We start from the raw sequence: 60,948 nt of genomic DNA, 5'->3' as shown, positions 1-60,948 counted from the left end.
GTCAGTTGTCTTATGCTTCCCTAGGCTGTCTTAACTGGGTTTTTCGCACTGCAGTTCTAATCTTGTCATTTCATCTCTCTGAAATTTCAGTTACAATTTCAAAATGAAACAGAAGCCGCACATTTCAGACCATACAGTTTTAAAAACATACTTACAACTTTTCTGAAAGTATTTCATTTCCTATCTTTCCCCACTTTAGTCTTGAGAAACTGACTGTACCACAGTGGTGAAATGCAGCAGTACTTCTGTTTTAACTGGTAAAGAGCCAGACAATAAGTATCTAGCTACACTGTTGACTGCATGTAAGGAAGGCATCCAAATTTTGAAGCCAGAACACTAACTTAATAGATTTAAGATTTAATTTTGCACATCTTAAAATGACAATATTGTTTGAGTACAATCTTTATTGAATACAAAAAGTTGCCAAAAAGTGAAAAAATACATTATATACAAAACCCATAATCCTTGGGAGGGAGCATGTCCAATATTAAAGAACTATCATACAGTACTTTGAACAGTTTCAACCTGTGGTCTTCCCCCTGTCTAAAAAGAAAAAAAAAAGTTTAGTTAATATATTCCTTTTACAAGGCTAATTAATTAATGCATTACCAAAGGATTCAGTACAGTTTAATAAGACTATCACTTAATGCTCATCTTGACAGAAGCAATTAAACTCTGATAGTGATTAAATAACCAGATATAAGTTTCTTACATAATAGTACTTAAATAAGATCACTATTTCAAAGCATGAATAAACTGTACGCAGTTATCCAGAAGTATGTAATGCTATATTATCAAGTTAGACTTTTAGTTTAGGTCCAATACATATATTAACATGTGTTTTAACATGGATATATTCCCAGCTTCAAGAAGTTTGGGAGAAAACCAGCAGGCAATTAAACATAGGCAAGAAAAAGGTACCTGGGAAAGGAAGAGCATTTCTAGTTATTATTTCAATTTATATGACTCCTGACTGAACTGCCCACCTCCTGTTCCATTTTCTCTCCAACTTCATTTCCTCTGGGGGCTGCATCACCACCACCATTGACAGCCGGTTCTGATTTAGATTTCTTAGCTTCATTGTCTCCCTGTTGAGTTTCTTCCTCTGGTTTCCTCTGAAGACAAAATTGTTTAGTCTTCATCAAGTACAACTTTACATGTGAATCTTAATAAAGAATATTTAGTGTAATTATGGATAGCCTATTAAGTAGCAAGTGCTGTTTTAAATTGAGCAGGATTACAGTGTGCAATGTCTATTTGGTCCTCTTCAGCTGTTTGAAAATTAAAAAGGCTAATTAGCAGCCTGCATATTATTCTAAAGATCAAATTTAGGACCAGAATTCTAACATTAGATTGGGAATTCAAAATAACAATTATTTGATTTAAAGGATACTATTGAAATATTGCTCAGCAACTCATACAGTAGCCCTAAGATACAAATACGATAGAAAAGAATATATATAGCTCAGGGTTGAACTTGGAGTCCTTGGTATTATGACTAGCACTGATGTTACCTAGTTGGGTAATGAAACATCTGCAAGCAAACTACCAAGCTCAGAGAACACCAGGGACTCCAAGATATAAATACAGCTGAGCAGACTATGCTTGGCTTATTTCAGATTGGCTATAGTACTGAGTAGTTCTCCATTTCCACTTGAAATAAGGGAACCCAGTTCAGCCTGGCTGTTTGGCTGTGAAGTTCAGTTTCTATGGATGTTATGTCACCTTTGTACTCTGAACAACTATCATGGGCATTTTTGCAGGTCCTTAACACAGTCAAGTGGAAGCACCTGTTGAACCCACACAATTAAGTTTTGAAATTAAACCAGGGTTAAGAAGGTGGGTGCTGCACAGCACAAAACCACCAAGGCTATCAAGGAAACTAGATGGTTTCCAGACTGATTGGCTCCCAGTGGAAAGGATTTTATGGAGGATATATAACATTTGTAGAAACAATGTGATTTAACCTTTTAACTGCAGGATTAACTACTACAAGCCAGTGAGAACTGTATTTATTAGTAGAACACGCACCTTTTTCCTAACAAGATGGGAGATGTCTGTAGCTCCATCAGTTGTGTGCCCAACTGGAATCTATTGCAGAAATGGAAGAAAGTTTCTATTAAATATTATACTACAGTAGCATAAAGCTGCTTGCTTTTGATAGTGTCACTTACTGTTGAAGTTGCACTACTTTCACATCCTTGTGAAAAGCTGGAAGATCCACCAACCTGGAAAGAAAGAAATCCTTCATTGTATAAACTATTAGAAACCCTCTAACTACTGAAACTCCAGAAAATACATAGATTAGGACAAACATGTTTTTCTGAAATCTACTCTTGACTTAATTGAACATCTGAATAGTTTTAAGAACCAATAACGCATGCTCATTTAAAAGTTTAATTTGTAAACCTTCAGTTTTAACAAACTAATCTTGTTCTAAGTGACATTTATAAAAACAGAAAACCCACAGAAACATTGCTACCTCCTAATGTGTTCAAATGTCAAGATCCACAATAAAACCAATGATATATCACTTTGTCATGTTAAATGATATTCTGCTCAGATTTTAGGTTTCAGACCTATTAATCACTTTTCATAATAAAGTACAGCATGCAGGCACATACTTTTTTTATTTTGCCTTGATACAAACATTTTGAAATCTGTTTATTTCAACAGAAACAACAATGTAACTCACTAGAGTTGCTTTGAGAGCCAGTTCAGTCACACTTGCACTGTTTTGAGACTCTTTTGAGTCCTCTATCTTTTCTTTGATTTCAGGAAGCAGTCCCTTGAGTTCCTCTATTTCTTTTTCATCCTCAGCTGGTCCCTCTCCCTTTGCTTTTAGTCGCTCAGTCAACATAACTGAAAAAAGGTGACGATATAGAAGCCATTAGTACTCTCTGTGGAAACAACTCATTCGATTTGGCCTTGTCATCACATGGTACAGAATAAGAAAACACAAAAACCCTCCAAAAAACAAAATCAGAGAGTAGCAACTGTTCAATTTTCTGTCAACTGACCCACTGACCCTTTTAAAACAGCTTCATAATGAAAACCCAAATCTTTAAAGCAAATGTAGGCTCAAGACAAGGCAAAAAGCCAGTTTAGGTCTATAAGATCTTTGATCTTTTGTAAAAATAAAAAACAAAACAAAAAACCTCAAATATTTATGGCTCTCAACTATTTCAATAATCACAACAAAATTACTCTGAGCTTGCTTTATGGTTCACAGGGCAGTTCTGGTAATCAAACTAGTCTTAATCCATCTCTGTCCAGGCAACTTATAATAAGGTAAAATCAACCTAAATGCAACTATCCACTAAAGAACTGCTGTGAACAAAATTCAGGTCCAGACCCAACATCTGCATCAGAATCCTGTTCATAAATCACAGCTTCAATGGCCTTGTGAAAGTTAAGCAGAGTGGGGGTTCTTGAACCTCAGGTAGCAATGTGTTCCAAAGTATGGGGACTGCCACTAAGAATGTATTCATTGTCCTAATTCACACAGGTTGGGGATGCTCAGCAACCCTTTAGGATCAGCACACACAATGGGCTAAGTTTGAATGTGAGAGACAATTCTGTAGCTATATGGGAATTATGTCATGCAGGGAATTACAGGTCAAAACCAACCCTTTGAATTGGAGCTGTAAAGCTATTGGTAACCATCATAGGAACCAAAATCCAGAGGTCATATTGCTAAAGCTGCTTCTCCCCATTAGAAATTGGGACACTGCATTTGGGACTGAGTACAGTTGGAGTCATCTTTGAAGAAATGTGTCGCAGTAAGCTAAACTCATAGCATAACAGCATAGGTCACTACTGGCCTGCAACTGGCTCACCAACTGAAGCTGGACAAAACCTTCTTCCTGGCCACAGCTTCCACTGCTGTTCAATTAGGAGTACAGACTAGGAAGACTCCTAAGACATGGACTTGCCCAGTCAGGGAAAGAGTAACCATATCCCGGACCAAACTTGCTGAAATTTAAACTTGTTCTGGTCTATCCAGTCCCTCAGACTCCAGACATCAGGTCAAGAACTTCACAGTGGTGATGTGCAACTATGTACCAAGACACTGAAGATACCTCAGAATTGTTAGATGGCTTCCCTCAACAATTTCACATAGATACTGATTAGCAGGAGATGGGAGCAAAGTCCTGTGTCAACCTATACTGAAGTAACCAATAGGTCAACTGTTCCCTTCCCCAGATACTGACTTGAACCACTCACTCAGGAAAGAGCAAAACCACTTTCAAAGTGCCTCCAACTCCCAAACTGTACATAGGACACCATGGTTTATAGGAGTGAATGTTGGTGAGAGGTCCAATAGGAGCCTGAGGGACAATTTCCCTCTCTTCAAGTCCCAACTCATATCATACACCAGAGCAAAGATGTTTGTCCCCTATTCAGGTGTAAATCTGGACTGGAACAGATCTAGATAACTCATTTCTAGAATCTTCTGTAGCTGAAAGCCCACTTCTCTAAAATCCTCTCCTTCCCCCCAAAACCAAAAATTGTGGAAGTTGTCCAAGGAAGCTAAATAAAATTATTTATTCCCAAGTACACTAACGTATCAGGTTCCAGTTGGCAAATTACAACTAATGCTAATTTGAAACTTGGAGCAGACAGCGCAAAAAATGGAGGTACATGCAGGCATACCTCATTTTACTGTGCTTCATTTTATTGCGCTTTGCAGATATTATGTTTATCAAACAGCACTGGATGCTACACAGAAATCTTTTGTGAAAAGAAGTCAATTGATGTGGCAAACTTCATTGTCTTATTTTAAGAAATTTTTTAATTAAGGTACATACATTTTTTTAGACATGCTATTTCACACTTAATGGACTACATTATAGTGTAAACATAACTTTTATATGCACTGGGAAACCAAAAAATTCACAACTCGCTTTACTGAAATATTTGCTTTATTACGGTGGTTTGGACCTGAACCCACAATATCTCCAAAGTACAGTGGTACCTCTAGTTACGAACACCCCTACTTACGAATTTTTCGAGATACGACCAGCTCCGGCCCCAAAAATTACCTCGACTTGCGAACTCGCCTTGACTTACGAACCGGATCCGCAGCCTTTTCCCGCGCCCGTGCCGCGTGGTCCGCGGCCATTTTCCCGCGCCCGTGCCGCGTGGTCCGCGGCCATTTTCCCGCGCCCGACGCGTGGTCTGCGGCCATTTTCCCGCACCTGACGCGTGGTCCGTGGACACCGGAACGGATTAACAATAATTACATTGAACCTTATGGGAAAATTTGCCTCGTGTTGCGACCAATTCAAGTTGCAACCAGAGTCACAGAACGGATTAAATTCGTAAGTCGAGGTTCCACTGTATGCCTATAATTAAAAGGATGCAGAACATCGGTACTTTGACTTACCCATTCTTTTGTCAATTACTTCCATTGATTTACTGAACTGCAGCACTGCTTCCTCATATTGATTGTTGTAGTGATAGGCCAACCCAAGATGGTAGTGAGTCTCTGCAAGCAAACGGTCATGGGCTTCTAAATACTTCTGCTGAAGAGCCAAGCAGGAATGGAACTCTTCTATAGCTTGCATGTAGTTTTCTGCAGAAGACATCAGAAAATCATGACAAACATTCTCCCAAAAGTAGAGAGACTCAATTCTAAAACAGTATAGAAAAATATTCACATTCATTTTGGAAAGGAATTGTAACATATACATTTAATACAGGTAGTCTTTCATAGAGAGACTCAGTTCAGGAGTAAAATTATGGTTTTGCAAATCAGGAAAATAATAGCTAAGAATGTATCCCTAGGTCATCATTTTTCTCTTCTTCAGCCATCATATCAGTTTTACTAATTAAGATTAAGTGCCAGTACAGTGAAAAAATGCCAGGTATAAAAATGTGATTTAGGAAGCAAAGAGCCCTGTATTAGATCACAATAAAAAAACAAACAATCCAACTGTCAATTCATAGGATACATAAAAGCATTTCAAACTTGTCAAAACTATATGAAATACTTCAGTTTATGCTAATTTGATCAATTTTATACAATTTTAATGTGCAAATATGACTGAAATGTTGATAGTCTAATTCATAACAGACACACTGTGTACAGTCACAACATGCAAAATCCACTAGAAACAGCGTGCCTGGGCAGCTTTAAGTCAATTACCAGATTCAATGCTAACTTCTCCTAGTTTTAGATGAGCCTGAGCAGCATGGAGCTGTGCTTCTTTAGTGTCCTGCCTAGACCAAAAAAGAGTACATTGTAAAAACATTCATCAGTAATATAGTTAAGGATATTATTTTATTAGAACTCTAAGACATACCTTTTATATATTACTTTTGCCAATTCTAACATATCCCAAGCCAGTTCTAAGTTTCCAACTTCATCTTCTTCACTCTCCTGAAGCAATATAATTTAAAACACTCATATTAGATAGTATCAATTTCCTATCCCTTAACAGCAGACATAAGTATTGGACTCTGGCACAGAGTCCCCTGAAAGTGATATACTTTCTTCTACCCTCATAGGAATAAACACCCATTAAGGAGAGATTTCAGAGCTCTAGAACAGAGATTATCTTTTCCACAGAACCAGAAAATGGTATTTTAAAAAACATTTACCATACAGATGGAAGAGAAGCAGCTATCTGTAATCTACTAATAGGACATACATTTTTTCCTGCAGTAACACTGATAAACATTACATCATCTTTTAATAGATCTGAATACTGATTTATACTTCACCTTTTCTTCAGCTGTAGAATAATTCTCTTTGTCCTCTTCAGTTTTATCTTCTTCTTCTGACCCTTCTGTCTCTGTAAGAGGAGTTTCCTGTTCATATACACTAGTGGCATGCTATTTACTTGGCTCTTTATTTTACTGAATGCTGCTATTCTTGCAGCTTCATTACTTAACAATATTTCTAATCTCCAAGTGGATGCTATTCAGTTTTATAACTGTCAAGACAAAGCCTGTGGGTTATGAAACATTCATATTTAATTTTAATATCTGCAGACTAAAGATTCAATTTGAATACTTCCACTTTTTCTTACCAAAGTACTGTAATTTCTATTCATACAAGAATTTCTGACACACAAATTGAAAACACTTAAAGGTACATGACTCTGAAATTTCTTTCTATTTTATACTGCCATAATGGAAAGGCCCTAAACCCATTAAGGAATATAATTTCTTTGCAAATAGTAATGCTTCAAACCATTAAACTAATCTTGCTAAATAAAAATTAATTTTTAGAATAGTTCAATGCATTGGTCAGCTTCTCTAGAAAGGACTGTTTACAATGGATACCATTCCTCAAAAACGTAAGGTGGGATAGATCAAGATAGTTACTCTGCAATTCTTGAGAAAATATGCTGTTTACAGAGCAAGTAAACAGTGTCTTTCTGTAACTGACTGGTTCTTAACTAAATACAATCTTTCTAAAAAAAATACAGGAGGTACAATCTGAAGTTTCAACAAGGTCTGAAATATTACGCTGACATGCCCTTTTAATATTTCTCAATTATATTTTGCAAATAGCTGCAATTATTAAAACATTTCACTGCTTAAAAACTGTACATATAAATTTTCAAAATCATATAAGATAGCAGCAACACCAAAAGAAAACAAGTACAACATGAAAGTTATTAATTTGCTAGTTGCACTGTTATATTTCTAGATATAACAAATTGTTATATTTTTAGCACAGATCCATAACCTTGGCATTGTAATGTAACAGTACTTTGGTGAATCCTACTCCTTGGGTATACAATGACAGGAAGCAAGCTATGTTTTTAATTGTTTTGAGTTAATCTTGCGATATCAGAGCATGCAATAAACATCCATTCAGCATTCTCTAATAGCCACTGCTTTTTAGATTTACTTATGCTAACAACAGTTCCCAATCAGCCAATAGTTTTACTATGTCCATCAGATAACTGTTTGGGGGTAAAAAGGGAGTGGGAGGAATTATACTATTCCTTCCACTCTTAAACTGCTCCTTAGCTACATTCCTTCCCTCATTCAAGGTAGAGAGAATTCTGAATGGATTCTAGTTTTACTTGGGTTAGCACTCTAACAAAATCCACCCACAAGTATTTTCTATCCCTGTTACCTTCGCCCTCTCCCATCTCGTGATCCTTTTCTTCCTCCTTTTCTACCTTAGCAGCAGCTTCAGCTTTTTCTTCAATTTCTATTTCACATGACTGTTCAACATCCCCAGAAGTAATTTCATTTGGAGCTGTAGGTAACACTTCTCCTGAAGCCACAGGTTCTTTCAATTTTTCTTCTTTCAAATCCAGAGTTTCTTGTCCAGCAATAATGTCTGTTTCTTCAACAATAGCTGTAGCTGTCTGTTCTGCCTGCCATTCTACTTTATCAACAGCAGACACCAACTGTTTTTCTTCTAGTATCTCACCTGAAGTTTTTGCTAATGTCTCTACTATCGAATTTTCTAGCTTTGCATCTGTGTGCTTTTCACCAGCCATAACTACAAGCTTTTCTGCCTTCTCTTCCACCTTTTGCAAATCTAATTTTTCTTCTGCAGCTGCTTGTTTCTGTATAGTCTCTCCCCCAGCTGCTTCTGCAGCCTCTTCTACTATTAGTTTTTCTTCCCCAGGAGCCTTATCTACAACCAATGCTTTCTTAAGTGCAATGTCTTCCTGGGCTGCTTCTGCTACTGCTGGCTTTTTTCCACCAGCTATCTCTTCTGGCTTTTCTTCTGCAGCAGCACTATCTTCTAGTGAATCTTCAACAGTTATTTCACTGACCTGTTTTTCTTGCACACCTTCTACTTGCTTGGTTGTTGATTCTTTTTCTCCAAAACTGTTGTCTTCTATATTCACAGCTGCTTTTTCTTCTCTAACTTCTTCCATTTCTGCATCTTTATTTTTCACTGGCACTCTAGTTTCTACCAGAGAGTCTTCTGAAGTTTTTCTTGATTCGTTTTCCCCCATGGCATTATATACCTGCTCTCTTAATTCCTCCCTTGCTTCTTCTACATGAAGATCAAGCACAAAGAAATCTTCGAATTTAGTGATAAGCATTCATGATCTTCACATCCCACCCTATGTCCCACTAACACCTTACTGCCAAGATACCAAATAATTTTTAACGTGAGAACAAGTGTCTCTGTAACATTTATGGACTGCAAGCAGTTGAGCTTAAGCAATGAGTTGTATGCTAGCAAGAGTTAACAGCCAAGCAAGAGATGCCAAGCTTCTTTTAACTGAGACATCAAACATTGCAGGGGAAGCTACTACAAACTGAGGGGCTAAAAGCAAATTTGAAAGGCAATTATTCACTCTGTAGTGAATTTTGTTTATGGTTCCAACAAAATTTATACATCAAATCTTATATAATAAGACTAGACAGTCCTGCACCATACATGAGTTGGTTGCAAGCCCAGGTCTTGGAATTTTTATTTGCTTTATTCACAAAACTTTTAAGGTTTATTTCCAATAATTTCTGAAACAAGTATATAAATCCAGGATTTCATCAAGAAAAAAAAAATAGGTGCCCAACCCCCATGAAAAACTAGTGGCAGGATTCCACATTAAGCTTCAATTTAATAGAAGCGTTAATTTAGCAAACTTTTTTAAAATGCTGCAATTATTTAAGCGACCTTACTAAATCACTGTAACTTTAAATTTTACAATTTGTGTTGTTTAAGGTGAACCACCCCAATTCATGCCTCATTTTCATTCAGAATACATACAGCTTGGCATCTCTCTAATGCATTAAGACAGCTCTACATACCATCTATATTATCAGCGCTTTCTACCATTGAGTCTTCTGTTTTTTCTTCTTCCTCTTCCACCTGCACTCCTTCCAAAGCATTTCCCAGCACCCCATTTTCCATTCTAGGAGAACAACATTATTTAATTGGTGAAATGACTTCCAGGCCATGTGTGAGACAATGACTATATACTAATGTCTCACTAATCACTGTTTAATGGAAACTACTTAATATTTCACTCTGGTAGTTTAGTGCTCAAGATCTAATAAATTACACGTCTAAACCAGGAACACTCTAAAGAATTAAAAAATGCCAATGATATAGCATAACACCATAAATGGCCCATTCTCTCATGTTGGACAGTTTTACTTTGAAAAGTAAATATATGGCTCATTGAAAAGAATAGCTTGAAATGGAGGTGTCCAAGATTTACCAACTCCAAACAAATAACATAATTTGCCAACCCTTAATAGAAGGATAAGTGCACTGTTCACAAATGTTTAGATTTCTACACTGGACCTAGGACTAGGAAAAACTAGTAGATCTGGTAACACATGTTCAGTAATAAAATATAGTACAGCAGCTATACTGAGAACTCTGTTTATTCTGGTCTCTTTTTGAGACTTGTTGGAAGATTTATATTAAATAGTAACAGCAAATCTTTACAAAATTCTTTAAGATAAATTATATCCATTTACAAAAACATCATAACACAAGCAACTGGCAGTACTTTAGATATTGGGGTTATCAATTATATACTAACTAGTTTACATTTTTAACACCATTAATGCGTGATAAATTAGGTTAGTGATTTTGGGACCTTCCTTAGAAAACAAAATGGCATAGAAATAGCCTGGCACACAGAAAAACTAGAGTACATATGCTTAGTAGCAATAATAAGTAGAATTATATGAAGTACTGACTGGTTAAATCTTAAGTGAATATACTGAGGTTCACTTGACCAAGTGATAGGATATATCAACTTACCTTGCCAACTCCAAAAGTGATTTTCCATAGAAAAAGAAAGCTTCAGCACACTCATTTGCTGTTTCACCATACTTCTTGCCCCTAAAGGAAAATTAGAGATCAACTCTCCCCATCTCTTTTGAGAAATATTTCAACTAACTGAACTTAAACAGTATTAAGGGATAAGCAATTTCAAATTAACTTAACATATTTTTCAAACTACTGAATGTTGAAGCATATTGCCATGTAGATAAAAAAATATCAATCTAACACACAGTAAAAAAAAGACAGCAGAGGCCTGAGTAAATTAGACTTGTACTAGATAAATGATTTGCTATTTGACTATCAACCCATTAGTCTTGACTACATAAAGCTTTTGTTAAAGCTTGACTGAAGTGGAATGTGAAAACCATGGTAAAAGATCATTACTGTAGCCCAACAGAGAATAAAAAACCTCTCCTGGTTGTTTGCCATTATAACTTCTTGATACAGCTTAAAACTATGTAAAGCACATCAAAAGTAAGGTACATCAGAAAAGACTAAAATAAGTGTTCAAATATTAAAAATATATCTATGAAATTACAGTCAGATAAACACTACCTAACATTTGCCACCATTAATTATAATCTCAAATCTTCAAAATGCTACTCCCTTTTAAAAGCAGATTTTAAAAATGCTCTAAATACTTACAAAAGGCTAGCAGCTTCCTGAAATGCATTAACAGCAGATGGAATATCTCCCATTACCAGATTCTTCTGTCCTAAGCCGAGTAGTCTCTTGGCTTCTCCATCCACATCGATACTGAAAGCATGAAAAAATACTTGGTATTGCCCAGAATATGATTTTTTTGGCATGCTCTACATATAACCAAGTCAATAGTTGAACAGCCAATAAATATAGACAGAATTGCCAATTTATGCCACATTTTATGCTTACTAGGCTTGGCCCAATAATATATCTACCAGCTTATCTCACTAAACATTTTCCACAGAAAAATTTACCATACCACATAAGCTCTAAAATCAGCAGTACCACAAATGCTCAAAATCTGATCTTATGTCATCTTCATCAGCTTTTGGTAGTAAAGACCTCAGTTAATTCATTACTCTGTCTCACACAGGTTTGCTTTTTTATCCAATTGATTTCTTACCTCTCTGTTTTGTCAGCAGAAGTAGAGGGAGCAGAACCTTCTTCTGTCATCCTGAAACTGAAAATGCAAGTTAGACAAGCTAGGAACAGTTTTCAAAGTTCAGCCAGAGGGCACTTGGAACATGAAAATGTAATAAATGCTTACTATTTAAGTATTTTGGCTATCACCAGTACATTATTTGCTATAACTTGCTACTTCAAATAAGTTGACTACTTTTCTTAAGGAGTCATGCAGTTGTAAATCATTAGCTTCTTCATTGCCCAGAAAGCATTAAATTGTTATGGGTAAAAATTAAAAACTCACAAGTGGTTTAAAAGAACCTTAAAATAGGATTTCTATACATAGGAAACATTTGATATATATTCTAGTGACAAAAAAAGCAGTATGGATAACTACAATTTGCTATTTCCCATAGCTTTAACTATGACAAGTTCTAGCAAGGAAGAAAGCATATAGTCCTCTGAAATACCTATACAGGCATGTGGCTAGCTAATTACTGGAACAACTGAACAAAAAAAGTATTCTACAAAACAGCATTTCAAGCTTTAGTTTCTCAAGGACGTTTCATTTCCTGTCCTGAAGCGAAACCGTAAGCGGTCAGGCCTCCCAACTAGGCAAGAACCAGGCAATAAATACAGCAGCCAGAGTAAAAGTCAGGTCCTACAATACACCCAATGGGTCAAGAGGCATCAGACTGGCATCAATATCAATAACTCAGGTTTCTCACACATGCTTATGCGGTCACATCGTAAATAAAGCCGTTACTGCTAACCAAGAGGGAGCGTCACACTTCCCACGGAAGGGAGCCTATTAGCTGAAGAGACAATGGACCACCCTTTCACCTCCCCTCTGTCAGCTCTTTCGGCGCCAAATCTCAACGGCCGCTTTTGATGGGCCAAGACTGCTGACCACGTGACTCATTTCCTTCCTTCTCCACCCCCCCTTCCGCGCTTTGGCGCGCGCCAGATTAATAGCCATTAAAAATGGCGGCATAAACTCCAGCCAGATCACGTGGTGTCTCGGTTTTTAAGGAGAACCGCCGCCTCCTTCACGCCGAGAGGACGGCACGTACGAGCCCCCTCAAGGGGGAGGGGGGAATGGGTGCCGTTGCAGAGAAAGGAATTATAGGAAAAAATCCAGACCGAAAATTTTACAATAGTATCCGCACATCGCAGATTACTACCCGGAGAATAAACAACGCTCGAAGCCTCCGAGGAGGTATCTTCGTATCGCGGCCGCTGCCGCCCCCTCATTGCACGAACCCACAGTTCAACTCCCCCTTCCTGCTTATTCCGCTCCAGAAGAAAGAAATCATGACTCAAGCCCCTTGTACCTTAGAAGGCGACGGTAACCAGCAACCCGCCACAGAAAATCAAAAGCGAAGCAGCAGACAAATGCAGCCCACCGCCCCTCCAGATGCTTATATAGCTCCTGAGGACACGCCCCAGCGGCGCGAAGCACGCTCTCACGGAGAAGGAACTACGTTTCCCAGAATACTTTGTGGTCGCCGCAAAGGGCTTTCGACGAGTCGGAAGGCGCCTCCAAGGTAAAGGAATGGTAGTCTCCCGACGAGTGACATTAATAGCTACCATTGTAGTAGAACCGTGAGGTTCCCTCTGCGATGCGATTGGTATTTTGGGAAAGGTAGTCCAGGAATCGGAGTAAATAAAGCTCACTATCTCAGCGTGGTGGAAAATGCAATCTCGAGAACAGTCTTTGTGGGTTGCATGCCTTAGAACGGATCTGGAAGGATTACAAAAATAAACGTGCAAGATATTTATCTGCCTCAGAATCTCTAGTTTCCCGGGCTTTCGCTTCGCCTTACCTTGTTGCTTTGACTTGGATCAACTGGTCTATCCCGAAATAATCTCCATAAAAAACTATGTACGCGAATAGGTGCTCCCAGTGGGTACAGGTAAAGGGGCACTAGTGTGAGGTGGGGCTCACCTGATCCTCCTCTCACACAGAGATGACCAGAGGGAGAGGAAAAGTCTTGATCAACTATGAAATGATGCAACTATGTGCACACCATTCTGTTCACTATGAAATCTTCCTCGGGAAAAATAAAAGTACTGTATTTGGGGGGGGGCAGTAATCTGTAGGCTGTTTACACATCATTCTAATCCTTAATTTAAAGAATCATTGTCTACTGAATTAATCTAAACGCTATAGTCTGCAGAATATATGAACCTGTTCAGAGTTCACACACTACACAAATTAGCCAACCACATAGCACAATGTAAAAAATCCAGCTCAAAAACCACATACATAAGCAGCAACAAGGTATGCATGGTGTGATCAATCATTAAAACTGCTAGCTGGGTTTACACATCATGTTAAGTCATAAAGTGTTTTGATTCATTTGGCTTAGCCCATTGTGGCTTATTCAAAAAGTATGGTCAAATAAACTATGACCTGGTACAGTGTGTGAATTTGGCTTTGACCATTGTATCTGACCTATGTAGAATAACTGGAATGTATTTATATCATGGAAGTAAACAGAAGACAACCAGCTGCAAGATGGATGGCCTCAGTTACAGTGGTGATGGGTGTACTATCGGAAGACCTGAACGACCAGGTTAAGGACAGATTGTCATAGACAAAATCTATCAGTGTGGTCACTAAGAGTCACCATTGACTTGATGGTACAAGGACCTTAGAAGCAATATAGTACAACAGAGCTGGAATACTTTTTAAAACCATACAGGCTAGGTTCACACTCTAGGCTAAAACGTGATTGGTTAGATTGGTTCAGTGGGTCATATGAACTTGGCCAATGTCTTTGTACAGATGTTCATTCTAGAATTTTGCTCAATGTTTGTCTTAGTGCCTCATGCCAATGTAATAATAGTGCTCAATGTGAAAAATCAGTTCTGAAGTTTGGTTTTTCAGTGGAATGCCTCTATGATAGTTTGCAACCCAGATAAAATACTTTTGTAGAATAAAATCCAATAAAAGGATCTACAAGCTGCATGGAAATTATATCCTTCTATGTGGCTATCAAATCTTAAGATATATCTGTGACTTAAACCTAATTACATGATTGTTTATAGGGAAAATGTAAATAGTCTGAGGCTTCAGAATCAAATTTTCTGCTACAAGGAGGATCATTTATTTATTATTATAAGATTAATTGCTTAAAAAGGATTACTAAAAACACTGAAGCAGATTAATACACAAGCTATAGCTTCATTAATTTTATATTCCTAAATTCTAATTATAAGCATAATAACCTTTCACAGTGATACTTCGCTGACACAAAAGCTACAGAACAAAAATATTACAAAAAACAGATATATCAACTTACTTGCTTCACAGTATCATTCTGGAAAAGTGATAATTGCATTATTTCAGGTGGGGATATAGGACAGACTGCTTTGGTGAGTGATCTGTACTGGGAATCACATGAGAAGAGTGCAATGCTAATACTTTTCATAGAACCTTTGGTAACTAAGGTCAATGGTCATGGGAGGTGCCAGGCTTAGAGGCATTATTTCAGAGCTGTTTCATGCTTCCCTGAGAGATTGCACCCAGAAGGTAGTGATGGAGGAATTTCTATTTTATATCTTGATTGCTAAATTATGTTCCATAACATTCTATTTTGTTCCCTATAAAGTTTAATCTCTAATTTGTATAGAACCATGAAGAGATACTGTCAATATGCTGATGACACCTAACTCTATAGCTCCTCTCCTAGGAAGCAATTAGTACTCTTGAACACTACCTAAATTCCATAATGGGTGGGATTAGGGAAAACAAGTTAAAATTCAATTCAGAGAAGACAATGATTTGGGGCAGCCTGTTTTGGATGAGATTTCACTCCCCGTGAAAGAGTAGGTCTTAAGCCACTGGAGTGCTCTTTAAATTCAGTTATCATAAGTTCCAGGGTGGCAGGTGCACTAAAGAACATGTTTGCACAGTGATATCTTGTGCATTTCTGTGCTAGTCAGATTTGACAAGGGTTATCCATTTCTTCGTTACATCATGATTTGACCATTACAATGCACTCTTCATGGATCTTTCTATAAAAGTTCCACTAGTCTTAATTGGTGCAAACTGGAAGACGTTAGGCTTTTATGATGCCTATGTTGCAAGTTCTGCAGTGGATGCTAATCAGGCACAATTTAAGGGGTATCTGCTTTAAAGCTGTAAATTGATTTAAATCTGGATATTAGGTACATTCTATAGTTTACCTCTGCCACTACAAATTTGCCCAGACATTAAAATGAGCAGGATATAACCTTTTGCAGATGCCTTCACATTCAGAGGTACATTGTTGAAGCATGTACGAGAAAGCTTTCCCTTGCATCATTCCAAACCAATGAAATGCACTCATTTGAGAGCTGTGCTTCGATTTCTTTTATCTCTGCCCTCAAGACAGCAATTAAGATTCATCTTTTGTTAGGTCTTTAGCAGTTTAGTGTGCATGTATGTAAGTATGGTGCCTTCGAGTCAGTGTTGACTCCTTGCAACTACCTGGACTAGTCCCTTCAGTTTTCTTGCCAAGATTTTTGGAAGTGGTTTGCTACTGCCTCCTTCCTAGGGCTAAGAAAGAGTGACTGGCCCAAAGTCACCCAGCTGGTTTTGTGCCTAAGGAAGGACTAGAACTCAGAGTCTCTTGGTTTCTAGCCTGGTGCCTTAACCAGTACGCCAAACTGACTATTTCAATATACTCTAAATTCTTTTATTTCTTTCTTCTTAAAATGGAGTTGTATTTATGTTGAATTCAATATATCTGTATTAATATTTCAGGTTCTTCTATTTCTGGCTCAGGAGAAGGAAATGGACAAATCTGTACAGAATGGGAGAAGCTTCACTCCAAAGTACAAATACATTCTGAAATTCTTGTGAGGTTGTTTAGATCTCTCAAGACATCCAAACCAACCCATTTTTATGGAAAGTTATGTTTCAAAGTGTTAACACATACCTCAATGCCGCATTTAACATAATGTTTCATTTTATGCCAAACATAACAAGCAAATTGTCACCATCTTAATTGTTTTTTGCATATTTCCCCCCTTTTTTTATTCCATACATTCACTTTCATTTTTTAACAAAAGTAGAAACAGGGCTGGGTTATCTTCAAAGCTGCCTGCTCTGAAATGAATCTGAACTTCCAGTAATATCAGGCCTGCTGAGAACTGTGGCTCCAAGGCAGTTCCACCTGTAGGGATCCTATAATTGGACCTTCTCAAGGATGATTTCCTTCTAACTTGCCCTCACATATATAGACCACCATCTTCCTGATATGCTTTCCTAGTGTGTGAAAATGTGGCTACAAGAGACAGTATTAAGGCCTGCCCTGGTGGATAGGGCTATAATGGTTTAAATTATGCTTTTTTGTTTGCTATTTTTTAATATTTAAGTTGCTCAGAGCTGGATGGAATGAAGCACATATATTTTAGTAATAAAATAAGAAGACTGGAGAGAGATGATAGTCATGTTAAGATACATAAAGGGAAGCTACAAAGAAAATGTGCAAGAGCTAATTTCCAAGATCACAGAAACTTGGACCAGAAATAACAAGTATAACTTGCAGCTACCTAAATTTCATTTAATTCAAACTTATGGTAAGATCTGAATAACAATGGAACAGTCTACTTGCAGAGACTGTGGGTTCTCCATCTTTGGAAATTTTCTAAAAGAGGCTGGACAGCTACCTCTCAAGGATGGTTTAATTGTAGTGGGCTGGACTAAATGATTCTTGTGGTCCCTTCTAATTCTACAGTTCTATGAATCTTCCACTTAATAAGGTTTAAATAATGGCGTACTAGCAACAGTCTTGTGCAATCTGGATCTCCAGCCGGGTAAGCATTGCTAAAAATTCTGTGAGTAGAAAACCATGCATCTGGAAAGCATAAAGTTGAGGAAGGCTGACATAGATGATGTTTGAAACTCATAGCAGCTAATGAATTTGCTTGTATAAATAAAGTTGTTCTTATTTTCTGAAGAAATAGATTTTTAAATGTCTGTGTCTCTATCAGAAATCTGACACTGATGATTTGTTAAGAACAAGTGCTACAAAGAGAACTGGGATTATATTTTGGATTTTACTGATTTGCTAAAGATATGGCACATGTAATTAAGCTACATGATTAGGTCAAGAATGTTCCTATTAGAGCTACAGAGAAAGAAATTTATTTGTGCCCCCTTTAGTTTCATTTGAAAAATTAAAGTTCTGCACTGGGACTGGTTCAAGTCCCCCTTAATCATAGACTTAGCCCCCCTGCCAGGGACTTGATATTATATCTATAGATTCTTTTAATTAAAAAAAAAGGAAAGCCATCATACTGCAAAGAGAAGCATCAACCTCAAGCATGATCTTTATTTCCAAGAATGTAATATATCCCAAAGGTGTTCTGAGAAAATAAGAGGGATAGGGTCTGCAAACAGTTCTTATTTATAAATCTGCTGCTTGCCTAGAAACAAAAAAGAAATTGAGGTGGGAGACCAGAGTGAGTAACAGATTAGAACCTTACTAGTTTGCTTTCTAGTGTTCTGTGATATGCCCACCATGGCAGCCATTTTGTGGCATGTAAAATCAAATGTAATACTAACCCAGAGAGTAAGAGATCTCTAGTTTGGAAGGTGATCCTACTATGCGATAGAGTTGATTTAGTTAAATATAAGCTGAGGTGGCAAATGATTTTCATTCAGCTCTAAAGGCAGCAGCAATACTAAGCATACTCTTCTGGTCTGTATTACCAAATACATATTGGGATAAAGTCAAGAACTCTGCTGTCAAAATCTATACATAACTATTAGGAGTTATGACAGGAGATCCAAAATTTTAATATGTAAAGCATACTTAATACTTCTTGCATTTATTCCTATTATTCCTATTTGAGCAAATATTTTGGCCCAAATGTTTAAAAGAAGTGGCAGAAAAGTGTTATTTAAGATCTTACAAAAATTTCTGAGGTTGCACAATTTATATTGTTAAACTATTGTTTCTCTAAAACCTTTGTTAACTCTTCAAGATTAAATAAAATCCTACAGATATAAAATTTTATTTGGCTTTTTAAAAATCTAATAATTGATGGCAGTAGCAATCCTGAATGGAGTTACATCTCATCTTGGTAAACTCTATGAATTAATATGGTTCATTGAAGGGATAGAGTGGGTGTCCAGCATCCCTTGCTATCAGTTTGTCCCCCACCTGGAAAAGACAAAGAAAAGTGTTAGTTAAAAAGAAGCACGATTGTTCCTATTATTTCAAAGTGAATAGCATTCTCAGAAGTTTGGCTTTATTTAATAACAAAATCATCCTTTTTACTCCTCTGACAGCTTCTAGAAATAAACCTTCTGTATCAATTGCAACTTAAAATCAGCACGATACTACATTATACACGCAAAGGTAGCAAATACATCACTAAACTAAGTACAGCTCAGGCCTCTGAAGCAGCACAGCTTCCAACGTAGGGTTTTTTTTTTTAATTTTTACACATACACACACACACAAACATGGTAAAACATCAGAGAATATAAACAAGAACTTGGTGAGAATGGTGAATGTTTTAAATATTTGCATTTGCTATATCATATTTATCAATATGTAGTGTTGAAAAGAACACTTTAAAAGAAACATGTTAGAAAACATCTATCCTAGTGATAAATCTTAAGAAAATGGGAAGGAGGCATTATACTTTTGCAAATGACCTTAACTAACATTTAGGATTTTGAAAAGCTTTTAAGACAAATTGACACTACAGTAATCCTTTGCCATACCCAAGACAACCATACAAATTTGATCTCCATGGGAGATTTTCTGTATTTCAATTTGCCTTTCATAACCCTCAGAATCTGAGTATTGGCAAAGCAGAGAAACATCCATGAAAGCTGATGTGTGCTGGTGCAATGGTTCTTCTCATCAGAGATGGAGGGAAGCAACAATTGCAGTCTGATTTCATTCTTTCTCAGTGAGCCTCTGTTGCAAGTATTTACACTTGTACTCACATTCTTAAGTGTTCTACACATGTGAGTGTATATATGCATTGGCCTTGTTAGTTACTGATATCCTAATGGGGCAAAGTCCTATTAGTGATATAGTAATAGTTTCCTAAATGAAAATGACAGCTGTCTACTAAAAAATAAATAAATTAAAATGACCCCCAAGCATGTGATCAGAGGTGAAGTTCCTTAGTGCTTTAGGTTTGTGATGGTCTTAGAAGAAAAGATCCTGATGTGTGGCAGTGCTTCAAGAGATTTAATGGTCAAGATTCTATGTTTTTATATCGGGCCCGTAATCCACATGATTTTATGGATAAGAACAAGAGCCTATTTTCTAGAGTGTGGAAAGGCATGGGTAACTGGTGCACTTTTAACGTACTGATTCAAAATCTGTTTCACCCATGAAATAAACACTATTTGAAAAATAAAAATGTACCTTTCAAGGTGTGGCTGATTTTTAATAATGCTCCTTACTATCCTGAGGATAAGTTGCTCATTCAAATACTGAAACATATCACTCTGTTAGGCCACGGACAAGAATCCAAGAACTGATTAACATCATCAAGAATCTCCAAAAACAGACTGCTTCATCAAGCAGTGATAAAGAAAAACTGGAGGGACATCCATTTAAATAAACTATTGCAGCATGCAACCAAGATGACAGATGAAGTGACAAACATTCATCCTTTTATGGAATACAGCATGGCTTAGAAAGTCACTAAATGAGATTAAAATACTATATAAAGAAATGCAAAAAGACTTAAGAAATAAAAATATTCAGCCATCTAGTCATGCTTCCTTCAAAAAAAGCTGCAAGTCCAACAGCCAAGCCTGAGCCTCAACCATTCATTAGTGGATGTGAACAGCCATCATCATCAACATTATCTATATTAATATCACCAGAGCAAGTAAGGTAAGGATTACCTCTAAACTTATATTGTTCTCAAAAATATATTCTGGGTTTTTTTACTATTGTTTCTTTATACTGATGTTTTTGTTTTATTTTAATATTAAGGAATCTTAATAGGTTGAATCATGATTTAATTCCCTTAATCCTACTTTTCCCATATGGTCTTAGGTTTATCAAATTGTGAGGGTTTTCAAAAAGGGAACCTTTGTAATTGGCAACAGGTTACTGTATAGTTGTGTTCTATACCTCAGAAGCCACTAGAGGGCACACGATACCAACCAAAAAACAAACACATTTAAACTTTACATTTGTTCATGTTTTCTATTAAATGTTGCACTTTAAGAAATGGATTAAAGTACAAAATAAATCCATAAAATCCAGTAACAATATTTTCAAAGTAAATATCTGATCCTTTTTGAGATGGAAGTAAAATCCTCTACAGTGCTACCATATATTCTTCATAATCTAAAAAAAGACCGTTTTCAGTCATCTTAGACCATGTTCTGAATTTAAGCTTTTCAGCAGTAAGAGTTACATTCAAGGAGGATCTTAAAACAGCATGTCTATTCATGTTTTCTTATGTGAATAAAGCACAGATGAAGAAAACTAGTTGCTCTTTGTATTTTACTCCAGACTTAATAGATTATATGTTGAAAAATAACTTTTGGTACTACATATACCCCTTCATGGATCACTGCCTTGTCGTGGCGAAGGGGCTTGCGTAACTCAGTGAAGCCATGAGTTATACCATGCAGGGCCACCCAAGACGGACAGGTCATGACAGAGAGTTCTTACAAAATGTGGTCCACTGGAGAAGGAAATGGCAACCCACTCCAGTATCCTTGCCAAGAAAACCCCATGGACAATGTTAAAAGGCTAAAAGATATGACGCCGGAAGATGAGCCCCTCAGGTCAGAAGGTGTCCAATATGCTACTGGGGAAGAGCGGAGGGCAATTCCAAGTAGCTCCAGAAAGAGTGAAGCAGCTGGGCCAAAGCCGAAAGGACGTTCAGCTGTGGATGTATCTGGAAGCGAAAAGAAGGTCCGATGCTGTAAAGAACAATATTTTATAGGTACCTGGAGTGTAAGATCTATGAACCAAGGCAAGCTGGATGTGGTCAAACATGACATGACAAGATTGAACATTGACATCTTGGGAATCAGCGAATTGAAATGGATGGGAATGGGTGAATTTAATTCAGGTGACCATTATATCTACTACTGTGGCCAAGAAACCCTTAGAAGAAATGGAGTAGCACTCATAGTCAATAAGAGATTGGGAAAGGCAGTAATGGGGTACAACCTCAAAAACGACAGAATGATCTCAGTGCGTATCCAAGGCAAGCCATTCAACATCACAGTAATCCAAGTCTATGCCCCAACCACTGATGCCGAAGAAGCTGAAATTGGCCGGTTCTATGAAGACCTACAACACCTTCTAGAACTAGCACCAAAAAAAGATGTCCTTTTCATCATAGGGGATTGGAATGCTAAAGTAGGAAGTCAAGGAGTAATCGGAATAACAGGCAAGTTTGGCCTTGGAGTACAAAATGAAGCAGGGCAAAGGCTAATAGAGTTCTGTCAAGAGAACAAGCTAGTCATAGCACACACTCTTTTCCAACAACACAAGAGACGACTCTACACATGGACATCACCAGATGGTCAATACCGAAACCAGATTGATTATATACTTTGCAGCCAAAGATGGAGAAGCTCTATACAGACAGCAAAAACAAGACCAGGAGCTGACTGTGGCTCAGATCATGAGCTTCTTACTGCAAAATTTAGGCTTAAATTGAAGAACGTAGGGAAAACCACTAGACCACTCAGGTATGACTTAGATCATATTCCTTGTGAGTACACAGTGAAGGTGATGAATAGATTTAGAGGATTAGATATGGTAGACAGAGTGCCTGAAGAACTATGGACGGAGGTCCGTAACATTATATAGGAGGCAGCAACTAAAACCATCCCAAAGAAAAAGAAATGCAAGAAAGCAAAATGGCTGTCTGATGAGGCTTTACAAATAGCTGTGGAAAGAAGGAATGTGAAAAGCAAGGGTGAAAGGGAAAGATATAAGCAACTGAATGCAGATTTCCAGAGAATAGCAAGGAGAGATAAGAAGGCCTTCTTAAATGAACAATGCAAAGAAATCGAGGAAAACAATAGAATGGGGAAGACTAAAGATCTCTTCAAGAAAATTGGAGATATCAAAGGAACGTTTAGTGCAAAGATGGGCATGATAAAGGACAAAAAAGGCAGGGACCTAACAGAAGCAGAAGAGATTAAGAAGAGGTGGCAAGAATACACAGAAGAACTATACAAGAAAGATCTTTTTTTTTTTTAATAATTTTTTTTATTTTTTACAACAAACACAAAACATACATAAACAAACAAGAACATAGAAAAGCATAAAAAAAAAATCTTCCATTTTATACCGTGTGTCAACCAGTTACCAACTCGTTGGTGCCCCTTTCATAATCTTAAATTCTCATATCTATTCAAAATATACTTGTGTACTTATCAATTAACAATTATTAATCATTCATAGCTAGTCTATAGAATCATTTATTACAAGAAATTTTAACTTTCAATAGGATTAGTAGTACATTTTCATCTATCGATTATATGTGTATATATATATACAAGAAAGATTTTAATGTCCCTGATGTCCATGCTGGTGTGGTCACTGACCTTGAGCCAGGCATCCTAGAGAGTGAAGTCGAGTGGGCCTTAGGAAGCATTGCTAACAACAAAGCTAGTGGAGATGACAGTATTCCAGCTGAGTTATTTAAAATACTAAAAGACGATGCTGTTAAAGTGCTGCACTCAATATGTCAGCAAGTTTGGAAAACGCAACAGTGGCCACGGGATTGGAAAAGGTCAGTTTATGTTCCAATTCCAAAGAAGGGCAATGCCAAAGATTGCTCAAACTATCGCACAACTGCACTCATTTCACATGCTAGCAAGGTTATGCTCAAAATGAAGCTAGGCTTCAGCAGTACGTGAACCGAGAACTACCAGATGTACAAGCTGGGTTTCGAAGAGGCAGAGGAACTAGAGATCAAATGGCCAACATTCGCTGGATCATGGAGAAAGCACGAGAGTTCCAGAAAAACATCTACTGCTGCTTCATTGACTATGCAAAAGCCTTTGATTGTGTGGATCACAACAAACTGTGGCAAATTCTTAAAGAGATGGGGGTACCAGACCATCTTACCTGTCTCCTGAGAAATCTGTACGCGGGCCAAGAAGCAACAGTTAGAACCGATCATGGAACAACAGAATGGTTCAAAATAGGGAAAGGAGTACGATGAGGCTGTATACTGTCACCCTGCTTATTTAACTTATATGGAGAGTACATCATGAGAAATGCCAGGCTGGAAGAATCACAAGCTGGAATTAAGATTGCAGGGAGAATCATCAATAACCTCAGATATGCAGACGATACCACCCTAATGGCAGAAGGTGAAGAAGAACTAAAGAGCCTCTTGATGAGGGTGAAAGAGGAGAGTGTGAAAGCTGGCTTGAAACTCAACATTAAAAAAACTAAGATCATGGCATCTGGACCCATCAATTCCTGGCAAATAGAAGGGGTAGAAATGGAAGCAGTAACAGACTTCATTTATTTGGGCTCCAAGATCACCGCAGATGGAGACTGCAGCCATGAAATTAAAAGACACTTGCTCCTTGGGAGGAAAGTTATGGCAAACCTAGATAGCATATTAAAAAGCATATTAAAGACGTCACCTTGCTGACAAAGATCCGCATAGTCAAAGCTATGGTTTTTCCAGTAGTAATGTATGGCTGTGAGAGCTGGACCATAAAGAAGGCTGAGCGCTGAAGAATTGATGCCTTTGAACTGTGGTGCTGGAGAAGACTGGACTGCTAGGAGGTCAAACCAGTCAATCTTAAAGGAAATCAACCCTGATTGCTCATTGGAAGGATCGATAATGAAGCTCAAGCTCAGATACTTTGGTCACCTAATGCGAAGAGAGGACTCTTTGGAAAAGACCCTGATGCTGGGAAAGATCGAAGGCAAAAGGAGAAGAGGATGGCAGAGGATGAGATGATTAGATAGGATCACTGAAGCAATGAGCATGAAACTGAGCAAACTCAGGGAGGCAGTGAAGGACAGAAAGGCCTGGCGCAATATGGTTCATGGGGTCACGAAGAGTCGGACATGACTTAACGACTGAACAACAACAACAACTACATATAAGGATTGTAACTTCCTAAAGTAATTAATCACTGCCTCAGTCTTACTGTGTAGAAAATAAAACCAGACTTCTCTGGATGTTAAACTGCTTTTAAATATTACAGTATTTACTCCTATCATGCAGATGTGTGTTTGTGACTGAAACATCACGTGAAGATCTCTGCCCAACAGGCTGATCTACCATGCCCATCCAACACACATGTTGAAGCATAAGTCAAATGTAGCATTTCCAATAGCATTCACAAAGAGGCAATGATACTACATACTTAAGTACTTAAGTACTACACACTTAGCTTATCATCTACACTGTTGGCCACTTTCCATTTTGCTCCAGCTGTTTTGATTCAAAGGTCTGAATACCAATTACAAAGAGAAGCATGGTTCTAGTTGAAGGGACAGAAGACAACACACTCAGAAAGTGTGTTCTACAAACTTCAGTTACACTGAATTTTTTTTTTTTTTTAATGAACAGAAACAATAGTTACCGTGACCATTGGCACAATATATCGCCAGTTCTTATTCAGGCTCTTGATAAAGTTCATTTCTTCAACAGTCAGACTGAAGTCAAACACCTAAAACAGATAAGTACATTTACTACTAATTCAGACTATGCTTTTCACTGTTGCTACTTTGTGAGATGGTGAGCTTTCTTAATAGCTAAAAATTCCTCTGTACAACATGTATAAATGCAAATTTACAAGACAAATAGGTGGAGAACATATCTAAATAATGATTGCAATCTACTGGAGATGTGCAATGCTTCATTACCAAAGCGAAAAGATGCTTTGAAGTGGGCATGGGTGTGCATGCTGCATTTATCTGCACCTCCTTAAAGATGCAGCTTCTTGAAGGTGATGCAGATAGGTGTGGCATTGGTGCACCTGCCCACTCTGAAGCACATTTTTGGCTGTAGATCTGAAGCATTGCACATCCTCACTACCTAAAGAAAACATTAGCTTCTTTTCCTCCTTCTGAAGTGGGTCCCACACTCCACCTGCTCATGTCACTTCCCAGTATCAGTACAAGCATGTCTGGTATATGAATACTGAGTTGGGAAATTTGTAGCCTTTCAGGTATTGGTTAATTATAATCTCAGCATCTCTCACCATTGTCTATAGTGGCTGAAACCACTGAAAACTGGAGCTTGCTAACATCAGATTCATGACTCCTGCTGTAGTGGCTTTAATGTTCTTCCAATAAGGCTGAAGAGTTACAGAGAAGGTGGCTCATTCATAGGCCTTACAGCTGAATGAGTCACAACATCCTCAGGCATGCTACCGCAGAAGCTTTTGCAAAGATTCAACTAAGTACCATGGATTTTGAAACTGTCTCGGCATGCCTAATATGCCATAGTTCTTCAAGCAGAGTGGGTCGCAACGATGAAAGGGGTATTTCATGACCATAGAAACAGTTCTGACTTCCACTAGGGATTTTATCATCATGAACTTCCCCTAAATCAAAGTAAGTAGCAAAAGAAAGATTCACCATGGGAAGGTAAGGCCAAGTCCCACAGAACTGATTTCCTGAGTAAGGCTAGTAGTGCCCAACTGATAGCCACCTTCCTTGGTTGACAAGATACCAAAGTGACTATTACTGATTTATTCCCATCAATTAACTATTCAGCTCATCTTTCCCATAACCTATCAAACTTAACTGACTAGAAGATGGGGGAGCAATTTTCTTAGGCGGGTTAAGCAAAAAGGCTATTTTTTTGGAGGCAAGAACAAACCCAACAAGTAATTCTCTTGGAAGAAAAGCACTGATATTAATTCTGCTTCTCATCATTGCAAAAAGAGTAACTTTCCAATCATCCAGAGATGTAATTCCTCTCCAAGTAATATGTAGAAATAATATAAAAAGCTGGACAGCTGTACAGCTGTTCTCTAATGCAAAAGAAGAAATTACAGATTTTTTTTTTTGCAGCAATGATTTCTAAATAGGAAAAGGGAGGGCGAAGGGATTTATATTTATTTGAATTTTTCTAAAGCCTTTGAGATATATCAAAGAGGTTGTAGTGACTTCATTTAAATCCAGAAGGAAAATGCAACATTAAAATATTGTTTGAAGTGCGGTTTAAAGCAATTCAATAATATGATAGCACACAGAAATGTTGGATTCAACTGGACCCATCAAGATCAAAAGAGAAAAGATTCTCTTTAAAGTCTGGGAGGCAGAAGGTAATGAAGCTTACAAGTGAGGATCTGTTAAATAGATTGAACACAAAAACTGCAAGCACCAGATATGTTAAACCAGTACACTGTAACAGGTGAAAAAAAAAAACAGCCTCATAAACAAGCCTAGAATCTGGTTGGTAAGATCTAATAGTAAATTAGTTCATCAGCTAGTGCATCAAACCAATCAGAATGGGCAAGTTGTGCATTCATCAGCTCTAGTAAAATGATAGCAAGGATACATCAGTTAAGAACTGCATTCTACCTATACAGGTAGTCCTACTTACTGACCGGAATTGGGACTGGCAACTCCATTGCTAAACGATGTGGTCATAAAGTGAAACATCATATGATCACAACTGACTTACAATGTTAGTTCCAGCTGCAGTCATTAAGTGAATCACCTGTAGTCATTAAATGCAATGTCACATGACCGTGACTTGCAACTTCCTACCAGCTTTCTCATTGACTTTGCTTGTCAGAAGCCAGCTGTAAAGGCTGCAAATGGCGACCACGTGACCGCAGGACGCTATGGCTGTTGTAAGTGCAGGCTGATTGCCAAGCACCAAAATTGCAATCATGTGACTGCAGGGACACTGTGACAGCTGCAAGTTTGAGGACCAGTCATAAATCTCCTTTTTCAGTGCCATCATAACTTCAAATGGTCACTGAATGAGTAGTCAGTAAGCAAGGAGTACCTTTACAATATATTTCCAAGGAAAAGACACAGCTGAAGCTTCAGTACCGCTGACCAAAGCTGCCTCCTGTCTTCTGGGAAGTCAGTCAGGAAGTCCCACTCACCTGGAGATTCTGGAGTATGCGTGCAGGGGTAACACTCTTGGGAATAACAACCACTTTCCGTTCAACTTGCCATCTGCCATAGAGTTAAACAGCAAGCTGTAATTTTCCCATACAGAGTAAACTAAATCCAAGGTGGTCTACCTTGACAGGAAAAACAGTATTGTCTTACAATGCTACAAAACTTTCATGGTTTTCCAGAGTACCTTTGGGTTTAAAGTTAAACATAATGTCATTATAACACAGAACACTAAACAAGCTTTTTTGAATGGAACTTCAAAGTGTATTCCTAGAATCCATGGTTCTTTTAAAAAACTGAGCCACTACTTGCTTTTGCTAAATTAATTAAAATGTTTGTAAAGCATCTTCTCTTGTAAATTTCTTTTTTAAATTACTAAGTTGTTTCCAACAGAATAAAAACATTAATACTGTATAATAAAATAATATTGTATTAACAAAATATAATAACATTTTTGTTACATAGTAAAGATTAATGCCCTTTTAGTAGCTAATTTAGTGGCTAGTAGGGTTTAGCTATTTTTGGATGATCTCTGGTGATGGGGGTAGTACATCCATCGTTGCTCTTCTTGACCTCTCGGCAGCTTTTGATACCATCAACCATGGTATTCTTTTGGGTCGGCTGCAGGAGTTGGGGCTGGGTAGCATAGTGCTGTGCTGGTTCAGCTCCCTTCTCCAAGGCCAAACCCAACTGGTGTTGATAGGGAGTGAGAGGTCCAACCCATGGCCGCTACTCTGTGGGGTGCCTCAGGGTTCAGTGCTTTCGTCGCTCCTATTTAACATCTACATGAAACCATTGGGTGAGATCATCTGGCACCATGGGATGAGGTATCATCAGTATGCCGCCGATACCCAATTATACATCTCCATCCCGGGTGACCTAAGTGACGCTGTGGGTACCCTCTTGCAGTGCCTGGAGGCTATAGGAGCCTGGATGGGGGACAACAGGCTTCAACTGAACCCTGGTAAGTCGGAGTGGCTGTCGGTACGAGGAGCCTCAAGATCTAGGAGTTTATCATCTTTGGTTCTTGATAGGGTTGCACTACCCCAGACAGACCTGGTGTGTAATCTGGGGGTCCTCCTGGACTCACGACTCCTGTTTGAAGAACAGGTGGCAGTCGTGGCTAGGAGGGCTTTTGCACAACTTCGTGTTGTGCGGCAGTTACACCCCTTCCTTGATCAGGAGGCCCTCTACATGGTCACTCATGGCCTGGTCACCTCCCAATTGGATTACTACAACGCGCTCTACATGGGGCTACCTTTGAAGAGTATCCGGAAGCTACAGCTGGTGCAGAATGCCGCCCCGCGGACAGTTCTGAATGCCCTAGGGGGGCATATATAACACCGCTGTTACACAAGCTGCATTGGTTGCCAGTTTGCTTCTGGGTCCAATTCAAGGTGCTGGTCATCACCTTTAAAGCCCTTCATGGCACAGGACCAGGTTATCTGAGCAGCCATGTCGCCTGTTATCTCAGCCCACTTCACTCGGTCCGGCAGAAGGGGCATGTTGCAGACCCCACCAGTCAAGGAATTTCAACTGGTGGGATCTAGGAAAAGGGCCTTTTCTGCTGTGGCTCCCACTCTATGGAACAATCTACCTCCCGAGGTGTGGTGTTCCCCCACTCTCATGCCTTTAGGAAAGGTGTGAAATCCTGGCTATGCCAGAAGGCCTGGGGGCCAGATGGGGGCTCACATCAGTGGAAGTGGCTTGTGGGGTAATTGATTTTACCTCCCCCTCCGTCATCTTGAATGTCTTTAGTATTTATGTATAGGGTTTGTTTTATAGTGGATTTTTATGGATTGAGTAATTTAATTATTTATGGGGTATTTTAATTGTTTATCAGCTTTTGATTTTTAATTGTGAGCCGCCCAGAGTCACCCATTGGGGGAAATGGGCAGCATACAAATTTAATAATAATTAAATAAATAAATGCATTACTAAAGAACAATATAAAAAGCTTTAGGGTCTAGCTCTTTGCTTTTTCAGACCTTTAGCACTGGTCTCTCCAAAGGCTAATTTATTAATACCTGAGAAGAATCTGGGCAGGAGATTTGCTGTATTTTTCTGCCAGCTTCTTTATCCCAGGTTCTTCCAGCAACACTGGCTCATCTGGGTGCTTCCACATCCGGTCAGGTGAACCAAGAGGACTATAAGCAGTTACCACCAGCCCTCGCTGATGACAATGAGCTATTAGTTCATTCTGAGCTAGGTAAGGGTGACATTCCACCTATTAAAAGCAATATACAAAAGTGAGCAGGCTGGTGCCAAAAAATTAAAATTACATTGATGAAAGAATAGATTTTAGAGTAATAAGTTCCAACCTTTGAATTTAGGGGAAATTAAGTCCACCATGGTCTGTGGGTTGGTGGCAAACGTGCTGCTAACATTCTGGAACACTGTACCAGAGTCTACACTGCATTCTTATCTATCTTATCAATGAGCATTTCATATATAAACAGAATCAAGAGCACTAAAGCATTTTCAAACCATATCTCCATTTGGAGGAAAATCTCCTAATTTTAATGTTAAAAATATAATGGCAAAGTGTAGAAATGGCTGTGATAGAAATTGTGTGTGCCTTGTAAAGTAGAGCTATATTAACTAGAAGCAAAATAACTTCACTCACTGCACTATCCCCACTTTGCACAGGCTGATGACATTTTTTATCTGGTACCATAATTACCTGAAAGGTAAAGATTGCTAAATTTAAGATAATCCCCTCCCCAAAAGGAAAATTAGGCAGAAAGTAAATAATCTGCGTTCATTACTATTTCCTCAGCAACTCTAAGTCAACCTTAGTTTAATTTCTTTTGGGAAAAAACTCCAGCCTCCTTTTGGGTGGATATATTATCTAACTCTGCTTTTACTTCAGCTGTCTTAGAGATTTTAGTAATATATTTTAGTGTAGAAAACAGTGGATGATAGTCTCTCTAGGTATATTAACTGTATAAAAATAAACCATGAAACTTGGATTAGATTTGATAATAGACTGCCTCCAGAAAATTATTTCTTTGGTAAAATAATGCATTTTTCAACTTTCCATCATCTTTTAAGACTACTGGTCTTAAGAATCCTTATCACCTGACAAAATAGACATTATTATGAGACACTCAGTTGCAAATAACTGGTCCAATGGCATTCCTTAAAATAAATCTCTTTCCAGCATCACTTCATCAGGAAAGATTTTGCTTTCACAGCATTTCTGACAAGAATTCCATAAGTCACCCAAAGTCAGAGGTAAGTCTGGAGCCTTACATAACCAAGTCCTCTAAAGATCCTGAAAACTTTGGCCACTAAATAAAATTATTTGGCCTCCAGCTTGGGTAAATCAGTCTGAATGCTTCATCAGCATGAGGCAGATTCCCTGATGTGGAAGTTTTAAAATTATGTGTCAAGCCATGCTAGCATGATGAAAAATAATTGTTAATACAGTAATTAAAGGTTGTTGAAAGTCATGTTTAAAACCATTTGTTTATAACCACACAACAAAGATGGATAAATATGACCTTTTGTGTCACTAAATTAAGATTAATCTTTGTTAAAAGCAATTACCATATTTTTCCGACTATAAGACGATACTTTTTTCTAAAATCCTTACCCTAAAAACTGAAGGGCGTCTTATTCAAGGAAGTCAGCCGAGAATCGCACGGTTCCAAACTGCCCATACTTTGTTTCTGCAGAGAGGCTTCTTCCTATTGCTAGCCTCCAATCACGAGTGAAATAGCTTGTCTCCCAAACAGACTTCCTCCAATCACGAGCCTGATGTAACTGACGTCACCTGATGCTGAACAAACCAATTAGAGGAAGTCTGGTTGCAGAGACAAGCTATCTGCAGTTTCACTCGTGCTTGAATGTAATCAGTTAAGCAAAACAGCCTGGAAATAGAGCTGCAGAGAGACGGTTTGGACCTCCTCCCACCAAGTGTATCAGGTAAATGTTAACTAATTACTAAATAAAAATGTGTTCTGCACTATCTTTAAAATATTGATTTTTTAATTTTGGGCTGGAAAAGTGGGGGTCGTCTTGTACATGGGGGCGTCTTATTGTCGGAAAAATACGGTAACTTCTAATACATGGTAGATTGTGTCTGTAATTCCCCCTTCCATATGTAGCCATCCTTACCTGAACCCACATCCTGGTCCATAAGGGTAAAGCATCAGAATAATACAGGATGTGAAACAAAAGACCTCATAGGAAAAAACAGTGAAGATCCCTCTTCTTCCTATACCTTCATTTACTACTGCTGGAGTGGGACATCTGTGGCCCTCCAGATACCAGCCAGCTTGCCCAGTGGTCAGGGATCAAAGAAACTGCATCTGGCAAGATCTGAAGGTTCACAAATCCCCCATTCCTGCTCTACTGGATTTTAAATTGCTTTTGTAAAACTAAGCTGTTCCATTGTTAATAAAAATGCTCTTTTGGCTCTCCGGCAGCTTATATAAAAACAAAGCAGCTGAACTCCTCTAGAATTCTTTCTTCTACATATGCTACAAGGTAGAACATTCTCTCTTTCTGCCCCCATTCATTTCACATACTGGGTACACCCTCAAATTACTTTACAGGAGGAAAAAAGGGTGCTTTCTTCCCCCCCCCCAAATCTCATAAAGGACACATTAACTTCAGAAACAGCAAGAGACACTTCTTTGTGTCCTCCGCTTTCTCCCTCTTTCAGGTTGGTTTTAACTTAAAACTATAGTGAGGGGGCTAAACGACAGGGGAGGGAGAAGGTGAAGGCAAACGTGCCTGGCAAGCAAAGGGAGATGGAAAAACTGGCAGAGCAACATAAGGGATAAGGATGAGACAGCAGAGGGTGGAGGTGAGCACTGGATGCCTTGGTCACTAATCCTGCAAGCTATGGACAGGAGGGAGGCCTTGGCCAAGTGAGAATCACAGAGCATGTACCTAATGTAGCTGTGAATAAAAGAAGAAAGTAATATAACATTGAATGTACCTGCTTGCTGCCAGCAACAGGAACAGATAGGGAGAAAATGATGCATTATGGAAAATGATGCTGATTTAGCTAATTTCTCAGCCCATTCCCCTGGAGCGGAATGAATGCTGAGGATTGGCTGTGTAGATTCAATGACCTGGTGATTTCCTACAGTGCACAGTTGGCTCTGGAGTCCACCCATCTTCTTGTGGGATACAAGAGAATAGGAGCTCTATAGTGCAGGAAGGTAAGTAGCTGGGGCTGGAGAGCCTGAAAGTACTGAGACAGGAAGTGGTGACAGACTGTAAACTTTAATGTGAGTTGAAGACAGAGTGAAGAAGTGCAGAACAGTGGATAGGGAAGGGATTGCTGACACAATGGAGAAAGGAGAGCTGGACATGGATGAGAGGAGAGAATTGGAGGTGGTGGCCTGAGTCTCTTGATGGATTATGGAATGTTGCAACAGAGTAGGTGGAGAAAGATTGATGTTAACAGTTACATTGGAGGAGAAGATGTACAAGGTTCAGCTGAAGGAAGAAAGAAGGGCCAGTGGTACCCAGCAACTTCCTGCATCATCAGGTTCCATGGAAAAAGAATGGTTTGGTGACTGCCATTTCTGGACGGACTTAAATAGTTGAGAGATAGCATGTTGAGAGAGTAGCAAACTTCGCTGTGTTTATGGGAAATCTGGACTGGCATTGGGGCATGAGCATGTAGAGCAGAGGACCAACTTCAGAAGGAGGAAAAGAAGGAAACTTGCAGCATGGGTGAGCACTCTTCCCTAGATGAGAGCCAGGAAGAGTGCAATGAAAGAACATAAGGGTAAAATTGGAGTGGAAAGTTACACTGATTTCCAGGGGGAAGGGGATGGGCGAGAGGGGGCATAGTGGGAGAAGGGTGGTGGTGAGACAGCTGGAGAGTGCCCATGGGCCATTCTGCTAGGGTAGCTATATTCTAAATGGCAGAATGATTATTCAAAAATACAAACAGGGTGGTGACTGGAATGAAAAGCTGGGGATGCCCTGTACTGGGGAGGGAGGGGGCAGAATAAGAAAGGATCTAAGTAGTGATGGGCAGAGGGGGTATGGGGCAAAGTGGAGACAGGCTGTTACAGGGGAAAGTAGATTACCGTATTTTTCCGACAATAAGACGCCCCCATGTACAAGACGACCCCCACTTTTCCAGCCCAAAATTAAAAAATCAATATTTTAAAGATAGTGCAGAACACATTTTTATTTAGTAATTAGTTAACATTTACCTGATACACTTGGTGGGAGGAGGTCCAAACCGTCTCTCTGCAGCTCTATTTCCAGGCTCTTTTGCTTAACTGATTACATTCAAGCACGAGTGAAACTGCAGATAGCTTGTCTCTGCAAACAGCCTTTCTCTAATTGGTTTGTTCAGCATCAGGTGACGTCAGTTACATCAGGCTCGTGATTGGAGGAAGTCTGTTTGGGAGACAAGCTATTTCACTCGTGATTGGAGGCTAGCAATAGGAGGAAGCCTCTCTGCAGAAACAAAGTATGGGCAGTTTTGCAACCGCGATTCTCGGCTGAATTCCTTGAATAAGACGCCCTTCAGTTTTTAGGGTAAGGATTTTAGAAAAAAGTATCGTCTTATAGTCGGAAAAATACGGTAAATATTTAATGCCAACCCCCATTTCTGTTCCCCAACCTCAACTCAAGATCCTGGATTCTGAATTGCTGGAGGACTTGGCCTCAAATTGGCTCTTTTCACTATCGCTTCCATTGGAGTAAGAACATGTTCCTATATGATCTTGGGATGGAGGAGGCAGCAGACTTGCACGGGCATGTATCTCTAAGACTGGGTTAGGTGAGAATGAAGGATTGCTTCTGTCTAAGATCTGCCTGGCCAGGTTTCAGGAGCTACACCAACTTCAACATCAAGGCTGGAAAGGAGGGGAGGCAATAATATTCAGTGAGAAGTTGATGTGAACAGATACACTGTTCTACTAATGGCTAAATCTGAGGTACAGAATGTGAAATTGGGTGTCAAGGGCAAGCAAGGGTACTGCTAATGTAGCATCACCCCTGCTAGCCACCATACTGTCTTCCTGAATTGCCTAACTCTCATTGCCTAGCTAGTGGTGGACTCTCCCAGACAACTTCAACCTCTGTGCCGTGGAGGTATGGTCTAGGACAGCTTAGAAGTTTATGACTGCCTTGAAAACCATGGGTTGCCCCAAGTTACCACACTTCCTACTCAGACTGGAGCCACACATTAGATTGGCTTTTTACCTCAGAGCAGTTCAAAGACATTAACACTAGTCTTTTGTCATGGTCAGATCACTTTCTGATATCCTTGATACTCATGGCCACTAACAACCCTGTAGGGAGGAGAGAGGCATTAAAGGGGGTTGGCCCCAGGCCGCTTATGGATCTGCTTGGATTCAAGGGGCACATGCGGAGTTTCTCAGCTGTCTCTTAAGGAGTGCTTAGTTGGGGCTCTTAATTGAATTCTGAAACACAAAACTGATGAAGATACTTGGCATCCTGAGCATCCTCTCCCTGTGCATTGATCTGGGGGTCCTCTTTGGTTTAAAGAGGAGCTCCAGGAGATGGTGCATGCAGATGAGGAGACACATGCAGCAATGCTGTTGAAAAATAAAAAGGGAAGATGACTGAATATAGGTGGCAGTAAGGGTGATGAAGCATCAATATTTCTCCATGCCATCTGCCACCTTATTTAATGTGACCTAAATCACTGTAGGACCCTCCAGTAGGCCACTGTGACCAATTTACTAGGCATTTTGCAGAAAAAATCACTCATATCTATTCGGATTAGATGCTGGGCAGGCCTTGTGAGATGACAGAGATAACATCTTGCAAAGTCATCTGGGACTTTTTCAAGCCTGTGACAGCTGAGAACATGCGACAGAGTCCTCTCTTGAATGAGCCTCTCTTTTCCTTCTTCTATCTTACCTGTAGAACTGCTGGCTTGACAGAAGCTATGCCAAGAACATCGTCAATCTGTTGACTATTGAAGTTTGAAAGCCCAATAGCTTTCACCAAGTCTTTTGACACCAACTTTTCCATGGCCTTCCATGTATCTTTGTAGTCAATATAATCATAACGCATTGTGCCATCAGGATTCTTGGGGAAGAGATTATCTCCTCGCCTATTATAAAAATTAGATAAGAAATCTAATGCACCTTTCAAATAAATAATTACTTAAGAGGTATTTATTAGCTTAAAAAAATTTCATAGCTTTATGAACTATACAAATGAATAGTAGAATGAACACATCATAAAACAAAATAGTTCCCACAAGTCATAAGTAGTTTTTCTTAGAGTTTTAGCATTATGCTTGACAAGTAACAAAACAACATTTGTGTAGGAGTTGGATCATATGTAAATCCACAATGTCCCCCCCACTTTTCTAAAAGGGGTAAACTTCAGCCTCTCTCCCTCACCGTCCCCCTGCCCTGCACTCCAGATTTAAATAAATAAAGAATTTTGGTTTAATCTTTTAATTTCCCTCCTACTGAAACTCACTCAAAGGCATGTGGCCAGTGCATAAGATAGAGGTCTAGGTAATCCAGCTTCAGATCTTGCAGGGTCTTCCTTAAAGCTGGCTCCACATCTTCTGGATGGTGTTTGGTGTTCCATAGCTTTGATGTAACAAACAGCTCTTCCCTTTTAACAGCCTTTAAAAAGAACAATGAGCAGTGAATCATTGTTTTGTTTCAAGTATTTCTTAATACAAGAAATCTTAATACAAGACATCTCACCAAAGAGGAGCACCAAAGAAGAGCACAAAAGGTGGGCATTTCTAACTTACATACTGCTCATTTCAATATCTCTGCATTAATATTTCAGGTTCTTCTATCTCTGGCTCAGGAGAAGGAAATGAACAGACGAATCTGTGTAGAATGGGAGAAGCTTCACTCCAAAGTACAAATAAGTTCTAAAATTCTTATGAGATTGTTTAGATTTCTTAAGACATCCAAACAATCCCATTTCTATCAAAAGTTCCTATGTTTCAAAGTTTTAGCACATACCACAATGCCACATTTAATGTAATAATGTTTCACTTTATGCCAAACATAATAAGCAAACTTTCACCCTCTCTTAATTATGTTTCATATATTTCCCTTCTAATATCTACATTCACTTTCAGTTGTTTTAGCAGAAACATAATTAACTGACAATTTAACTAGATGCTACCCTGCCAATAACTCTTGTTTTTACATATTAAGAATTTATCTTTTCATTTTTAAGTCCATTCTTTATTTATCTCTTCATAATTATCTCAGTTTTTAAATGCTATTCCTTCGAGTTGATCTCAACTTCTGATGATTTGAAGGATATGTCCATGCAGTTTTCATGCTGCCAATACCAAAATGGTTTGCCCCTCCCTTTGAAGATGTTTTTCAACTCTACAGCCCAATCTACAGCCCTGGATTTCCATGCAAGTCTCCCATCCAAGCAGTAACCAGGCCCAGCTCTGCTTAACTTTTAAGCTCAGACAAGGTTGGCCAAATGCTATCATCTGCTAAAACTCTTAATCTGTCCATCTTGATTTTAAATACTACTTTCTTTCTCACTGTGGATCACACTTACTCAAAACAACCACCTATACAACTATTCCTATTATACAAAGAATTTTATATTTCCAATATTAAGAACTAGCCATTTAGGCATGAGAAAAGCTCTACATCTGGTCAAGCAGTTTTTAAGGCAGGCGCCACCACTATGACATTTTACAAGATCTTGTATGCATCAGAGATTAAACATTAATTTTAAAAAGTAAAGAAAATGAAAGATAATAATAATCCTCTTATTTTGCAAGATTTTGGCTATTTAATTAAAAAAATTATTTTGAGGTGAGTGGACACATTTAGGAATATTGTAGGCATTACAGCACCATTAGGCACTATTTAATGCTGTGGACTGACTTAATCAGGAATGTACAGTATACAAATATGACAAATATATAAATACATTTTGCCACCCTCACAACTGTGTATTACTAAGTCCATGCATTTCAACTACAAAAATATCAAAATGTAACAGTTTGTAGGAAAGTGTTTGTATCCTATGGTTTGTTGGTACCAATTAAGTTCATGAAAATAATACAGGGAGTCCTTGACTTATGACAGCAATTGGGACCAAACTTTCCATCACTAAGCAATGCAGTCATAAAGTGTAACCTCATCGCTTAGCAACAGCAATCCCTGCAGTCCTGATTGCTGTTGTTAACTGAATCCCACAGTCATTAGGCAAGGCAACTTTCTGCTGGCTTCCCACAGCCAAAGTCAGTGGGGAAGCCGGCAGGAAGTTGCAAGTCCCAGGCCCACAGGCAGGTAAGGGGCTGCTGCTGGGTGGGGGAGGGAGTGAGGGGATGTGCAGGGGTGGGTTGGGGAGGGTGTATGAGGGGCACCATGCAGGTTGGGGAAGGGGTGCGCAAAAGGGTGTGCAAGGGAGTCACAAGAGGCACCAAGTGGGTCAGGGAGGGTGTGAAGGGGTGTGTGAGAGGCACAGTGTGGGTTGGGAAGGGTGCGCGAGAGGTGCCATGCGGGTCAGGGAGGGTGCGAGGGGGTGCATGAAAGGCGTGGGTGGGGGAGGGTGCACAAGGGTGCAAAGGTACGTGCAAGGTGCCATGCAGGTTGGGGAGAGTCAGGGACAGTGCATGAGGATGCACAAGTCGTGGCACAGGTCAGGAAGAGTGTGCAAGGGTGCAAGGAGTGCACAAGAGGTGCCGCATGTGTCAGGGAGGGTGTGGCACAGGTCAAGGAGGGCATGCGAGGGGCTGCAAGGGAGGTACAGCAAGGCTGGGTGGGGGTGCACGAGCGCAGAGGGGCTGGGGAGGGGTGCGTGGGTGAGGGAGGTTTACCCCAGCAATTTGCGACCTTCCCTGCTGGCTTCCCCATTGACCTTCTGGGGAAGCCGGCAGGGAAGGTTGCAAATGGTGATCACATGATTGTGGGGCGCTTGGCAACCAGTCGTAAGTGCAAACGGGTTGCCAAGCACCCAGATCACATTCACATGACTCCAGGGGTTCTGTGGATGACTGGAACTCCGAGGACCAGTCATAACCACCATTTGTTCAGCATCATTGTAACTTGGAACAATCTCTGACCAAATGGTCATAGGTTGAGGACTACCTGTATGCAGATTATATAAGATGCATGCCCAAAACAGGAAAACAAGGCATACTTCTTCAATTCAGGATATATTTCTGATTTGTTCTGAATCCTAGGATTGCTTATTAATTAGTACATCTTTTTGTGATGTCTGTACTATAGCATATGATCCTGGGTTTCACATTCTGATCACTATCTAATGAAACTTCATTTCCAGAAACACCCAACCGCAACTTCTCTTAAAGTGTTTCTTGTGAAAACTTTCAGAGTGATAGAAAGTTAAATAAATAGAGCCAGGGTAGAATTTGCAACACAGAATCACAGCAGAACATTGCTTTTGATGTTCACAGGTTTTTAAAGAGAAGTCCTTTCTGCCATTCTTTTTTAACAGGAACCCAGATAATTCCCTTTTTTACCTTGTCAGCCCCAACAGTCTCCTGGAGAGCTTCACCTATTTCTGCTTCGTTGCTATAAGCTGTAGCACAGTCAATGTGGCGATAGCCCACACTAAGGGCGTACTTTACAGCCTCCTTTACCTAAAACAGACAATGAAAAGAACAGTGGATTAGAGTGGGAGGAAGTTCATTCCATTTTACCATTTTACCATTTTATCTGATTTGATAATTAATGATAAAACAAATGTAAGAGTTGCTTAAGATATATTGTATATGGTTGGAGCATATACATATACCCAAAGGAAAGACAAGAGAATGACAAAAGGGGAAAACCCATAACTCTCACTGCATTCTTAGGAGACAACTGTGTAAGTACAATAGTCAGGCTGTTTTCTGTGGCAGTGCCCTAACTCAGAAATGCACATTATTTCTGCCTTTTGACAAAAAAGGAAGGCATTTATTTTGGTAGCCCTCATTATCTACAATATTGCCGTGCATTCTGATTATTTCACCAGCTTTCTTGCCTTAATAAATAGCTACAAATTGAAAGAATCTGGAAATGACTCTAGGAAGTATCAGCAACTTGTTCAATCATGTAAAAGGTAAATACTCCTCTTGAGTAATGTTCAGCTCCTGGTGACTTCATGAAGGCAGGTTTTCTTGGCAACACTGGGGAAGTGATTTGCCAATGCTTTCTTCTGAGATTTGTAAAACTTCCCAAGCCTAGGATTTCTAGGTACTCTCCCAAATACTACCATGTCCTACTGCTTAGCTTTTTCAAGATCAGCCAAGGTTGGTCACTACTTGCTGTAGACAGGTTGAATAATAACTAAGTTCTGAATCTTGATTCTGCACATTTCCTTGCCTCTAGCTGTGTCTCTGGAACCCTACTTTGGTTTCTTATCATATTTCCGTGCTCTCTGCTTCAGCACAGTAGTACTTTGCCTTGATTTCTATTCACTGCACTATTGCTGGAAATTTGAATTTAGCAGATGTGCTTCTGAACATAAGCCAAGTTCTGAACGAATCCAGAGTAATTAAGTAACAGTAATAACCAAAGAAAAAAAGATTCATTAAGAAATACACGAAGATAGAAAACTCTTACTCCTACCCAACCTATATCTTGAAGTCAGGGAAACATAAAAGACATAGGAAGTTCCCTTTCTCTTTTAAACACAGAGACGTATTTAACTAACCAGAGTCCAGATGCGAAACAGATATAGGCCCCTATGTGTGAAAACCCTACCCCTTATCTATCTCTCATCATTTAGCCTGATGGTCAGAATAGATTGATAGATAGATACAGAGAGATGATGCATTCTCCAACCACTATACAATATTGATTCTGGCTTCAAACTTCTTCTAGCTACAAAGCATAGTAAATTACTTTGGACCAGTCACACTTTACACTTAATCATAAATTGATATGTTTGTTTTAGGGCAATGAGCCTTTTAAACTACTATCTGTTACCGTGGCTTAGCAAAATGTGTGACTAAAGACCTGAGATTTTTTTGTGATTGCCTAGCTTATTCCTGGTTTGTGCTTCTAGAGGTGGAAGAAAAGAAGAGTTTTAAAAGGAAACAGAGAAAACAAACCAGGAATCAGACAAATAAGCCAAAAATGCATTGCCTCCAACACTGATTTAACAAACCTTAATTAAAGCATGGCATGTATGAGTGCAAGTCAGGTTATTCTACTTTATAAAGTTTTTGTGTGATAACTATCAAGAATGTTGCTGCTTCCTTGAAGGAAGTCTGAAATTAAATGGAATACATCTATCATCAACACCGCAGGCTGGATCAATGAAAACATATTTGAATTTTCATAAAATGAAAGGAACAAACTACGCTTTAAATATAAAATAATAACAGGACATTAAACTCCATCTGCACTATAACAGCTAGCACTGACATTAATTAATGCCAAACAGGTACTATCACAGATCCCACTGTTTGATCTCAGTACTAAGATGCGTACATTCCTCCTCCCTTCCCAAGAGCAATATTTATTTTTAAAGTCCTTTGTTCAAGTCTCTGATGAGAAAAAAAATCCTGACAATTTTGCAAATTCTCCCCAACTAATAATAAAAGAAATGGTGAATTCAGATATTTCATCTTATGAAGAACATGCATATTTTATTTGAAAGGAATTAACAATAATAAAAAGGCTCCGTTATATAAATTTAATTCCAAAGAAAAATAGAATCTCAACCAGCTACCATGTTTTATTTCAATTTCCTTTTGTTTTTTAGAAGCCTGGGCAATAAAGAGGCTATCACAAAATACTCTGATATTCTAAGACATCTCCTCAACAAGATGTTAGTATCTCTTAATCACAATAATACATTAATGCCAGTTCTCTCACTGTAATGCAAATGATAAGGTCACAATAACAGGATTTAGGGCAGTGTTGTCCAAACTTGGCCACTTTAAGATGAGTGGACTTCAACTCCCAGAATTCCCCAGCCAGCTGGCTGGGGAATTCTGGGAGTTGAAGTCCACTCATCTTAAAGTGACCAAGTTTGGGCAATACTGATTTAGGGTCACTGCCATTTTAACAGACCCCACTCAGGGAATTACTACAACAGATGTGACTGGTGCTGAACTGAAATTTTTCTTCCAACACATTTCAGGGTATGCAAGCTCTGGTCACCCTATGAAAGAAATAAAAACTAGCAATGCTATAGTCCTTCATTTAAGTAGAACCTAGATAGCCATAGGAGGCCAAGAACTAATGTAGGCAAACATGTGGAACTCCATGTAGATGAGTGTGAAGGCTGCCAGTATGCTGTCTGTCTGTCTGTCTGTCTGTTTGTCTCTCTTGGTAGATGCCTTAGCAGCTCTGAAAATCCAGTAGCTTTGAGTAATTTGGAGAAGGTTTTTATAAAGGCTAACCTAGCATGCCAGCATTATCAACTATTTTAAAAATTAAAAAATATATATTTGGATAATATGCAAGAAATCTCAGAGAATTGGAGTTCCCTACGTTACAAAACCAACGGTCTCAGGGTTTCAATAACACCAAATATGCTTTTTATGATTTAAAAACTAGGTTAATCCAACAAAGAAAACTCTTTTTTGCATTTTTGGGAGGCTTCTCAAAAGAGGTTTTTTAAAATGTGATTATTGTCCTTCTCATATTGGAGATGCAATCAGTTGTAAGGTACATTAGTACATATGCTTTGGTCATGCCCCTTGGTAGTTTGTTTTGGTTAGGTATTATTGTTATGGTGAACCAAGTTCTTGGGAGGAAGTTAAAATTTAATGATGTCAAATGGTTGTTAAATTATATCCCAGAGTTTGGAACTTGTCCATTTATGAAGAGTTCTGGATATATCAAGCTTGGACTGTTGCAAAAATAGTGATCCTGGAGGAACATGTGCATACTACATTCTAAAGTTTGGCTAAATTAAATTGGTTAACTCTTGGCCTCTCAACTGGCTTTATAAAAAGAAAGAAAATGTTGGGTAATATGAACCCATGTGGAGGTTTAATTTGCTTTTTAAAATTTGAGATGCAGTAATATGCATGGAGCTAAAGCTATTATTCCTGTACTGTATGGAGAAGTGTTTTTTCTTTTTCTTTGTTCTTTTATTTTTATTTCATTACTTTTTTTTTCTTACTTATGTTCTTACTTTCTATTATCTAGATTTTTTGCAGATTTTGGAATTAGGGTACCGCAAAGAGCAACATTTCTTGTGTAACATTTCAGTGTCTGGCCCCAGCCACTTTTGGAGGATTCAACTTTTGGCTCCACCTACTTGAAAGGGATCTGGGAACTACAATGTGGATGCCAGTGGATCTCTCATGGCCCCCAATGCTGCCCTTTTTTTACCCTTGATTTAGAAGTATGGGAACATAGCCAGTAAATCGGCAATGCTGTTTACATGTGTTGCTTACTGAAATCCCTATTATGTCATAAGTATTTCATCATGCGCTCTACTGATATAAAATATTTGCACAGCTTTTCAGAAACCATTATGTAATTAAAACACAAATTAGAACACAGAGTATCTTCTTCATAACTTCATCAGGAGACTCAATTTTCTTTTGTGAAAACTGACTCTTTTGTAAGAATTTATAAAGCTTCTCAGCTTGTAAAAATAGCACAACTACATGTTTTGATCAATAGGGGCATCACTGGTAATTTCTTCTTTCGACAACCACTTGAGCCTTAATTTTCAAGCAAATGTAACACCATTTGTGATTCATGCTGAAGACAGAAAGGGCTAGGAAGGACAGAAATACGCAGAAAAGAATGTGATGGTAGAAGAAACCTATTCCTTCTACCCAGACTTTTAACTAACAGGAAAAGCAAAGTTACCTTTCTATCCACACACAGAATCTGTGTCTGAATACAGATCTTAAATACTTTAAGTACAGATTTTTAAGCTCCCCAACTTAATAGTGAACTACTTACTTGTCCAGCATCACTCTTCCAAGTGCCTAATCCAACTAAAGGCATCCTCTGTCCAGTGTGAAGCAAAACATAGCTGCACTCAAAAGGCATCTTTACCTAAACAAAATGCAAAGGTATTATTATTTTATATACCAATATGTTTAATAGCACAAAACAGAAAACCCTGTAGATTTGACTGCATTTTTAATGCTGATAATAATGCCACTGAATTTAAGAGAATAATAATTGGATTAAGTGTTACATTACATCAATATTTTAGTTAACATTCAGCGTGCTCTGTCATTTTACACCCTATCAAGGATAACAATTTTAAAAGAACCACAAAAAGCATAAAAATAATATCTAAATAAAATGGAGAAAAGTAACATATTGAAATATTACAAAATAAGGGAATAGTCTACTAAAACAACCAATCCAACAGCTTCAGTGCCTACCTGAACAAAGATACCTTGTTGTGAGAAACAAGGCCAAGAGAGTAGTACTGTAAATGCAAAAAATGTCTCTTGATATAGCTCAAGAAATTATGTCGTGAGAGGTTGTTTGTGTTACATAATTTCAATGCAAATGCATTTTTGTTTACAGGTAAGACCCAGGTTAAGAACACCTGGTTTACAGACAACCCATAGTTAAGAACGGAGCCTACTGCAGCAAAATTCGAATTAAATACACAATGATTCGAGTTAAATACACAATGGTTCAAATTAATTATACAATACTACTTATACAGTATTATATAATAATACTGTTCTGGTTTACATACAAATTCAACTTAATGAAAGACCTTGGGAACAGAACTCATTCTTGAACTGGGGACTACCTGCACATGTACGCACATTTTATTGTTTAGAGCCACATTCTATTACTTTTTAAGCCTACAAAGAGGGAAAAAACCTTTTCAACCTGAATAGGGCTATATTTTATATTTGCTGGCCAACACCCTTGCCTTGCTTTGCCATTTTCACAGCAAGGCAGGAAACAGAAAACACTGTTGCTCAATGACTAACCAGTAAACGAGCATTGCTACACCTGTTAAGTGAATGTGTATTGATACGATATTGAGTTTTCAGATCACCAAATGCAAAAATTGTGTTGCTTTGTCTGGTTCTTGAACTGTGCAGAAAAACTGCCAAATATAATTTGTTTGTTTTGAACAGGGATATTTAGTTTCAAACTAGGAACACAGGTTTTTTTTGTGCACACCTCTAGATTCAAGGTAATATGGCACTCTACAGGCACTCTATAGGTTAATTAATTCTTCATGTGAGTTCCAACACAACCTTCTGAATTGCTCCCTGAACACAAAAAGATTATGATCAACAATACAGTACTGTAATACTTCTCCACAACCAGTTATTCTTCCAGGAACAAACTGAAAATTCTGAGGGCGTAACATAAGGTTTGGCTCCAGAAATTATGATTGAAGCAATTTTATTGGTACAAAAGGATCTTGTTTACCCCTGCTTTACTTCCCTCATCCTTTCTCTAAATCATTTCCCTATGTCTAAATTTAAACTATATAAACTCCTTGGATAAAGATCTATGAAACCTCTTTTTTTCTAAATTGCCAAAAATACAGAAATGATGCAGAATTAATTCATCAGTCTCCGAAACAGAACATCTTAGAATATCTCCCTTTCAAATATGAAGATGAGGGAACGCCTATGAGTACTACTAAAGTCTCTCTGTGAGGAAGTAATCACAACTACAAGCATCCTTTCTCATCCCAGTCCAGTGAAAGCTAGAGTCTTTGGACATCAAGACCCCTACCCCATGGACCCCAGGAAATAAAATAAAAGCAACCTTCCTAGCGTGCATTATCGGAGGTGAATTCTGAGAGAATCCAACTCCCTATCCCAATGACGTTTTTTGAAACCATCCAACTGGGGAACATGGATAATTGCAACACCACTAAAATAAGGCTTTAACAGCTGCTTGCCACTAGACCAAATGACTGAGAAACCACACATTTCACATTTTCCACTAATGAAACACACAGACCTGCACGTCACATTATAATAAGAAAAGCAATCTCAGCTTCCTAAAATGCAACAGGCAACTGGACATTTTAAAAAAAATTAGGTGACTTGGAGATCAGATTTTAACCTGTAGAGGAATATGGAGGAGTCCTTGAAAAAAATAAATACCAACCATTAGTAAAACATAAGTTTAGCCTGTGAAAACAGGACATCATAAGAAAGGAACTCAAGATTGTCTCATCTTGACTCTCTTTGATATAAGAGGGACAGAAGGAAAAACACTGTCAGGCTTCCAAGATTGTTATTACAGCCTATATCAATAGAGTTCTAGTATTTTAGTATTTCTTGCGGCAGACCTGGTCTGCCTTGAAGGGCTGGCATACCTAAAAAGGTCCCCTTCAATTCCCAACTTTTCTTATCAGGCCCTGCTCCAAAGCTATCAATGACTGCCTAATATTATCACCCGCTAATCTTTATATTCCTGCTATTAAAATATTCATCTACTAATCAAATTGCTGTTATAAGAAATGACAGCACGCAGTGCTTATTTTCCTAATTAGCTGGCAATCATTATACATTATTAGAATGAAGGACATTTATGAAACTTCCATAAATCTAATCTAAGAGGGGAAGCACTGGGCCTGGACAGATCATGCTATGTTTAAATCATGAAGACAACTTAAGCAGTTCCCTTCATTTATGAAAACAAGGGAGGGAGGGAGGGAGGAAGGAAGGAAGCTTTAATTTAGAAAAGTCGGGCATAAGAAGTTAAGCTCATTGTCCTACAGTCAGCTGTTGTCCTCCCCTACCACACATCTTGAAATCTAATTTGAAAATAATACAGGCCTACAGTATTTTGGTGAGGAAATCTGTGCAGGATCCAGCAAACAGGCCTGTACATGAAGTTTGCCACTGACATGATTGTATCAGTCATTTTCTGAACATACGGAAACATATCAACCAAGTAATCTCATATGTGGTAGAATAATAGTGAAATCCCAATTTTACAGCAAATCTTATAGAATGCCAGATACTCATTCTCAAATTCTGACCAATTCCACATCTTAAAATATATATAAGCTTATTTAACTTTTCTGCCAAGTACATTCTGATATAGCTGTATAGTTATGTTAATCTTGAATTAACAAAAAGGCTTTCTTTAAATAATGCCTTACAGAACTGCTAGGTTAGCTAAGAACTTATCTCCAGGTGAGAAATGAAAACATTGAAGTCTATTAAGACCTCCAGTTTCATACCGGTGTATCAGGTTTTTCCTTTTCTCACTGACCGAATATTAGTCATGAAAAAACATTATTATATGCAAGATAACTACTAGCTACAGGTCTTAGTGCTCTTACTATTTCTGTGATTGGAAAAGATAAAACACAACAATATAAATGGCCCTCAGCATTGGATTCTAGTATTCATTATGTGCAATGGCTGTAAGTCCTTTTTGCCTCTACACACAACTTAAAGACCTATGAATATTTACATGGAGCAGTAAGCCTCACTAAAAGCAATTCAGCTTATTTCTTAGAAGACATACATAGAATTACATTATTAGTCCACTATATCTATCAGCAGCACCTTGGAAGATATTATTATGTATGAATATGCTTGTTATTGTATTTTTATTGTATTTTAATTAATATTTTTGTTTTTACTGTAAACTGCCCAGAGTCACTTCCTAGTGACCAAATTTGAAATATAAATAAATATCCCAATACTGCACTGTAGAAGGCTTTATAAGTAATGATTATGTCAGCCTCACAATATAAACCAGACCAAGAAACAAACTCCATGGAGGTCTAAAACTACTTTTATTAAGATGTGCAAGATTCTGTTATTACGGCCCAACTGATTATGCTTTACCTCCTCCCTTCCTTATACTCATGTGAATTAAGGGCGTGTCTGAGACGTTTATGCATACCTTCTTGTTTTGGGTTCAAGCCATGTTTTGTTCCTCCTTCTTTGGTAATGGATCTCTCTGTCAAGGTCATCCTCTTTACTCTCATTTATTAATCTACAGATTAGCCCTTTTTTGATAGGACAACAATTTCAAAATTTGTTTGTTTGCCAAGAGGAACATCCTGTAGTGTGATCTAAAAGTTATTCTACAGGCTTAATCATAAGAGGAAATTATGCTTCAAGAGCTCTAGACTTTGCAACTTTCTCAGTTTTTGCTAGGATCAGCTATAAAATTTTTCCATAGAACTATTTATGGAATAGTTCACATGCTGAGGAAGAAACCTCAGCAGACACACATGGAGTGTTCTTTTTATCTCAGCCCCCACCTCACACACATTGCATTAACTTGGATTTTTAACTACCAACCAACCTAAGGTCAGTATTCAGGTTAAAGGAATTAAAGATGGCAATCTTGTTAGGTTTGACCAACAAAGTAAGCCCCAAACTTCCATTAAAGAGCCACAAGTAGGCGTCTGTATATGTGAAAATGGCACCATATGCATATTCCTAACTGAGCTCTAAGCATATCAGGTAAACATGGCCATTAAATCTAAATATTATACATGAACCATGCCACAGATTTGCAACTGAGAAGCTATAATTAGCTCCCATATGATTTAGAAGTATGTACTTCAGTATATTTAATCTAGTTGTTTAATTTAGATAAAATACACATTAATCTTAAACACTTTCACTGAGAGGTAAATTATCTCACATAATCAGTAACTTGATCAAAAGGACCAACATTTCACCCTTGTTTCCTGACAAAAGTGCAAATATTTTCTCATTCCACTACAATGGATTCTGAACATTCCTACAATAATGTACGGCTACAATATTTAGAATACAGAACAAACACAACATACTGGGCTGTTATTAGTTTTGATAGGTTATGGCAACACTATACATTGACTTCGATGTAGGGCTGCACTTTCTTAAATGATCCTTCATACTGTCTATTCCAAAATCTATCTTATTCATTCCAAGAACAATTTTACTTCAAGATACATTTTTACATATAAAATATAAATTACAGTGGTACCTCTAGTTACGAATGCCCCTCCTTACGAATTTTTCGAGATACGACCAGCTCCGGCCCCAAAAATTTACCTCTACTTGCAAACTCCGCCTTGAGTTACGAACCGGATCCGCGGCCATTTGCCCTGCTGCCACGCGGTCGCGGCTTCCTGTGGGCGAGATCACGGTAGCAAGGAGACGTTCGGTGAGGTTTGTGGTGTGTTTTGTGGTGTTTGGAAGGTTTTTGGTGTGCTTGTCAGCATGGCTCCAAAGAAAATGCAGAGCAGGCTGGCAACTGACTTTAGACAGGTTTTTCCCCAGAACTGAGCCTGCAGCTAAGAGGCAAAGAAGAGACAAAACCCCTGAAGGAGATCTCCCTGATGTCCCTTTGGAGGGGGACTCTCCCTTCAAACAATAACTGCCTCCCCACTCCATTCTCCCTCTTCATACTGTGCTGTACTGTACTTTTTTTCATGTTTTTGAGGTTTAAAAATAAAATGCATATGTTTCAGAACTGTTTAGCCGTATTTACATTGAACCTTATGGGGGAAATTTACCTCGGGGTGCGACCAAATTCGGAGGGCAGATTAGCCGTATTTACATAGAACCTTATGGGGAAATTTGCCTCGTGGTGCGACCAAATTCGGAGGGCAGAACGGATTAACCATATTTACATTGAACCTTATGGGAAACTTTACCTCGACTTGAGACCAACTCGAGTTGCAACCAGAGTCACGGAACGGATTAAGTTCGTAACTAGAGGTACCACTGTACTTTGTTTTGATTTTTGCTGCGTTGTTGTTTTGATAACTGAATTGTGTACAACCACAGCTTACTAAAATGCCATTGTGACCTGGTTCCCACATGAAACTAACTGTAATTATTGGGTTTGCATGATAAATCAAAAGCAAACTAGCCACCTTATACTTTAGGGTTATAGGTAAATCAGGCCAGTCTTAGATATTAAACTTAAATGTCCAGGAACTAATCTGAATCCCACATCATGGAGCCACACTAGTTGAAGTTATATTCAGTTTAAATCTGTTGAAGAATGAGTGTTCTCAAGTAGATATAATAACTGATTTGGAAAAGGTGGACCATAGACTTACCGGGCGTGTTCATACATGTGAAATTATAAAACCATGATTAACAAACCACAATATGTCTCTTGACATAACACACTAAGCTAAACAAGCAAACCACATTATGGCCATGTTTGCATAATAATATTGCAATATTAAGACCTAGGCCTCCAGTGCATCACATCCAGGCACCAACAACACTGCCCTTGGTGTTGACCAATCGTTATATTCCATCTGACATTTTTAAAGATTCTTTTAATTGAAAAATATAACCATTTCAGTAATGCAACTAGTAAAGCTTGCTCAGAAAAAAAAAACCTGCAAAACCTCTCAGCACTTGAATTTTTAAAAGTGCAAATACTTCACACATCTGACTACAGGATATTTACATTACCTACAAAGACAGGATTTGTTACAAGTACAGTCAACACATGAGGAATGTGTGATTGCTGTCCAGTTATACTGAAGTTTACATCCTGATTTTATAATGTAGAAAATCCCAGCAACTGCAATACTAATATTAATAATATTAATAATAATATCTGAGAGCCAGTTTGGTGTAGTGGTTAAGGTGCTGGCCTAGAAACCAGCAGACTGTGAGTTCTAGGCCTCCCTTAGCCATGAAAGCCAGCTGGGTGGCTTTGGGCCAGTTACTCTCTCTCAGCCCAACCCACCTCACAGGGTTATTGTGGGGAAAATAGGAGGCAGCGTTATGTATATTTACCACCTTGAGTTGACCAAAAAAAAAAAAAGACAGGATAAAAATATAATAATAATAATAATTTTCAATACTTAAAAAAAGAAATTCTATGCCTATTTCAGCATTATGTTTGTCTTCTTCAAAGAGATACAGCTACCGATGCATGCATTTTAGGCAGGATCCTTTTCATCATTAGACCAAAAAAAGGCAGCAACCTCAATCAGCAGGCACTGAAATGCAACAAACCAAAGCTGAAGGCACACTGTGACACACTATGTCAGGTCACATATCTACCATATAATCTCCCTAATGTATCCTACTGCCTTCAAGCAAGAGAAAATTGTTTCATTGCCACTGTTAAATAAGATTGTACTGCTTGTCCAATTAGCTTTGATATCAAGATAAAAGACCACTATCCTTTCATCTGGAAGTGTACACTGGACTTTGAAGAAGTAGGATAGGAAGAGTATTGCAGCTTTTGAACTTTGGTGTTGGGGAAGACTCCTGAAAATACCGTGGACAGCCAAGAAACCAAAACAAAAAACAAAAAACCAGATCATCAAACAAATCAACCCAGAGTTCTCATTAGGGCACAAATGACCAGGCTCAAATTATCCTGCTTTGGACACAGTATGCAAAGGCCTAGCTCTCTAAAGAAGGTTCTAAGGCTGGGAAAGATGAAAGGAAAGAAAAGAGGATGATCAGCAACAAGGTAGATGAACTCAGTTGCAGCAGCAATGGGTGTACCATTGGAAGACCTGAAAGACCAAGTTAGGGACAGATTGTCATGGAAAAAGTATATCTATGTGGTCACTAAGAGTGGACACCAACTTGATGGCATGTAATCAAATCCTTTCCTTCAGTCTGGCCAGCAGATGTCTTGAGCTAACTGATTTCAGGCAGATACAGCCAAGCACTTCTTAAACTTCAGGTAGAAGTTGAGACTGCAAAAATCCCTACCTGATTGCAACAGAATACAAAAATTTGCTATCTGGTGATCATCTAGTTTTTTGCAGGCCATATATATTAGCCCTAGTGAAAGAGAATATGTAGTTCCAGCAGAAGAGAATGTATGTAGCTCTGGGTTGAACTGTGGAGTCCTTGGTGCTCTCTGAGCGTGGTTGGTTGTTTGCAGACTCCAGAGAATAGGTAGGCTGCATATGCTGAAATTCTACACGGCTGTTATAAAAGCAGAAGTCCCTGCTTTATTTTCATACAGGGAAATGGCCAGTAAAACATAACATACATCAGCATAGAGACAAACTATGAAAGGAGAACAATCGATCTGATTGTGATCGGTATTAAGTATATTCAAGGCTTTTTATATTCCTGGGAACGAGGTCATTAGCCTACCATAGCTGTTCCTGCTGCAGCAGAGATGTGATATATTGTCTCAGAAATAAATCTTATCGGCTAAATGGTGTCCAAGAAAATATAGATAGCAGTACAACTTACACACATTACTTGGAACAAACTCCCACTAAGGCTTGCGACTAAATCTGCAGTTTGGAGTACATAAATTCACGCGTTGTGATTAATTTCCTAATACTCTCTTAATAGCCCCGCTGCGTTTAATTCTTTCCCAGTTATCTGGATTCCGTAGCGCCGATCTTTTAGAGGAAAAGAAAAGGAGAGAGAGTGAAAGAGGCTGACATACCGGCCAGTTCAGCCATACATTTCACCCCACCCCCTGACTCTGCACAAACCGAACTGACGCAAATCAAGACAAAGGAGATTAGCCTCGGGAAAGTCACTTCAGCTCACTCACCGCACAAGGCTTGTCCAAATTCTCTAGTCCTTTGCTGGAGTTCAAAAGAAAATAAAAAAACCCTTGCCTCTGACTTTAATGTTTCCGTTTCCGGGTTTGAAATTTAACCGAGCATTCCTCAGTCTTCATGATATTCCAAGCCACGTGGGCTTTCAGAGCGCCGTATTTCCCTTATTTTGCAAAGTTGCCGGCAGCAGAAATCAATTTCGCTAGGCCCCGGCTGCGCAATTTATTGAAGAAAAAATCCGTTTACTTTATCGGCTTTGGGGAGTATATAAAATGGGCACTTTTTTTTATAACAATGTTGAGAATGCAGGTTAATTTTAGAAGAGTGACTTTGAACAACAAAGGTATCACAAATTAGCTAACTGTAATCACATTTTAGCCTAGTATGTTACACAAACCCAGCCTGTGGGCTTTGCAGTTAAGTATGTTGCATGAACACAGCCAATTAAATTGAGTACAGAGTGGTTAGGTTAGCCATCAGTTAGCATGATGTGTGAATGTAATCACTAATTTTATAAAAATGTTTGCTCAGTCAATTTTTACTTTAAAAAGTATCTACTTAAGTGTTTTAACATGAGGCAGTTATGCACAGAGACGTGTGCTGTGTGCACAAACTCAGGTTCATGACTGGAGATGACTTTTCATCAAATATACATCATGGTAGAGTTCAGCTATTCTAAACTGAGTTTTTACAACATGCTAAATAATGAACCATAAATGACTTTAAATGAATCTAGCTCATTCAGTTGCCAGTCGTCAAATGTAGGGAAATCACCTCTCTTTGGGATCATCAGATCTGATAACTTGCAGCTATTATTTCAATACAGTATTGCAGCGGTGGCTGACGGTTAGACAACCACACAGAATGTAAGGGTGGGGTGGGAAGCTGATGATGTTCGTGTTGCTAAGTAGCCTGGTAGATTGCTTATTATTATGGCTATGAATCACACCCCAGAGAACTTCATAATTAGGGGCTGAATGAATGTTGATCTCTCCAGTCCTAGTCCAGTACTGTAACTGCCATACACCACACTGGATAGCCATTATTAGTTCTGTTCAAACCTGTATGATCTGTCTGCACAATGTTCTGGTGGTACCTCACGCATCACTTTTCTATTAGAACTGGCCTACCTCAGCATTCTGGAGTGGAATAAGGAGATGGGGACAACCACATCCAGATTACCATGAACTGTTCTTCTGGAAGATTTGCTTCTGGAAATGGAGAAACCACCCCAGAATGTTCAGATTAGCCCATACTGGATTGGGAGAAATGGAACATTCTGGGAATGGACCAGAGTTTTGCATAATCCTAATCACTGGTTATATATTTATTCCATAGACCTATATTTTGGCTGTTTATACAACATAGTTAACACACAATGTGATTTATCATGTTGTGCAGTTGTGGCTTATTCAGTAAACCACAATTAAGTAAATAACTGCTTAGTGTCAATGCATGAATTTAGGAACGTGGCAATATTTCACATCTTGGCATAGTCTGGGTGGACTTTGAAATTAATTGTTTGTTATTGATTAATGTATCTCTTTTTCATTTTTGCTGTGACTGGCACTTTGCAGTACTGATTTTCAAATTTATATTAAATACAGTTAAACATTAACCACAAAAGATAACAAGGTAACAATATCCTGTATAATGTTTTAAAAAGAATTCATTTCCAGAGACTTAGTTTTGCAACACAATCCATTAGAAGGGTCCTTCTGAATCAGAGGAAAGGCTTTTTAACTTGCTTCCAACAATTTTAGTTATTTCAACTCCTGTGCATACTTATTTGGAACTAAGAACCACTGAGTATATCTTATCTTTGTGTAAACACTCCAAGAATATGCTATATATCTTATTCGGCCTCCTAACTTGTTTAATGTTACTCCAAAATCTTTTTATTCTACTGCCATTTTAGTATCAAGACTTTTCCTCATAATCTTTCCATTATTGACTGAATTTCTGTCTGTATGTTTATGGAAATACTGGCAGATTCATGAAGGCAACTGGGATTTGGCCGGGTGTTATTTGTTTCTGAAATGATTAATTATTGTACTCTCAGTCTACCTTCACAATTGCTCCATGCATTTGGCCCAAATCCATATCTCTGAGAAGCAAATCCCAGTTTGCCTTTCACATGGTTATGCCTCAATAGTATTATATGTCTATTATGATCACAGCAAAGGAGAGATGACCCAGGGGAAAGAAAATAAGCTGAAGAACAAGCAAGGAGAAAAAGTACTACAGGAAAAATAAGCACTTCAGAGATTGCATGCCACACTGAACCCTAAATTAACCCTATTGATGGATACTAGTGTATGGCACCTTTTATTCCCAAATTTCAATAAAAGCCAAATAAGAAGACTTGAGACGAGGCTTCTTTTAAGATAACAGATGTATTTTGATCAAGACACAGCTGGGTGACTCCAATCAACACCCGTTAGAAAGGAATGTTGAAGGAATCACACCTCACAAAGCAAACATCAGAGTTTTATAGACATCCATAAATGTATGCAGGTGATACATTCCCCTATATCCATACATGGGATTTTGGGGATGGTCTAAGGAGGGGTTGAGGTGGTCCCTGAAAGTTGAATCTAAGTTTAACTTTTTTCTTCTTCTTCTCTCTCCTTTGGAATTTCAAACCTCTTTCTCCAGACACCAGCCTAACACCAGCCTGGTACGGAATTAATTTATGGCTACAGGCATCTGGCTAATTGCTTCTAAGGGAGATGGGGTAGGGGAATGGTGTGCTCTTTATAAAGTAAGTTAACCCTTTAAAATAGAGTGCACTCTTACAGGTATAGTTATACATCATGTGAAACATATATATATATATATCTATAGAATATATAGAATATAAAACTGTGTACTAAAATAATGCCCTTCACTAGGGTAAAATCTGGTTCAGGGTATCATTAAACCTATTATTTGTTGAATTTGTTGAATTGCCCTATTTATACAGAAATAACACATACACTGCCAAATTTAACCATGCCATATTTAAGCATGATTTTCTGAGTTTACTGGATTTTCATGGCACATTGAACCATAAACTAACAACAAGGGCTGGCTCTGCACATTCCATTTGGCTAAAACGTAGTTGAGCCCTGTGTGTCATACAAACCCTTGTCAATAATGCTGGTAATTTAATGTCTAACTGAATTTCATTACCTAGCTCAAGAAGTTCAAATTCTACAGTAAGGCTACTTTCCTTAGATCTACTCAAGATCACAAAATAGTATGCAAGCATTTGAGTTCCCACAAATTATTTGACAGGATGGTTAAAAAAAGGAAGTAGATGGAAGAGAGAAATAGCATGTTGAAATCCTGTTTATTTAATGGCTGGATTAGCACAGCATATTAAACTATAGTATGATTTTAATGGTTTTAATTTAACACAAAATGTCGACCCAGCAAATTGTGGCCTACATAATGAAAGATTATTAAATAATCATAACTTAGCATGTTGTATGAGCCTAGCTAGAATGTGGGAGTAAAAAAACCTAGCTAGAATGTGGGAGTCTAGGTTTTCATATAGCATAAAATATGTCAAAGTTCTTTTTTAATGTGCATGTTTTAATCATTGGCAGCAAACAATTTATTTTCTGTTTATTTAATCACAGTATTACCATCTTGTTGTAATAACTTATGAATGTATGAATGTATGAATGAATGAATGAATGAATGAATGAATGAATGAATGAAACAAATACAATTAAAATTTCAATAGAAAATATACAGAGTGGGAAGATTAAGTACAAGATGAGTTAAAGTGGAATGTAAGTATGATAATCATTAAAATTTCTTAAAACCATCTTTCAACCAAAATACCAGGTTAGTTTAAAAAAACAGTGCCTAAAATTGTCACTCTTAAAAGGTGTTTAGAAAACTACAAATAGGTATTACATAGATAGGAAATGAATGACTTTCAGGCTAATTCTGTCAGTTCAGCAGCCCAATTCCAAATTCATGATTTAGCCTCCACTGTGGTTAATGACAAAGTTCAGTCATGATATATATATATATATAATGCTGAGTTAAATCATAACTAGTATATACAATAATGAAAAGTGCCTCTGAATCTACATTCAGTGACTGAGTTTATATATGACATAGAATCAAAGCTAACAAAACATATGATTTAGCAGTATTTGTGAACCCTGATTCAGGCTGCATTCACATAACACTTTGAACCACAAATATGCCAATTATAGTCTATGGTGTTTAGTGTGTTATACAAACCCAATCAGTGTAGTTAGTTTATAGTTCAATAAATCATGAAAACCCAGAAAATCAAGTACGGTGAATTAATAATAGTTGAATTAACCATGCATAAGCATATTGTGTAATATGCTTCAGAACACCTTTGAGTAACAGCCCCAAATAATTTGGGATTAAAAGTTTAGGGAAATTTAAATTCTGACAATTCCCATTTTAGATGCAGATGTTTGGTTTAAACTACTGCTTTATGTACCCAGCATTCTAATTCCAGCTGATAACTTAGAAACAAAGCACTTTTTTATGGTTATAAACTTAAAAATATCTTATGCGAAACACCCATTTTCAACACAGGCAGATCATGGTGAATCTCATAAAGTGCTTAGTACTGCACCCTAATATGGGTTGGCTGGTTCTGGCTTAGGGCCTTTCCCCATACATATTCAATCAAGGTACAAACGTAGCCTAGAAATATCTTTCCTATACCATGTCCCTGTGATGCTACCTTCATTTTGTCCTCAGCCAATGCATGAGACAGACTTAAGTCATTCTTTGCAGTACTGGTGTTAAAGCAGTGTTCTTCTCTCAGGCCAAGAGTACCCAGTAGCAGTTCCCAAGTACGTTAAATCTGACAGGCTTCATTGCTCAGACTGTTGGCGGCACTGCAAGATGAACCATATGGGATTGGATCAGCCCAGGGCCTATTAACCACTACAGGCTGACTAGGTATGTCTTCTTCCATCTGGGCCCCAGACACTTTTCTACCACCATTCTTTTTTTTTTTCCTTTCCCCACAGAAAGAGTTGAGGAGGTGCTGTGTTTTCAAAGGCTAGCATGCTCTCAAAACAGGAAAAACAATGATTTCAAACACCTAACCTAAACAAACCTGCTGAAGAGCTGTTTCAGAACCCCAAAACTTGGCTCTTTCAAAGCTCCACACCTCCACAAGCCCATCATACAGCAGTTCAGGACACTTGTGAATTTTGCAAGAAGACCCAAGTTCTTGTTTCATGGTCCATAAGCAGGAGTGGGGGAAGCCACCCGTCAAAACTTACCCCCTCCTGATTGGTAGCTGTTTCATGCTGGCTGATGATGCTCAGAAGTAGGGGAGGACAAAAAAATTCAGAGGATCAAACTAATTACTTTGCTTAATGTACAGATATGCAAAATCAGGATGTCATTGTTCAGAAGCATCCCCAAACAAAGGCAATGAACGTGGGATAGGAAGTAGCAGTGGGGATGTTAAATTTTATGTTAGCATAATTTCCTGCTAACTCAAGATCTGGAGACTGCAATTTAACTCAGCAGTAGGAAAAAGCCTTTAATGTGCTACCCATTTTGGTTTGTAAACCCTATTTTATAGTTTATTTTTACTGAAAATAACTGGTATATACCTATAAGCTACTGGTATATACCTTTCTGTTTATTCTAAAACTCAAGACAATTTATAACAACAAATAAAAGATAAAAATCCAAATCAATGCATTTAAAATTAAAATTACTTATAACAAAAACTAAAACATTGGTAAAGGAAGATACAATTTTGTCATTTTTTTTAAATATTAGGAGAGTGGAGACCCAATGTACCTCCTTGGGGAGAGTCTTCCAGAATAAAAATGTTATTAAATTTCAGAAAACGGTAAAATACAAGAACATCAAAATAAAAAAATAAAAAATAAAAGTACAGAAAAAAAAGGTAACTTCCGACCTTCTTTGGTACAAGTATAGATATAAAATAAATTCACCTCTTACTCCAATATCTTAAAAAATCACACAATAAAAACTATCCTTTACTCTAACATTAAAAAGAACTTTACAAAATAAATCTATATTAGCAAATATATTTTTAAAAATTATACAAGATATTTCTGTAATTATAAAATAAATCAGTCATCAAATCCCAAAGACAAAATTTCATTTTTTTGTGTATCAAATAAAAAGTCCAAGAGTGGTTTACACATAAAAACAAAGCTGGACAATGTCCTTTCTTTGATCAGGGTAGTCAGTTTTGCCATCTCCGCTAGTTCCACTAATTTCAATATCCATTCTTCACCTGTGGATATTTGTAGATCCTTCCAGTTTTGTGCATGTAACAGTCTCGCTGCCATTATCATATAAAGAAACAAACTTCCATATTTTCTTTCTATCTGTTTGTCCATCATACCTAAAAGAAAGGTCTCTGGTTTCAGTTGTATGTCCATTTTTAAGTTTTTTGAATCAAAATATATATCATATCCCAATATTTTTTAGCTTTTTGGGGTCTACCATAAATGGTAAAAAGTACCTTCACACTGGTTACATTTCCAACATACATTTGACATTCCTTTATACATCTTAGATCATTTATCTGGTGTCAAGTACCAACAATACATCATTTTATAAAATTTTTCTTTTAAGTCATAATTAAGAGTAAACGTCAAACCTTTATTCCACATATTTTCCCATTTGTCCAGCATTATGTAATAACCAAAAGTTTTTGCCCATTTAAACATACAGGCTTTAACGTATTCATCTTCCAAATTCATCTTTAACAAAAGTTTATACATTTTAGCAATAAGATGTTCATCATTGGCATATAAAGCATATTCAAACTCTGTTTTCTCTGGGGTAAATTCACAACTTTTCTTATCCAATTTAAATCTTTCCAGCATTTGTGCATAGGTAAACCATTGGCAATTATGGCCTTCCAATTCTAATTCTCCTCTCTTCTTCAGATTAGGCTCTCCATCAGAAAACTATAGCAAATTTGCATATGTTAACCATGGTTGCTTAAATGTCATTTCTCTTCTATAAAAAGCTTATTGGAGTGACAACCACATGGGAATTTTTGAAGACAATCTTACCTTATATCTGTTCCAAACTCTCAGTATGACACATCTAATAAAATGATTCTTAAAGTCAATATTAACTTTTGCTTTGTCATACCATAAATATCCATACCATCTGAATCTTAAATCATGTCCTTCTAGTTCCAAAAACCTCTAATTTTTTTAAAGTCACCCACTCTTTCATTCATATCAGACAACAAGCCTCAAAATATAACTTTAAATCTGGAAAGCCTAACCCACTTCTTTCTTTAGTGTCTTCAATCTCTCTGCTCTTGGGGAGAATCTTCCATGGTCTGGAAAATTTCTAGGAGAAGGTCCTTTCTTACATATCCAACAACTGAATGTATGGCTGTACCTTTTTAAAAATGTATCCTGCTGATCTGTTCAGATCTTAACTTGTATCCAGTACAGTCATCATATGATCCTTGTATTGGTCAACAACTTAACTCTTGCATTTTACACCAACTGCACCTACTTTTCAAGTGCAGCCCCAAGTGAAGTGCATTGCAGTATTGAAGAATAGTTATAACCAAGGTGTGGGTATCCATCACTAATTCTGACTGCCTCAAGAAGGGTTGCAGTTACAAATGCACTCCTCAATATAGCTGCCACCTAGAAATACAGTGACAGTTGAGGTCAAGAAGCACTTCCAAACTGTGAACCTGCTTTTTCTCAGGGGTAGATGTACCCCATACAGAACAAGCTTCACCTCCATCCCTCAGACCAGCTTTGTTATTACCAATATAATCTTTGTCTGGACGTAATTTCAGCTCATTCTCTCACATCCCACAGATACTTACTAAGCAACATACAAGGAAACTGATTGCTTCCTTGGAGTATAAAGCTGGGTGTCATCAGCATCCTGATGGCATCCTATCTAAAGCTCTGAAATACCTCCCAAACAACTTCATATAGATGTTCAATAGCACTGTAAGCCATCAAGTCTGTGTCACACCTTAGATAACATACAGAAAGACCTTCTCCAGAATGATCCATCCCCAACCCGGCCCTTCAGGTCTTCCAACAGTGCACTCATTGCCACTGTAATTGTCTGTTGTCATCTTCTTGCTGATTGTCATCTTCTTCTCTTTACTTCCATCTTTTCAGCATTATAGTTTTCTCAAGAGATCTAGGTTTTCACATAATGTGTCCAAAATATGATAATGTGAGCTTGGTCATTTGTTCCTTGAATGAGAACTCTGGGTTTTGTTCAATGATCCATTTGTTTGTTTTCTTGGCTGTCCACAGTATTCTCAGGAGCCTTCTCCAACACCAAATTTCAAAAGCATAAATATTCTTTCTACCCTGCTTCTTCAGAGTCCAACTTTCACTTCCATAAAGTATCAAGGGGAATACTATTGCTTGCAGTATTCCGACCTTTGTAGGTATAGACACATCATGGATCTGAATATCTTTTCTGAAGCCTTCATGGCTGCACTACCAGGTGCTAGTTCGCTGGGCATTTCTTAACTGCTTGTTCCTTTACTGTTGATGGTTGATCCTAAAAGACAGAAGCTATCTACTACTTTAATATCTTGATTAGCAATTCTAAAGCTGTTTATTGTACCCATTGTCATTAGTTTTGTCTTCTTTATATTTAATTTTAGTCCCATTTTTTCACTGTGCT

General features: G+C 38.1%; 2 protein-coding genes across 5 annotated transcripts; both read right to left on the bottom strand.

Moving 5' to 3' along the window:
• Window positions 1-386: 386 nt before the first annotated feature.
• NASP (nuclear autoantigenic sperm protein) lies at window positions 387-13,294 on the bottom strand. The gene is made up of 15 exons (XM_007440964.4): window positions 13,171-13,294; window positions 11,838-11,894; window positions 11,378-11,488; window positions 10,709-10,789; window positions 9,742-9,845; window positions 8,099-8,980; window positions 6,730-6,800; window positions 6,309-6,385; window positions 6,152-6,225; window positions 5,390-5,578; window positions 2,696-2,862; window positions 2,175-2,228; window positions 2,032-2,091; window positions 987-1,115; window positions 387-543 (listed from the first exon to the last, which is right to left on the bottom strand). The coding sequence occupies exons 2-15, from the start codon at window positions 11,885-11,887 to the stop codon at window positions 499-501; spliced, it is 2,094 nt and encodes a 697-aa protein (XP_007441026.1). The 5' UTR covers window positions 11,888-11,894; window positions 13,171-13,294; the 3' UTR covers window positions 387-498.
• Window positions 13,295-18,142: 4,848 nt separating this feature from the next.
• On the bottom strand, window positions 18,143-52,418 carry AKR1A1 (aldo-keto reductase family 1 member A1). Of its 4 annotated transcripts, XM_088154554.1 has the most exons (10): window positions 52,266-52,356; window positions 48,809-48,885; window positions 43,755-43,850; window positions 39,356-39,475; window positions 36,349-36,500; window positions 35,776-35,971; window positions 29,931-30,130; window positions 27,888-27,960; window positions 25,401-25,487; window positions 18,143-18,996 (listed from the first exon to the last, which is right to left on the bottom strand). In XM_088154554.1, the coding sequence occupies exons 2-10, from the start codon at window positions 48,854-48,856 to the stop codon at window positions 18,931-18,933; spliced, it is 1,038 nt and encodes a 345-aa protein (XP_088010680.1). In that variant the 5' UTR covers window positions 48,857-48,885; window positions 52,266-52,356; the 3' UTR covers window positions 18,143-18,930. The 4 variants fall into 4 exon arrangements, with proteins under 4 accessions (XP_088010680.1, XP_088010682.1, XP_088010681.1 ...); XM_088154556.1 differs by lacking the exon at window positions 48,809-48,885 and having other exon boundaries at window positions 52,266-52,418; XM_088154555.1 differs by lacking the exons at window positions 48,809-48,885; window positions 52,266-52,356 and adding an exon at window positions 51,953-52,107.
• Window positions 52,419-60,948: the final 8,530 nt, after the last annotated feature.

This window comes from Python bivittatus, unplaced genomic scaffold (genome assembly GCF_059951505.1).
Source record: "Python bivittatus isolate LINGU-HERP-01145 unplaced genomic scaffold, Pbiv_v1 ctg000700_np1212, whole genome shotgun sequence".
NCBI classification, from domain to species: domain Eukaryota; kingdom Metazoa; phylum Chordata; class Lepidosauria; order Squamata; family Pythonidae; genus Python; species Python bivittatus.
This window is presented reverse-complemented; position numbering and strand designations above follow the sequence as displayed.

Bases quoted from the DNA above. Each gene is read 5' to 3' on its own strand.
- NASP (XM_007440964.4), bottom strand. From the start codon at position 11,887: ATGACAGAAGAAGGTTCTGCTCCCTCTACTTCTGCTGACAAAACAGAG. The intron at 2,229-2,695 runs GTGAGTTACATT...CTTTCTTTCCAG, and splicing joins TGGCTCTCAAAGCAACTCTA to GTTGGTGGATCTTCCAGCTT. The intron at 544-986 runs GTGGGCAGTTCA...TTTTCTTTTTAG, and splicing joins GAGAGAAAATGGAACAGGAG to ACAGGGGGAAGACCACAGGT.
- AKR1A1 (XM_088154554.1), bottom strand. From the start codon at position 48,856: ATGGCCGCGGATCCGGTTCGTAACTCAAGGCGGAGTTTGCAAGTAGAG. The intron at 25,488-27,887 runs GTGAGTGGGACT...TATCTGTTTTAG, and splicing joins GCATACTCCAGAATCTCCAG to GTGTTTGACTTCAGTCTGAC. The intron at 18,997-25,400 runs GTAACTATTGTT...TGTCTTTTCCAG, and splicing joins ATATTGTGCCAATGGTCACG to GTGGGGGACAAACTGATAGC.